This window comes from Rhipicephalus microplus, chromosome X (assembly GCF_043290135.1).
Source record: "Rhipicephalus microplus isolate Deutch F79 chromosome X, USDA_Rmic, whole genome shotgun sequence".
Taxonomy (NCBI): domain Eukaryota; kingdom Metazoa; phylum Arthropoda; class Arachnida; order Ixodida; family Ixodidae; genus Rhipicephalus; species Rhipicephalus microplus.
In genome coordinates, this window is record NC_134710.1 from 113,771,109 (window position 1) to 113,843,197 (window position 72,089).

At 43.9% G+C, this 72,089-nt stretch overlaps 2 protein-coding genes and 1 pseudogene across 2 annotated transcripts; 1 reads left to right on the plus strand and 2 right to left on the minus strand.

The window, feature by feature from the left end:
• Positions 1-615: 615 nt before the first annotated feature.
• On the minus strand, positions 616-29,597 carry LOC119176316 (malonate--CoA ligase ACSF3, mitochondrial). The gene is made up of 7 exons (XM_037427537.2): positions 28,947-29,597; positions 28,621-28,890; positions 26,321-26,493; positions 24,772-24,917; positions 24,458-24,694; positions 21,854-21,979; positions 616-1,157 (listed from the first exon to the last, which is right to left on the minus strand). The coding sequence occupies exons 1-7, from the start codon at positions 29,460-29,462 to the stop codon at positions 913-915; spliced, it is 1,713 nt and encodes a 570-aa protein (XP_037283434.1). The 5' UTR covers positions 29,463-29,597; the 3' UTR covers positions 616-912.
• On the plus strand, positions 12,749-13,446 carry LOC142776888 (protein GVQW3-like; annotated as a pseudogene).
• A 1,314-nt stretch (positions 29,598-30,911) lies between the features above and the next one.
• On the minus strand, positions 30,912-33,849 carry aln (divergent protein kinase domain 1C). The gene is made up of 3 exons (XM_037427536.2): positions 33,570-33,849; positions 32,543-33,346; positions 30,912-31,915 (listed from the first exon to the last, which is right to left on the minus strand). Exons 1-3 carry the CDS (start codon positions 33,723-33,725, stop codon positions 31,712-31,714), a joined length of 1,164 nt encoding a protein of 387 aa, XP_037283433.1. The 5' UTR covers positions 33,726-33,849; the 3' UTR covers positions 30,912-31,711.
• Between the last annotated feature and the right edge of the window lie 38,240 nt (positions 33,850-72,089).

The following is a 72,089-nucleotide window of genomic DNA, read 5'->3' on the forward strand; positions in this document are numbered from 1 at the left end:
GAGTTCTTCAAAATAGCTTCCTTGGGCATCAATTCATGCGTGATTCCCATGCAGCAAAGGCTCCCTGCAAGTTGGTTGCTGTGACCTCTCCAAGAGACTGTGACAGCCTGTTGGATGGTGGGCACAACATTAAAACAGTGACTTTTCTAGCTTCTCTCGAACTTCAAAAAATGAAAAAAGTCTGCCAGGCTTACATCAGGACTGATGCGGTCCTGATATAAACCCAGCACACTACTTCCTTCAATGCATACCTTCAAAAAAGGGTATGCAACACGATGCAGTGCACATAAGTTATACAATTAGTGGTAGCTGTCTCTTGTAACGTATGCCTGAAGGAAGCCATGTTGCACCAGTTGCTTATACAGAAGACTCATTAAACGGAACCTGAAGGGACCGGGAAAATGTGTTCCATTTAACAGGAGTTTCATTTACTGAGAGGTGAGTTGGGGTGCAGCATTCAAGTATGAAACCAATGATATTAAAGGCACTTCATTTAAGCAGCAGTTCCGTTTAACAGATATTTCATTTACTGAGAGTCCTCTGTATATGAATGTGAGAAATTTTGTTATTAAAAGAGCTCTAGTAGACATGTTTTTCATAAACACCAGACACAAATAAACAAAAACTTATTTATTCCACAACCACGCCTTGTCTGACAACACCTAACACAGCCACAACATTACAGCTCGATATGTGCAGGTGTTGATTTTGACAAGACCACCAAACCCAGAGAGCTACCCACTGCTCTGCCTGACTACAATCTTTAATAAAAGTATCACAAACATGCACAATGTGCCTTGCTCACCCTGAATGAGCACACTGCCATTTTTTTGCTCTTAAGAAAACACATATTCCATGCTGTCAAATATGCCATTAGACCTGACAACATGCAGACTAGAAATTAACAATGCACTAAGAACTTGAAAAAAGTTGAGACGCAATATCTTTTTTGTTCACTTTGCCCATAGCATTGCGTGGTATTTCCTGAACAACCTGCAGTAACACTGGAATCATGGCTGCTTCCATTCGAGCTTTGCTCCATTCACGCAACTCCAGTAGAGTCAGTTCAGCCGTTGGGTCTCGCAGAGTGACTGCACATGCCACCTTCTCACCCCAAGTAATGTCTGGCAGGCCAACCACAACACAGTCTTGAATATCTGAAAAACGACAGTAGAGAGCTTGTTCCACAGCCACATTTACGAAAATCAAGAAATCGTTAAGATGATGTCCCTGGATGGTAAAGCTGCTGGATAAGGGAAAAAAGCACCTCTGTTGAACATGCTATTCAGTCAAAAGTTTGACAAAAATCTTGTCTGGTTAGGTATCATGATCAAGATGAAGACAGGTCATTGACTAGGTCAAGATGAAAACATAGAGACGTTTTGGGACCTGTACGGGTTCTCAATTTCTCTGATCAACAAACCCATATTGGTCCCGAAACAGCTCTGTGTATTCACCTTAACTTGCTCAATGACCACACCTTCATTGAGAACATATTTTTGTTCAGTCTTAAATGTCATTTAAAAATATATCACAATGTGACTTATAGAAACGTGGACATCATGGAAAGTCAGCTGCGAGCATCAAAGAAAAGCGGGTGCACATTAGGGCAAGTGCCTGCTCATCCTTCGTCACAACCATTCATACAGTGGCTAACGTGCTTGCTTGCTTCGTTCGTCATCTTCTCCTTCTTCACTACAATACGTGTGTGTGTACACACACACAGTGGCCACCAATCTGAAATAAATTTTCTGAGCAGAGAAACGAAGTCACGTACAAAGCATGCTAAATGCATCGCTACAAGAGTGGAAAATTTTAAGAAACTGCAATTTCTGAATGTGTAAACATGTATTGCATGTAATATGTACACAAACAAAAAACTTATAAATGTTATCACACGCTTCTGTGGAATTGCAAATTTGAGCCAAAATTTGCAATTGTAAATATGAGTTTTTATAGCTTGTTCTACATCAATATCTCAGATGTATATTCATCTGGTTTTTATTGCCGTTGTATTATTATTATTATTATTATTATTATTATTATTATTATTATTGATTTGTTTTCTTTATTTTTTCATCATTGTCGCTGTTAGGTGTTGTATAATCATGGACAATTTTATTTGTGTTATTGTTTGTATGTAAGTTGTGCAAATCCATGCATCTATTCTTTTGATGCTCCCTTTACACAATGCCCTTTACACAATGCCTGTAAGGTATTTTGAATAAATAAATAAATAGTGTTATCATTTAAAAGCAGCTCTATGCAAAACTTGGGTTAAAGTTCCAGCAATACATGTACTAACGCCAATGTCGCAAAACCAATTCAACTCTCAACAAGCATAACGCAACAGGTTCTCGCTATCCACTGATTTTTGCAAACTTTCCTCTTCTATGCAGAACTTATGCACGTTTTCCTGGGGACGTATTCTGAAATGATCGCAAAAGGTTAACGTTGCAAAAGTGTTGCCTTTGGTGCATGCTGATTGGCTAATGAGCGAAACCAGAAAAGTGCGGGTACCATCTAGTATTTCCGTCGACATGACACTGCTCTATAGTGCTCCTGACATGCCTGGAATAAGCTAACACACCTTATCACTGTCACTTGATGGCAAATTCTAGCATTTCAGTGACATGGATTGTAGCTTATAGTATTCAAATCTTGGTGGATTTGCACAGTATTTCTCCTCTTAAGCTTTCAGCGATTGATATGTGGGGTTTAACGTCCCAAAACCACTATATGATTATGAGAGACGCCGTAGTGAAGAACTCCGGAAATTTAGACCACCTGGGGTTCTTTAACGTGCACCCAAATCTGAGCACACGGGCCTACAACATTTCCGCCTCCATCGGAAATGCAGCCGTCGCAGCCGGGATTCGAACCCGCGCCCTGCGGGTCAGCAGCCGAGTACCTTAGCCACTAGACCACCGCGGCGGGGCTCTTAAGCTTTCAGCGAGCATTAGCTTGATGCGTTTAAAGTACTCATTATTTTACCAGTGTGTATTATTTTTTGGTTTGAATGTTCCATGAAAATGAACAGTGTTGCTCACATCATTTATTGCATACCAGCAACATGATGAGATACTGACGTGATGTCACTGCAGTGGCACAATACAGCTGAACTCTCCGACCATGTAGGGTTAATTTCTCAACAAAAATACACTTCAGACAAAGCGACATTCTTTAAATATTATACTGTACTTTAAACAATTGCACAAAATATGTTGAAAGCACTTTCCACATGTTTTATATTTCAAGCAACACATTTTATACTTCAATGTTTCGGCCAGGCCTGGCCAGCATATGCTCGAAAATGCCGCAGACTCGTCGCTCTGCGCTCCTAAAGTACGCTCACTCCTGTGTTGTCAGTCATTCTTAAACCAACAGCCAGTGCAACGATGACATGGCACTGGGTTATTGCTACGTCACCAAAGGTAACACCCTTCTTTCACGATCATTTCAGGATACGGGAACTGATACATCCGCTTTTCTTTAGGGGCAAAGCTCCTTATAGCGGCACCCGTTCGTCCCCCGTAGTATGTAACAAGTATAACATTTTGACCTCCAAGGTGGTGCCGGTGAGAGACTTCTGTGCATTGTTGAACAATAAAAAATAGTGCTCAATGTACATGTCAATGGCTGCTAATGGGGAATGAGAGACAGGAGCATTCGGCTTTTAGTTAACGCGCAGGCTGCGATCACCATTAGCAGCCATTGGCATGTACATTGAGCACTATCTGACAAGAAAGGGTTGCTACGTTATACTCGCTGGGTGTAACCTCCTTAGCTTTAGAAAGGTTTAGCGAGCATTGAGCCGCAGTGCCATGAATACAATGAACTTGTATATACCATGAATGAACTCGAGGTGGTTAAAAATGGGAAGTAGATACGAAGCGCAAGCCGTAAGAAAGTAAAAGCCGAATTCTCCGCCTCTCATTTCCCATTAGCAGCCATTGGCATGTACATTGAGCACTATCTGACTGAAAAAGTTTGCTACGTCATACTCGCTGGACGTAACCTCCTTGGTTTTCGAAAGGTTTAGCGAGCGTTCGGCCGCAGTGCCATGAATACAGTGAACTAGTATATACCATGAACTCGAGGTCGTTAAAGGTGGGAAGTGGACCCGAAGCGCAAGCCGTAAGAAAGTGTGCGTGTGCCACCTCTCGTTTAGTCCTTGGAATGTCCGCTGGATGGCGGTGCTTCTATATGGAGAATATATGATGAAAAGATGCGAGATGGTGGTACTTGGAGTGTTGAATAGATGGACGAACGGACACATAGACAAATGCATGGATGGACGCATGAACGGACGCAGGGGCGGCTGCATGGACGAACGCACGAATAGACGCACGCACGGACGGGCTGATGGACGCATGGACGGTCACACTGACGGACGCATGGACGGACGGAAGCAAGAACGAATGGACGGACGAATTCTTCGCCCCACTCTCCATCATTCACTCCGTGGATATGCTGCCATTTTTTTCTTGCTTCTTTTGTAACCTCTTTTTTAAATATATTGGCATACGTGGTGCACATCTTTTCTGTTCTGCTATCTGTAAGCATGATGCCATTTTCATGCTTTTCCTGACTGTTTTGTTTTCCTATTTAAGATGCTTCTTGTCCATAGTAATTCAATAACACACTTCTCTTACAACAAACAGAAACTCTTCGAGAGACCGCACTTTGGAGATTTTCAATGTTTCATTTCAACATTCTTATCATGCTACTACTATTATCGCTGTGGTAGCTTAGAAGGTAAGGTGTCACATTGCTAAGCTCAAGGCCTAGTGTTCGGTTCCTGGTCAAGGCAGCCGTATTACAGTGGGGATGAAATGCATGAACACCAAAGTACCTAGATTTAAATGCACGTTAATGAGCCCCAGGTGCTCAAAATTAATCCCAGGTGACCCACTATTGTGTGCCTTATATTCCGTAAAATTCTGTAGTGGTTTTGGCACGTAACATTTATTTTCTTAAAATGAAGCTGTTAGCCTTTAGTTTTCGAAGCTTTCTGTAGCGCTGTTCAGCTTGCAAAAAGAAAAAGAAAAGACATTGATCATCATGAAATGAAATTCAAGATGAAAGAATACACAGTGGACACCCAGAAAGAGCTGGAACAGCAGCTAGCAATGTGATTATTTAGGTTGATGTTACTTCTCTCCTAATATTAACAATTAAAATAGTACATAGTAACAATAAATAATATATAATACCCCCACTCCAGGCACATACCTGCATATTGAGTTGGTGCATACACTAGTCCCAGTCTGGAGTATTATGTAGGTAAGTACCACTGACGATGGAATATGAATCTTTTGTCTATAGCGATCCAGGAACACACAAATTTTATAGTAAAAATTATACGATAACACACCTGACATGAGTTAAGCAAGCCAAAGATGTACCGATCATTACACTTGCTGGTGATCTTAACACAGACATCACGCAAGAAGTCAAACGGGAATACTTAGTGCCATTCGTCGAAAAACTTTGGACTTTCATGAAGTAATAACTCAGAGCAATCAAACATGTGGTACAGTTAATAAATAAAGGCATTACTTCAGTAAATGTGATGGTGTTGCTTGTCTAACAGCTTCGTTAAACATCCACTTTCACAAGGGGTGGAACAAAGGCAGAGGGGTTTCTTTTTATGCAACCTATGCACCCAAAATGATGCAACACCGCGGGTGTGGTTCTAGATGTCCAACATGCAATCAGCGTTCATGTGATAAGTAGCTGCAATTTGGAGTCGGTGCTGCACAATCCTTCCTTGCTGATTATAATATATGCCCCCACTACAGTATGCAATAACATTAATGTTAGTTTTGCAACGACAGCTGCGCAATGAATGGTACTGAGTTGCACCCACTCTGCCACACTATCCTTCTCCTTACCAGGTGACCTGACACAACATAAAACAGACACCATCAGCTCAAGTTAATAGGGAATTGCTTCAATGGTCTATGTTTGTTCAATTTTACATAAAAGGTTGACGACAAGCAGTAAACATGAAAGACAATCTTTTGTTTCTTAGATTTCTTTCTTAAACTAAAGTGTTGACATATCACCATGACATCACAAGTTCCTAGGTTTTTTTGGGGTGGGAGGGGGGCCCAAACTATAACCCAAACCTTGAGCCCAAACTATAACCCCAAGCAGATGCCATCGGTATCAATGACACCACAGTGTCATCACGGTGCCAGAACTGAAAACAGAACTGCCATATGTCTCTCCCTTTAAATACTTTTCTAGATTCTTCAGGTCTCTTCACATGGTTATAGAAAACCTCTAGTGCTGTGAAAGGCAAAGGGAAAAGAGCTCAACTTAACATTGCCTTTAGGGCCCCTTTGTCAAACTCCTGTCTTTTGTCCTCCACTATTGTGATTATGCCAGCTGTCTCTTCTACTAAAGCTTCTGTGCTGATACTAACCACAGTGTCCACAGAGTTTTATGTTAAATGCTGAAATGCTAGCACATTAAACTAAAAAATCTGGATCTGGCTAAAGAAGATATCGGTCGATGTCACCCAATGATATTTGGTCAAGAAGCAGGCATGTGCTCTATGAGTACAGGCTCAGTGGTGTACTTTGCAAAACAGTTGAAAGTAAAGAAAGCCTTTTGGGGGCGAAATGCAAAAACACCTTTGAATTTAGGTATATTGTTGCGCGTCGCGCGGCGACCGCAGTCTGCGGGTAGCGGGGCCGATCGCCGTCGCTCCGTCGAGCCAAGGATCAGGGGAGAGCTTTGAGCAAACTTAACGGGTTTATTTACATCTTTACATGGAGTTGTCGAGATGACAGAAGAGAAGAGAAGAACTAGTGGTTTCACAAACCACGAGCGTGGTGGTTAAACTTTACATAGTTCAGAGCGACGTCCAGCACTCTGCCGCGTCGTTTTATGCCCTGTCGGGCTCCTCCTCTACGAGTCGACCACCAATCACGCACACACAGGTGAGGGGGGGCGAGCATGCAAGGTCCACGTGAACACTGCACTTTGGTGGTGCCAGCAGGGCTCTTCCTCGTCGTGTGTGAGAGTGCCCACAATCCTGGCCGCATACTTCAAAGGGTCCGCCGATTATGTTCGCTCAATTAGCGGGGCGATCCGCGGCAGCCGCCGCGGTCTCCCCCAGGAAGACGCCGTCCCTGTTGTCCTCTTGATGGCGTCTTGGCGACACTACGTCTCGTACTCCGGGACAATGCCTGGCGGGCATAGGCAGTCAGCCGATCGGCTACTTGACAATGGATTAAAGAAGCGCCGCTCTTTCGAGGGGTGCCCGGTTCGTGGATTCCTCTGGGGAGAGCCCTTTGACCAGCGCCGTCGTCGTCTGCCGGTTAACGCGCCAACGATGCGTGACTGGCCCAGGCGGGAGAAAGAGTGGCGGCTCCAAAACCCTCTTTGGCGACATTCCATCCCGTTGGCGCCGCTGTCAATCAGCAGGCGACGTCTCGTGGGGCCGGCCTCTGTTGCTTCCTCCGTCCAGACGTGGCGAGACTGTCCTTTTTGCACTAATCCGGCGTGGCAAATGACTCGCTGGGTCAAGGCATAGCCCGATCGCTACAGCTCCTCCGCCGACGGGAAGATCTCGGACGTCGGGTAGTATCAGCTGCTCGACGGGAGAGATCACAGTAACCGCAGTCTCCCAACACCATTTAAACCACGAAGACCAACCGCTAGAACCAGCAAGCGCCGGCAATGAGTTTTCGGCAACCAGGCCGGTCTTTCAAATGTGCCACAATGCACCTACGCTTTTTTTTTCTTTTAAATGGCAACCACACTAATACTGTTGCCCATAGCTAAAAATTTTGATTACTCCAAATACCCCTTAAAATCATTACGGAAAACGTCCCTCAACGTTCCGTATAACACGACGCTCAGCTAAAGAATTCAACTGATCCCTGAGCACATACCAACATAACAAAGGGTAATGCAATTTCGTATACTAACACGCTTATTTGCTGAATGTAGTTTCATGTCAGCCCATTGTTTTAAAGAACGCACAAGACTTTGCTGTGCGCTCTAGCATGACATCTTACTCTCATCCAAAGAGCGCTAGCATACCCACACGCACCTAACCATAGGCGATATCTCTCTCACCTAGGTATCCTTAAACCCTCATCTGAACGTGAATTTTCTCAAGGAACAAACGCAAGGAACAATCACACTTGAGGTACACGTCAGGAGTGCGTAACAAAACAGGCGTTAATTTTGCGCCAAAACCCCTGTACCGAATGTTTCTCCCCCTGAGCATTTCGAAAATTGCTTTGTTTGGTTTTATTCTAAAACCTTCCCAAACATTGCTCATTTACTCTATTGAAGACGGCATGCGATGCCGCGCTTCACTAAAGGGCACGAAGCCTAGAAACCCCGGCTCCGCTCGACCAACGTTACCACGCTTTCCAATTTAGCGGGCAAACCACACTTCATTTACGATTTTTGTTTTTTCAAAGAAAAACTAATTCCGAAGCAGTCGGTTGACCGACGCGGGTCCCTGCTTCCGTATAACGCTTAACAATTCAACTCGAAATTTCGACAAAGCTTACACGCAAACAAAATCTAGAGGGAAGAAAAAAGTGTCGAAGCAAACTAGTTGTGGAGATGACACAGGAACATCACTTTAAAACCAAATATAACCAAACAAGTAGGTTTCCAAAAAAACTCCTGTGTCCGACTCTCCAGCCTACAGCTGTCGCTCCCCCTTCAGCCGTACACGCGGCGGTCGTGGTCTTCGATTCTGAAAACGCGCGAGACAACCACGTGCACGAGCAACAAGCTGAACTGCAGCGTTCCGCCTCATTCGCGATATTGGCGGGCTTCTGTCAGTTCGGTGTAGGAGACCGGAGCGATGCGTGGGACAGAGTGGCCATGCTTTCTTTGGGCTAGCTCGCGTGTGGTGCTTAGCTATTGTGGCTTTTCCTTTTTTTCTAGGACCCCTTCTACAATCCCGTTCCCGCAAAGCTTTAAATTTCCTGCGTACATTCCGTCGCGGGAATGCGCGCTGGGGCCTACCCTTCCGCCGTTGGAACCTTACTTTAAGCCACAAAGGACCTTTCTTTGAACTGGCTGGTAACCTAATCTTGGGCCGCTCGCCCGGCTGATTGCCCCCTCTTTCACCCCTTCGCTTTGTCGCTCGCGTATGCCTCTCTCGTTTCCGGCGACGTCTGCGACCGACCTGTCCTGCACTGCTGGTGAATTCGTTGCCGGTTGAGTTATCAATGGTTTTACCGCTCAAGGGTGCCTCTGCACCACCTGCCACAGCGTTTCGGCACTTTGATTTCTTGGTTCTGTCGCCTTGTCCGGCCGATTCACCTGTGCTAACGCTGTACTCAGGTGCGCCCTGAAACGTTCTGTGGATAGAACGGAAAGACCGGCGCTCTCCACGCAATTCCATTCGCGAACCCGCTTTCCTCTTACCTTTCGTCCGGTTGCTCGGACGCATGCAATGTAATTTTGACGCTGCTGCAAAGCTCTTATTGGCTACGATGACAGGTTTTGCGCCTTCTTTTACACGCGTAGTACTGTTCGTCTTTCTCGCGGATTTGCGACGTCTCTTTCGTCTGCGCCGCTTTTTGCGTGTCGCTTCCGAGCCTCCCGATCGCATCTCACACTCGTGAACCTTCTCACAGCTTTCGTCAGCTGTCTCAGTCGCGCGGTCTAAATGATTTTCGCCCTGGTCATCTTTATTCTCACCCTCTAGACCGGCGGACTGGTTAACACACTCAGGAACAATGCAGCTGTTTCCCTTCGAAAAATCTTGCTCGCATTCCTGAGAGCTGTCTGCAACTGCACTGATACCCTTCTCTACGCTCGCTGCTTCTGAGCCTTCTCCGGTGTTCTTGCCTACTTCGACATCATTTGCAAGATCCACCGCCGCGACAAACACCGTTGAGGTCTGTGCCAGATTCTCTACAGCTATTCTAGCTGTTTCGCTAACAGTTAACTGGCAAAGCACCTCGTCGGCCTCTCTACTCAGCGCAGCTTCATTCGCAGCACTCAAACTCGATTCGCCTTTGAATCCGCTGCTATGTTCACACGTGCTAGCCTTCTCTAAAGCTCTGGGCTGCACCTCGCACTTCTCGTGCTCTACACTTGCGGATGGCTGAATCTTCCACTGCGTAGCCTCGACTTTTTGTTCCGACAGTTCAATATCTAGGCTGAGTGCTCGCTCGAACTCTTCACCTTGCTCCCGTTTTTCTATCTCCCATTTGCTCTCACTATTCACCTTGGTGCTATGAGAGACACGCGGACCCCTCTCAGGCTTGGTGTTAATACCAGCATACCGCCGCGCGTTCTTCAACGGAGCGTTCATGAGCTTGCATTCAATTTGCTTTCTGTCAATTCTGGTGCCGAAGCACCGCAGTAAGGCTGCCTTAGCTACATTGTAACTGTTGAACTCGTCCTCGGAAAGGTACCCTATTCTACCAATTAAGTCGCATGGAAAGACACTCAATAAGGCGAAAGACCAATAGTCTTCGTCGAGCCCTAGGTCTGTGCAAACATTCTCGTAAGAGGTTAGGTAACTCTCTATATCCTCGCCCTCTTCGAATGCATGGATCCTCGAATTTACTTGAGACCATCTAAGGCACTGTATTGATCTTCTTGTCTCTTCCAGTTTTACCTTTAGGGTTTCCTTCCACTGCTCTCTCTCTTGCTCTCGCCTTTCCTGACGCTCCTGTTCCTCACGCCTTTCCTGACGCTTTTTCTCGCGCTCCTGTTCCTGTTGCTTTTGAATCTCGTTCCACGTTTCTTTAATATCTTCACTGCTCAGATTCAAGCCCTCAATAGCGCTAACAATTGCGTGTTTCTTCATCCCCGTATCTACTTCTGCTCCCAGCTCCTCCCCAAGAATCAGGAGCTGACTCTTCAACAAACGCTTCCAATCCATGACAGAGAACTAGTGTGGTGCAGCTCACTCTCTACCCAGAAGTTCCGTAAACAACTGCTTCTGTGGTAGCCTCTACCAGCGAAAAGATTGCACTTCTATCTTATCAGCCTGGCAACCAAAACCAAAGCCAGCACTCACCAGTCCACAGCTGCCAGTCTCCATGATCTCGGCGTGTTGTTGATTCTCCGTCCTCCAGGCTCACATCCAACCGCTTGCCATCCAGTTGTTATGGATGGGAAGGAAGGTGGCTGATGGCATCCCACTGCTGCCAACCAGTTGTTGCGCGTCGCGCGGCGACCGCAGTCTGCGGGTAGCGGGGCCGATCGCCGTCGCTCCGTCGAGCCAAGGACCAGGGGAGAGCTTTGAGCAAACTTAACGGGTTTATTTACATCTTTACATGGAGTTGTCGAGATGACAGAAGAGAAGAGAAGAACTAGTGGTTTCACAAACCACGAGCGTGGTGGTTAAACTTTACATAGTTCAGAGCGACGTCCAGCACTCTGCCGCGTCGTTTTATGCCCTGTCGGGCTCCTCCTCTACGAGTCGACCACCAATCACGCACACACAGGTGAGGGGGGGCGAGCATGCAAGGTCCACGTGAACACTGCACTTTGGTGGTGCCAGCAGGGCTCTTCCTCGTCGTGTGTGAGAGTGCCCACAATCCTGGCCGCATACTTCAAAGGGTCCGCCGATTATGTTCGCTCAATTAGCGGGGCGATCCGCGGCAGCCGCCGCGGTCTCCCCCAGGAAGACGCCGTCCCTGTTGTCCTCTTGATGGCGTCTTGGCGACACTACGTCTCGTACTCCGGGACAATGCCTGGCGGGCATAGGCAGTCAGCCGATCGGCTACTTGACAATGGATTAAAGAAGCGCCGCTCTTTCGAGGGGTGCCCGGTTCGTGGATTCCTCTGGGGAGAGCCCTTTGACCAGCGCCGTCGTCGTCTGCCGGTTAACGCGCCAACGATGCGTGACTGGCCCAGGCGGGAGAAAGAGTGGCGGCTCCAAAACCCTCTTTGGCGACATTCCATCCCGTTGGCGCCGCTGTCAATCAGCAGGCGACGTCTCGTGGGGCCGGCCTCTGTTGCTTCCTCCGTCCAGACGTGGCGAGACTGTCCTTTTTGCACTAATCCGGCGTGGCAAATGACTCGCTGGGTCAAGGCATAGCCCGATCGCTACAATATCTGAGCATCAAACGACCCCAGGTGGCCAAAATTAATCTGGAGTGTCCACACTGGTGTCAAGTAGTAATATCATAGTTTGGGGCATAAAAGCTCAGACATTTCTTTTATTTATTAAATACATTTGCCTCTAAAATAACAGATCCACGGTGAGGTCAAAATTTTCTAACAAAAACTTAGAAGCATTATGTGTTGCATGAAAAATAGCCAGAACTAATTTTCCAGTATAACAATAGCATGCAAACTTTGAGACTACCAAGGGGTGTATTCATTCAACTTATTGAAGTCACTGAACCATAATTCAGCCACAAGTTTCTTGCTTCATGCTTGCAGTTGTTCTCTAGATAACATGAAAGGTGCTTCGCTTGACATCACTGAACAGTAAATAGCTCTTAGCCAATGCAAAAGCTAGATGCCATGTTACTAGAGAAGTTCTATGTGTGGTGCATCAGCATGAATCTGTTTTACCCCCCTAACTACAGCACCAAACCAAGCCAGTTGCATTAGTGTCGACAGTAATGTTAACAGATGACAAAAGTTCACTGAATGTCTAGCCCCTACTCTCCCCCCTTTTTTTTTTTTGCATACATATCCTACATATTTGTTATTTTGTCTTGTAAATATATGTACGAGGTCTGTCGGAAAGGTATCCCCCCCCCCTTTTTTTGCGAGAACCTGATGAATTTGAAACAAGCGCGCTTGCATCAGCCAACCTTGAACCTTCGTGCGCATGCGTGAATTTTTTCCCACCTCCTAATAGCGTCAGTCGCTGGGACGCACCATTAGAGTAAAGTAGTGCGCAGTGCTCTCGTCGGTTTTTCATTGCAAGGAAAATGACGGAGCAACTGGAGCAGTGCTACTGCATCAAATTTTGCCAGACAGAAACTGGGTGACAGCCAAGTAGAAACCATTCGAAAGATCAAGATGGCTTTCGGTGACGACACTAAGAGCTGCACACAGATTAAGGAGTGGTACAACTGGTTTAAAGACGGTCGCACATCGATGGAGAGCGAGCCACGCTCCGGTCGGCCATCAACATACCGAAATGACCAAGTCATTGCCGAAGTGAACGCTGTGGTGATGCGGGAACGCCGTGTGACTATCCAGGAAATCGCAGAGGAGGTGGGCATCAGAATTTTCTCTGCACATTCCATTATGATCGAAGGTTTATTCATGAAGAGAGTTGCAGCGAAATTTGTGCCAAAACTGCTCTCGGTGGAGCAAAACCAACTTCATGTTGAAGTCTCACAGGACATGCTGGATTTCACAAGCAGTGACCCTAACTTCATGAACACCATTATCACTGGTGATGAGTCTTGGGTGTATGGGTACGGCCCGGAAACTAAATCCCAGTCGTCACAGTGGAGGCATTCCAAGTCATAAAGACCAAAGAAGGCCTGCCAAGTGCGCAGCAATGTCAAAGTGATGCTGAGTGGTTTCTTTGACTCCCGAGGTGTGGTACATCACGAGTACGCACCACAGGGTCAAACAATCACCAAAAAGTACTACAGGAATGTCCTCTGTTGCCTACGTGATGCTGTACGATGCAAGAGACCCGAGTTGTGGTCAAAAAGAAACTGGCGCATCCATCACGACAATGCTCCTGCACATTCCTCACACTTGGTTCAGACTTTTTTGGCGAAAAGTAAGACTCGTAAGACTCCTGTAGTTCAACAGGCTCCTTACCATATATGGCCCCTGCGACTTCTGGCTGTTTCCCAAACTCAAGAGGACATTGAAAGGAGAGCGATTTCAGACAAGGGAGGACATATGGCTGCAACGACAGCTGAGCTAAACTTCATTTCGAAAGAAGCCTTCTAAGAATGCTTTCAACAATGGCAGCACCACTGGGAAAAGTGTGTGGAGTCCCAAGGGAACTACTTTGAGGGGGATTAGGTTTCCAATGCTCCAATTATGCCAGTTTTTTTTCTTCTACCAAAGGTCGGATACTTTTCTAACAGACCTCGTATGTTCTTGTCTACTGATTGTCACTGTCCCTCCTCCAGCAACACTGCACATACCAAATTTGACTTTATTCTTCACAATGAGCCCATTTAATCAATACCTAGCTGGTGGAGCATTAATGGTTAAGCTGATGCAGCCTGTGTGTATCCACATTAGAGGTAAAAAAGCAGAAGTCCAGTTGTAAGGTAGTATTTTCCCTAAATGTACAGCTAATGCAATAACATTCCGAATGGAGAGAAATTTTACAGTTTTACAGGAAGAATTTATGTTCTCTCAACTGGTAAAAGAAGTATTAAAAAATGATTGCATCTGATATCCTAAAATGTACATTAAGAAGCTACTGAAAATTGTAATAATAATCAGAACTTCTGAGGCGCTACATGTGAAAACCATGAGAAAGCTGTTCATGCCCTGCTGCAGTTTAAGAAACACTAGCCTAAGCAACAGTTCCAAGTTCTTCCGCAAGTCCTTCTTTATCGTGCAGGTCACTCTCTTTTTCGGTCCAGTCTCCATTCCCTTACCCTACACTGTAGCGTTGCAAATCAGATGCTACTCTAGCTGACCTCCTTGTCTCTCTCCTACTCGCTTGCGCTCTTTCTACAAATGTACCGATTATAGATCACGCATATTAAATCTCACTTAAACTTGAATTTGAATTTCATGGCGTACTTAGAGAACATTTACAAGGCTATGCGAAAGGGTCACGAAAGAGAAACAGAACGTTGAGCTGGAATAAAAGAGGGGCCTTTGGGAATATGTGCAACTTTTGTTTCACACAAAAAGATGCCACAGTAGTGGAGCGATTCACAATTAAAGACCAACCATCACTTGCTTAATTTCTCTAGCATGAGAATCAACACTGAAGCAGTATTGTCACTGATTTCAATGCCCTCAACGAATAGATGACGCCATGATAGATCACAGCAAGTTCAAATGCCAACTGCATGGCTATGCAATAAAGCAAAGACCTTACCAGAAAGCAAGATTGTCCTTCAGTGAAATCAGTCAAATTAATCACGACATGATACTTTGAGCTCGTGTGCCTGGTGTATCTGAAGGTGGGTTGTTGTCGAATTCAATTGAAGCCTTATGTTCATCAATAGAATATGAGGTGTCCATTTGATGATTGCTGTTTACCTACACTGTGTTTAATTTTACATTTTATTAACAGTGACGGATAGCTCTTCAGCAATAGTCAAACTGAGCTTGTGATTCCCGACATCATGAACATCAAGCACAGAAAATTCGAAGGGGTGCTAGCATGTATTCCTCAGCTTATGCCTATTTTATCACTCACTTAAAGGAACAATAAAGAGGAACAACGACTTGGTTTAGACTGACAAACTGCACTGTGAGAACTGTAATGCCACATCATTATCATAAGTGCCGGCATTGTACCATTCTGCTCGCCATGATCATGTGTACAAGGTCAGCGTACCTCGTCACAACACCTTAGCATGTTCACAATCATTCCTCCCTAAGATCTCAATAGATTGGAATAACCTACCTGCATCATTAGTAAGCATCACAGACCCCACTCGATTTAGGAATGCCCTAATAAACTCAGAATCGTGAACTGTACTAATCAGCATAAGTGTTATTGACTGTTTAGTGTATTTTTGGTGGTTCAAGTTCAGTTGTGTTTTAATAAAGTGTACTCCTTGCATGGAAAACTTCGTCATTATATTTATCTTCATGTTAAATGTGTTTACATAATCCTGTCATTACTTTGTTGTTCATCTGTATTTTCACCCCTCCCCTCTATAATGTACAAATGTACCCTGAGGGTTTCACAAATAAAAAAAAAATAAGTTCATTATTAGCAGAGAAAATAAAGGTTGAAGTTTCATTTTCAAAGTATGTGCCAAAATATCCCCACATGACGTAATATATTCAAAAATGTATTTTTGGTATTTTCAGAGCATTGGCTCGATGAAATTTTCTGAAACTTCATATGCTAACTCAATGGGACCCACAGATTACGATGTACTTCATCTTTAACTATTGGTAGCTACGTAGGACCCAGTAGATGCTTTAAAATTTCTTATGTCACGGTGGTGGTGTGGGATTCTCAAGGTGGCATTGCCACCTGCATTTTCATTTAGCGCATTTTATTGCTTGCTAAGAGTCATGTTGCGGTAAGAGTGGTGCCTTCAAGATCTTGAAATTATACTTTACTAATACATGAATAATCGTTTTGCTCTTTAGTGTCCCTTTAGGCTCTGTTAACCATAAGAATAACATAACAGTGATCGTGATAGGATAATCTACTAATAAAGCTCAATTTACTGTTTTTCTTTAGTATGCATTTAACATGCTCATACTTGTAAATAGTCATTCTTCAGTAAATAATACAACTACCAGTTGTATTCATGATGATAATAATAATAATGATAAAGACACACCCCTTTATAAGAGACACCAGCGTGCCTACAGTAAAATACAGATTGATAGGGAAATGCATACGAAGGACCCTGCCTATAAGAGACATCTCATATAAGAGACATCTCATATAAGAGACAAAAATCGCTGCCCAGAGCATGCCTCCTATAAAGGGCTTTAACTGTAATTGTAGGGGTTTTACATACCAAAACCATGATCTAATTATACAAGACGCCATAGTGGAGGGCTCAAGAAATTTCGACCACCTAAAGCTCTTTAATGCGCCCCTAAACAAGGGCCTCTAGCATATTGCCTGCATCGAAGTGCGACTGCTGCAGACAAGATTCAATACCGCGAACTCGGGGTCAGCAGTTGGGCACCATAACCAAAAGTGTGAGGGAAAAAATAATAAACAAGTGGGCTTAAGACAAGGCCATAGAATAGAGCAATCAATCTTATTCTCTAAAAGTATTGTATGTTTCCTACTGCATTAACAACAACATTTGATTCATGTCCCAAGCAGCATTACCAACAATTCGATAACCACATTCAATAAAGTTTCAGAACTGTTATGATGGTCAGTGAAGCCACTAAGGTTTGCTGATTTGTAGCAATTTTCGGAGCCGCACAATTTGCATTTTGGACCACTTTGGAGCAGCGTAATTTGCGTTTTGGACCACTTTGGAGCACTATCCCAAACAGCTAACTTTACATCCTGAAGGAGAACCAAGTAGCGTTTACATTAAAGGACATGAATAATTATTTTGGGGCTCTTGTGAAGAGCTAGAAACATTTTGATTGCAAACCTCATGACGCCAGAGATCTTAGGGGCACTCCCTATTTCAGTTGATGGTGCAAAAATAATCTTGTCATCCTGTTGAGCATTCTAGAAAAACTTGTTCAGTGATTATTTTCGTAGCAAATAAACAGAATACTGGTTGAATAAATTATTACTTCATCAAATTCAGTAACTTTCTAAATGCACCCATGTTTTTATCAGCAGATTTGGTAGACAAATGCTAGAGACTCGCACAGTCTCAATTGCATTTCTCTAAGATGGATTGGAATATTAAAAAAAAAAAGGTTATTTTTCTTCACAATTGATTATATTACTGGGCGTAACATGACGTCATTTAGCTAGTCTCATAAAGCCAAACTCCTCCGGCACTCATCTCTCCTGTGCTGAAACTGAGCTTCGTTTTCCTTTTGCAGCGCTGTTTTATGTGTTTAGGCCGTTATGTCTATACACTAAAAACCCCGATAGTGTCCTCTATAAAGCAGTGCAAAAAGAAAAAAAAAACCTGAAGGGGCACCTTATGCAATTGCCTAAAAGAACTTGAAGGCAAGAGAAATTTCGTTTTTATTGCAATAGCAATTATATCGACATTCTCGACTGTATTTTACCATCGCCAGGGGCGCAGGAAGAAATATTTTTCATTTTTTAGGGAGGGGGGTACCTTGATTTGAAGGGGAAGTCGGCAGGCAAATGGTAATTTCGCGTGTTATGTGTGCCACCGGCCGTCACCGTCATGTTTTGAGTACTGTACAAATTATTAAAATCCTCCAGCACATCGCGTTTTGCACGTCGGTAAAAATGCACGAGCAGGGGCGACAAACACGGCTAAAGCAGAGATAATAGAGCCCGCGTATCTGCTTTGCACAGAGCATGGATGCGAGCTGGCATATCTGCTTTGCACGGAGCCGGCGTGTCAGGCCTACCATCGATTGTTACTCAAGCAGAGAGAAATGCGCTGCCAGTTTTCAAGGAGAAGGAAGGAACTAGGACCACAAGGGGGGGTGTCTTGTTATATGAACTTTGACTTTAAAGGTGTGATCGCTGGCACGCGGGCTATTTCGGCAAGCATCAAAGACAGCTGGTATACCCTTCTATTTCGTACTCTCAACGCGAAGTGATTGGGCGAAAGTGCTTCGCTTTCTAGAGTGGTGGCCATACAGGGGTGTGCACTGAGCCTTCATCGCAAAGTGGCCACACCATAGTCGTGCCATTTCGGAGGGTCCATTCGTACGGTCCGTTCGCCGTTCATAAAATCACACTGGTCTAGAGCAGCGGAGCGCGTTCCTGTGGACAGTGTTGTTGACCGCGGCTTCTATCTCACGTTAGCTACAAGCTTCCGTTGATGCTTACATTATAGCACAAGGGCCTAACATGCAGTATGACCATGTTTAGTATCACTGCGGCATCTCTCTTTACATATTTCTGGAAAACGTACAGCAGCTGGAGCAGACGGCTGGCGCTCTAGACAAGTCTGATTTTATCTATACGTGCGTCCGTGTGCAAGAGATGTTCCGGGGGTCCCTAGTCATCCAAGTCGCTGTACAGATATTGAACACAGCACGTGCAAGAAGTTTTCTGCATTGGGACGAGTGCGCGGACCTCCAAAATGGCAACCCCGCGGCTAGTGCACCTCGTGGTGACGCCTAGCCTTATTATTTGGTATAAAAATACAATTTGTTGGTATAGCATCCATAGCTGAGAGCTTATGTGGTAGTAACAAATTGAATCTGTTGGACCCCATATCGCGTAAGTCAAAACAACACTGCCTAAAGGTACAATCATCACTCCAGTTGCCAAAGTGGTTTTCGTGCTGTCAGTCATCCGAAACGAGAAGCAGAGGTTAGTAGCACAGAAAGTTCACAAGCAGTCTCATTATGCCTCGAGATACAGCGCGCGTCAGCGACTGCGCTCTTTGAGTGACACAGCCTTTCTTAACCCCACGCAAAAAAAAAAAGCAATGAATGCGATGCCGTGATGTTGATTTTTTTGTAACCATACACTACTGACCATGGAAAGCGAGGGGCGTATGTGTAACATGGTGTAGCCACTTCACAGTGGGCCTTCCGACACCAGAGCCGCCAGCGATGGCCCCACTACTGAAAGCTGTGTGTATTTAAACCAAATTGCGGCTGCTTCGACCAGGACGCATGCTTTCATTAATGAGACAACATTTTAAAAAAAAGCACAAGAAACTTAGTATTTGGACCCTAGCAATATCGAGTTCGAAAGGGCGGAGACCCTGCCCTTTCGAACTTTTTCGGTCTTTTGGGGGCTTTCACTGCAACAGTGATTACAAACATGAATGTGCTGCAGGCAGGAATTACGAAAAAGCTTTTCTGAATGAATATCCAGAAATAAAGTATAATAGAGGGAAAGTGTCAATGTGTTCCCTTCGTTCACGTGTCCTTCTGTGGATGTGAAGCACAGAATTAGATTGTGATGTCCAGAAGTAGATGTGACAGATATTCTGGCGGCACGCGTGAAGTTATTAGTAAAAATCCTTTCAATCACGTGCCGTGCAACTCTTCAATCGAGCTATCAGCAGCGTTCCTGGAACAGACGATGCCCGCCGATGAATTGCCGCCACAGCTTCACGCTACCAATTGGACTAGATGTCACGAGCCCCAGCGGAGAGTGCGGTTCGACGTTAAGCAGATTTGCACAACAAAAGTTGCATCTGAACCCAACATAGCATCATTAATTATTTAGGACTCACGTGTGACCACCGTTTATAAGGGATAACTCTACTTATGTGATTATAACTTTGGTGGCCCCGAGAAAAAGGTGCACATGTTTTGACGCGCCAACGTGGATATTGCCGGTAATAGACGCTTCCAAATACGACTTTGGCGCTGTTGGGCACAATTTCTCTTGATGTTATCAGGATGGCGCAGTAAATTTAATTTGGCGCCCTTTGGCGCAGTTGGCGCAACAGTGGGATCACTGGATGGTGCACTGACCAAATGGCATCAGTTGCTAACAGACGCCACGGTACTCAAATACAGGGTTCGTACAGGTTTCCAGAAAAAAAACTCAAGAACTTTTCAAGAACTTCTAAAAATTTAAACAGCATAATTATAGTTAACAGTAAACTTTATTGCACAAAACAAAATATGTTCAGTTCACTTATTGCATTGTTTCACTAGGCTAGAAGTTCTGAAGCTTAGGGCAGGTCTTTCAGTCTTTTTTTCTATTTGCATCTTAATGCTGTCAAGTTCATATCGGTCTTAACCTTCACAGTCATTCACAGGCTGTTGGACTGGGATAGGCTAGTGGCTGAGGCTAGTGAGAGTGTGCTGTATTCTTTTTTTAAGAGTTTGCAGAGGGATACCACTAAAGGTGAAGCCAAAAGAAAACATTTCAATCACTAATACTAGTCTACTGCAATAAGCATATATGCACATCTTTTTTTTTTTTTTTTTTCTGGAGAGCTCAAGATGCTGTAGCCTTATCATGGCCATCAGCTTGTGGCTTCTGGCGAACCAAAGCTAAAGTGAATGTGCATGCCTCGATCTCGCCAATCTAATACAGGCGGTTTGATTGTGCCTGATTTCAAAATTGCAGTATCTTGGAACACGATAAGCAATGAAGTTTGCCCAGGACCGCGCTCAACTGCCTACGAGTCGTACAATTGGACCCTGTGAAAATTTCCATTATTCAAGGACTGAAACGAAATTCTAGGACATTCAAGGCCGTGAAATTCAAGGACTTGTGTGTACCCCACAAATATGCAAGCTCTTTGTGAACACTTTTCTAGCCCATGGAAAGGCGTCAGGGGCCGCTGCGGCATTGCAGTACTCTACCAGAATGCGACGAGTGGTGCATCATGAGGAAGTGTTACAGAAGACGGATATGCTCGAATACCAATCTGGGCATATTCAGAGCTAAAGCAACCTTTCTCCAGCATAGATTTTATTGGTGGCTGCCTTGTCTTGTACAACATCTCACTACACTTCCGACTTGCCCTAAAGGGGAACAAAGGCGTGTTTTCCTATAGGACAAAGCAAGATCACCCCCACTGTTGGTTATTTAGCTATTGCACTGTGTGGGTGGTGGTCTCATCTCCTTCCAGTTATCTGTAATCACCTGGCTAATGGAGCGAACATACTCATTTCAGATATTCACACTTTTTACAGCTAATACATGAACTTTACCTTATGCCATCATAACTGATTTTTCTGACTTTTGAATACTTTCACATTTAAAAAGATAGCTTTTACATTTTCTCAAGTGTTTGGCTGAGGGCTCCGGTCTCTTTTCCTTTATGCTGTCTTTGGACACTCGATTGAACCAGTACCCTTTCCAAAGGTTCCTGGTTTCTGTATAAAAATTTAATCCTGAATATGTGCCATATTACTCGTGCATTTTAGACTTATAGAAGACTAAGCATATAAGATCCAGACCAATTGCAGACAAATTTATAAAAACAGAATTCCAGGAACATTATTAGCAATGCCATAATGAGAAATGCTTGCCTGTGTCACAACAGGTACACAATAGCAGTCATAGAAGCTGTTAGGGCACACTAAAGCAAGATGTGCTTTTAGACAGTAACTCAGGGTGACAAAGAACTTCACTCTGTAGTAGTTAGTTTTCAAAAAATTCAGTCAAGCACCAACAGCTTTGAAAACTGCTCAACAATCTTACCTGGATGTGCCAGAAGGTGACGCTCTACATCCAAAGCACTAATCTTGTAGCCTCCACTTTTGATAATGTCCGATGATGTGCGACCCAGTATCTTGTAAGCTCCATCTATATATTCAGCAGTGTCTCCTAAGAAACAATGATGCAAGAAAAAACAGTAAAGGCAATGTCCTTAAGAAGCACATGAAATCATAGAACACAGCTAAAGCAGCAATAGCTGCTATTTTCACAGTGATTGGTATCGTACCTACAATATCTGTAATCAGACACTGAATGCACCCGAACCTTGCCACATACAACTGCAATGTCACTGGCATAAAGTGAATGCTGTACATCAATATAAAATATACCTGGCATTACATCTGAACAGTACATCACATCAAAGTTTTAGTTTTAAAAATATGCATTGCACTTGTAGTGTCTGAGGTGGAAGACATAAGTGTAAACCCTTGTTAAGTCTGCAGGGTGGTCCTCCTTCACGGCTTTCCTTGACAAGCACTGCTATGTCACCCAAGAAACCACTGCCTGTCATACCTTGCTCTGACTGTCCTTTTCAAGTAAATATGATGCTTCAGGTCACAAAACCTTTGTTGTGAGTACTACGGTGTTGTTTTCATTGTGTTAAAGGAAGCCTCTTGATCACATTACACGTATACTTTGCCCTCAAAACTAAATATGAGCCCTAATATATAAACTATATTGCAGAATACCATGAAACACACTTTCAGTGTTTTCTAAATTTGAGATGTATATATCACTGTGCAGTCTATAACAAACCTTAAGGCTCATGCCTTCAAGTGTGGACTTAGAGCGCATAATAATTAGGACTTCACAGTAATTTTTTTCAGTTCTTTACACAAATCGCTTTCTTTCACAATCTGTTTCATCGCTATACAAAAATGGTAATATATGAAGAGTTAATTTTCATGCAGAAATATGCAAACCAGGAAATATGCAGGCTGCTTATAAATTACATTAACGAAAGTTGAGAAGAGTACAGGTTTTGAAGAGTGTAGCTGCTCGAAACTGTATTGTGAAGCACCATGAAAGTGTGAGTGATAATCTAGGGATCCCCATGGATCCTTAGGCTAAAAAAAGCTCTTTAACTTTAAGTATGGGGTATGACCTACAATCAAGTTTTTGTGAGGAGCTAGCTAAAACGGCAAGCATAGGGCTGTCCAATAAAAATTGTCTCAGTACTTAGTCCAACATACTTTCATCATTTAATTTACATTATAAGGAAAGAACAAATACCTAGCAATAAGATGGACAGTATAGATCTATTTACCAAAATTTATTTGGCAGGTCATACTATAATAATAATGGTTGGGGCTTAAGATCTTAAAACCACTATATGAATATGAAAGACACCGTAGTGGAGGGCTCCTGAAATTTCAACCACCTGGGCTTTTTTCACGTGCACCTAAATCAAAGTACACAGGCCACAAGCATCTTTGCCCCCATTGAAGATGGAGCTGCCGTGGCCAAGATTCGACCCCGTGGCCAGCGGGGTAGCAGTCGAGCACCATAAACACTAGAGCACCGTGGCGGGTCTTCCAAATATCATAAGTTGTTAGAAGTACTTGAATACCAAGATGCTTGCCCAAAAATGCCGATCCTTGTTAAGGCGAGCAACATGTGCAGCGTAGCTGTCACAACTCCATTGAACCATTTTGTCCTTCATGTAAAGCAGCTTACACATTGTGCTAGGGGGAAACCAACCATTTACACACTCTTTTTAACTCTCAAAAAGTGGATGTCACTGATTTCATCATTAAAGGGGACAAAATTTTCGAAGGCGAGTCTACTCTGCCATACAAATCTCTGGATCTCTGGTATACAGAGACAGTTCTGAGAAAGTGTGAGGCTCAGTAAAGCTGGTAAGACTTTATTTTGCTATTAAAGTCAATTTTGCAATGACACATCTACTCACATCGACAACAGCTTGGTATCAAGCAACAGTACTACTTCTGAAGACTCCATGCAGCAGTCTGGCTAGTTGCGATAACATCAGGTACAAGCATAAGAAGAGAAGCACATATCATGTCGTGACGACGGGGAACCGTAGGAACCGAAACTAGCTTTTAAAAATATACTGTATTATTTTTTCAGTGTGTACTCATGCTTAGAAACACATTTTCTAGGCTCAAGAGAGCTTGACCTTCCATTTGACACAAAAATCAACTGAAAGCTTTCATGCCAGTCTCTCTTTAACAAAAATTACTGTTATATTTTTCCTTCCATTCATACAAGACCTAAGTGAATATGCACAGCCAAGGAAACTGCAACTCTCAAATACATCATATACTTAAGGTTGTAGAATATGCACTTGACATTGTCTTATCCAATTTTTCACTGCATTAAAATACAAAACAACAAAGACTGTATGGCATCACAGCACCGTATAGATCTATTTACCTATGTCTATAGAATGACATATTACTGCAGAGTGTAAAAATCTAACTTTAGCACAGTTCCTCACTACATTAAGGATGGTTATGGAAATAATAGTCTTATCAATAGCAGGCCTCCTCAGCATATCATGTATAAGATGCCGATGCATGCGAAATCATTCAAATAATGACAGAAACAATTCATTAGACATACCAGTTTTAAACCAGCCATCACTCGTAAAGGCCTCCTTCGTGGCTTTTGGCTTGTTCCAGTATTCCTTGAAGACGTTAGGCCCTTTCACAAGAAGGTCACCAGATTCATTTTCACTTCCTTTGACAACTTTGGTCCCATACTCATCGCCAGTTAAAATCACATCATAACCTGTTGCAGCATAGGCATTTGGCTTTGCAAGACAGACTTTGACACCTGGAAATGGCTTGCCTACAAATCCTGCAAAAGATTACAGAATTGATGTAGAAAAAAAATTGTTAAGAAAACGATATTCAAGAACCTTGTGCAGTGCCTACCAGGTTTTCGTGTTCCATGAAGAGGATTTGTGAGTGCCATTCCAATTTCTGTCATTCCGTAACGTTCCAGGAGTGTATGGCCAGTTATTTCTTTCCAGCGTTCTAATACAGGAAGCGGAAGTGATGCTGACCCACTCACCATCAACCTATCAGATAAACCAATAAAAATAAATAATACTTGGACAGTACAAGCATCTCACTCAAGCATGTGCCAACTTTTCATTAAAACTAGCCAGCTAACAAAGTGAATGCAATTTTCATGTTGATCATATAAAAGCAATGTTCAAGACTGTTAGACTGAAATTACCATAAAATCCTGAGCAAGCACCCCTAACTGAGCAAACTGCCTCTTTCCCTTTTTGGACTTAAATATGCGCCGACACGAGCCTCCTCTCCTCCCGTCATTCTTTTCAACTCATTTTCTACTATAGGTTAATGTGGAAGCGGTTCTCAGGAACCCAAGTTCCAAGAGTCTTTAGATATGTGCAAGATTTTCGAATACATTTAGAGTGTGGTGCCTCATGATTGCACTCAGAATAGGACAAGTTGCTAGAACACTTCCCCCTTTTCCACCCTTGCCATAACACATGAAATTTCACATGAGGCTTCCCTTCAGTGGAGTAAAAATTTAAAATACATGTTTATTCAATAAAGCATTTCATTAGAAGCACATGTGTGCACACTTCTTAGAGGCCCTTTCACAGCCATTTTGAAATTTATTCCGGTACCGAACAAATCTTGATTATCTTTTGCCGTTTGGAGGAGGGAGGGGGTTAGAATGTGCATACCATATTCTTTAGTTACTCTGCTGACTTTTTAGTTAGTTCAATGGGTGGAATTCACTTATTTGTTTTAATAAGCAGGTACTCATGTCCCTTGCATCTGTAGGTCAACATGCTGTATTGGCAGAAAATCATCTGTGGCCAGCTTCCCCAAAGGACGGCCAGTTTAAGCTTTTCACTACGGCATGTGTGACACCACAGCTACTAATGATTGATATGTGGGGTTTAACGTCCCAAAACCACCATATGATTATGAGAGACGCCACCACAGCTACTAGTGCCGCTTAATAATGCTCTTTCCATACACACTACAAAGTACTGCTACAAGACAAAGCACTTTCTTGTTACACAGCTAAAATGTCTGAAATGGGCAACTGGTTTGCTGCTTCATTTATTGTTATTTTTAATAAGGCAACCTACAGGTGGTGCTTTGTCACAGAATTTCAGCTTTGAAAACCCTATGACCTGGAGTCACAATTTTTCATATGGTACACAATAAAAAATTGCTTGAATTTATGCAAGAGTTACCAGAGTCAAGCTTTAAACTTTATACATATCTTAACTGAAGTGCTTCAGCAAGGTGAACTCCAAGGCATAAATTTTCCATACAGTCACATCATGCAAAAAAAGGGCACAAAACCAAATTAGGTACAAAAATTATTGCGGGCTTTATTAATCCTTAGAATTCTTAGGGGGCTTAGCTTAATGATAGTACTGAAAATAAACTGCCACGAAACAACTGCCATTGCAAAAAAGGTTGTCTGTACCTGATTTTTTGTGTGCAAGCTGCACGGATGAATTCTTTGCTTCTGGAGAAGGGAGTACTGCTTGAAAACATTTTGTCATAGTGCTGTATGAGCTTTGCATATATTGTTGGCACTGCCATATAAACATTGATTCGAGGCCCTCTTGTCGGAGATTCAATGAGATAGTTCCATACCTGTAAAACAGTTGCTGTCTGCTGAGCGAATGTCTACCTGCAGCTTTGATATTAGGCATTCATTGGGCACCATACATAAAGGACTACATAGTAATCTTAAAAACCCAAGGTTTTTTATTGTGAAGCAGCACTTCTTATGGATGCTATACATGTCAACGCAGAGCTCCACATAAATAATGATTATGATCACGTAGGGTTCTTAATCATGCACAGAAATATTAGTGTACAGAAACGTTTGAATTCAACTAACCAAATGATCTGTGCAAATTTCTTTCATGCATATGTGAGGATCAATAACAGCCAAGAGAAAAATGAGTATCTGCACAAGTTTCCAGATTTTTTAGTTGAAGCTAGATTCTTCACAGACCATAAAGTGTAGCGGTTAATCTAAGGACTGTCTACACGTTGAAGAGGCTTCTTGCTGGTAGCCACTGTTATCGGCCACTCTAAAAAATGTTAATCCTGCGGTTTTCACACGTCAAAATTGAAGATGATTCTAAGCCACACCATTGTAGGAGATTCAGGATTAACTCTGACCCTGCGATATTTATTAATATGCACTTAAATGTAGATGCACATTTGTGCACTTGACCCTCATTAAGTTAGGCTGTCTGCCACGGTGTAGTGGTTACGGTGTTCGGCTGCTAATCCAAAGGACGTGGGTATGATCTCAGCTGTGGCAGTTGCATTTCGATGGAATCGAAATGCTAGAGGCCCATGTACTGTGATGTCAGTGCCCATTAAAGAACACTAAAAGGTAAAAATTTTTGGAGCTACTACAGCATGCCTCATAATGATATCCACGTAAAACCACATATTATTAATGAAGCAAGGCTACCCTCATTTCGAATTGAAGCTGCATCCTTATGCTCTGCAGAGCAATACCATAGCTGCTAAGCCACCAAAGAAAATAAGCCACTCCTTGAAGTCCATTAAAACTTTGTTATCCTTAACAAAGCACTGCCTTGAATCATGTAATTCCCTGCAGAATTATATTTGTAAACATACTGGGTCACTACTGAAGATTATGGCCACACGAGTGTACCTTTCTGCACTCACAAAGTTTCTTGGTTTCATTTACGGGCTTCAAGATTTTACCATCTACTTTTTAACACTCACCAGTATCTACATAAGTTCCCCTCCCAATCCTGAAAGTTGCAATCAGCTAAATTTACTTGCTCAACTGTGCAGGTGTTTTTAAAAAATTCTGAACACACCAAAGATAAGATAGTGGGAAGATTCAGAATAGTGTAGATTAGGTATGAACAGCTAATGCTGTAAAACTTGTCATTCCTCTAGTTACAACATTAGACAAGCGACAGGAGCTACAGAGTTTAGAAGCGTTTGCAAGACAAATCATAAAAGCTGCTGTGTTAGGCAACTTTTGAGCTAAACTTTGATCTAGTGGTCAATATATTATACATCCATTATTGCGCCCAACTTGCAACATGGCTGCTGGTGGCTGAACAAGCTCCAAGCCTGCACATGACCTTCACTTTCCCTAATTTCTGCAAATCTAGGGCTGTTTTTTTATACACGATCGCCCACGAATGGTGGTGCACATTCAGTAAGAGAACTGCGGGAAAGTGAACACTATGCACAGTGTTGGAACACATTTGGTCACAAGCTTCCATGTTAAGTCAGATTGAGGGAGACAGTGCATATGTATATTTTAACTGTATATAGACAGAATAGATAGAACATAACACATGACAAATGCAAACATGGATACAACTGCATCCATCCTTTACTGCACAATCCCATCTGCATTAAGATTCATACCAGTCCACTAAAACGTTCAGTGCGCTCAGTGCATATGGAGTGGATCTCGTGCAGAGTGGCGTGTACTCACTGCGTGCAATGCCACAGAAAAGGCTAGATAAGTAAAAACAAGTGCACACTTAACAGTCTCCAAGGCCAGATGCATTGAATGTTGGCTTAGCTAATTGTGTCTGATAAGACAGACCACAAAGATCAACTGATTGCTGGTTATAAATAATGGTGCCGACACAGTACTCTAATGTGTTTCCGAAATCTAACATTACCAACGAGTTAGAACTCCTTTCTTGTTAACACCCTATATGTATGATGTGTATGACGTTTCGAAACTCATAATTGTCCACTTACATCAGCAGCTTCAAACTTGGGCAGCATGACACACGTGCTTCCAGCATACATGGGAGCCACCAAAGCATTCACTATGCCATGTGTGTGATGCAGAGGCAATGTGTGGAGCACAGCATCTGACGAGCTGAATTCCCATGCACTGATTATGGCCAAAGCTTGGACAAACAGGTTGTTGTGGGTTGTGACGACACCCTTAGGTGGTCCCGTAGTGCCACTGGTGTACAGTATTTGTGCATCCTTGTGTTTTAGTCGCTTCCACTCTTCCATTTTCTGCAAAAAGATTTAAGTGTCAGCTATACACTACAAAGTGTCCACACTATATCTACCTGTTTCGATGCTGTGTACGTTTCTTTTTTCACCTCTTCGCCGAGTACCACCAAAGGTAAATCTAGTTCTCTTGCTATAGGCTGCAAATGGTCAGCATATGTTTTTGTGCTCACGAGGAGCGAGCTCTGAGAATCTCTAATGTAATACTCTAGGACTGAACGCGGTAAATTCCAGTACAGCGGCACGGCAACATTACCACCCAACCAGCAGGCCCACTGAGCAATAACGTAAGATGCTGCATTAGGACACAGGAACGATATCCGCTCTTTCGTGGAGCCCTTAAGCACGTCGTCAATGTGCGCCTGCAACGTAGTACTACTAGCCAAAAGGTTCGAATACGTATAGGTTCCTTCGACATCCACTAGTGCCAATCGATCTTGATATGAGGCAGCTCTATTAAATATGGACTCAAAAGGTGGCGGGAAACTATGCAGGGACCGTCGGGGCAATCGCACACGGTGCAGTAGAGCAGCTCGAACTTTTCCTAGCGCTAGAGTCATCGTAGGAACATACATATAAGTTTTCTCAGAATCAGGTCCGCCCCAACGTCTACGAAATGAATGAGTACATATACTCTGAACAGAGCTTTCTATAGAGGAGCCATGAGAGAAACTTTAGACCTGCACCGCGCCATTACACCATGTCAGATAATGAAGAATGCCTCATTTAATCAGCAGTTTCGCAAACGTAAACTTTGTGCTAAAATGGTGAAAATCACGTTTTTAAATCATAAACGGTATGTGTCTATATTTAGCATCGACTCATACCAAAGTACGTGCAAGTATATGCGCCCCTTACCTCCTTAAAAAGAAAAAAAGAAAAGCAAGCTGGGCTGTACGAAGACGAAAGCTATTTGTTGTGGCTAAAGCAGCTGAAGTCCCCAGATTTTTTTTTTCGTTTTTTTTCTGTTAGACATTTGGATTGCTTTGCCGAGCGCATTAATTACGAAGCCTTGACCGGCCGGTAATGTAGGCTCGTAACACCGACTGTACGATTACAATGAAATGTACGACTACAATGAGCCACAAGAGAAAGTGAAGTACGAAAAACGAGATGACTGATGCTCTCGCGCTGTGGTCCCTAGATGTTCCTGTAATACCCATTCTTTCTGATGCTGGCTTAATTACTGAATCCAGAATTCGCAAATATACTTACTTCAAGATTCCATGAAACCAGTTCAAGAATATGGCCCCTTTCTTTGGGTGGTCCTCTAACTAGGCCAAGCCATGCAAACGCAGACAGCTTACGTGTCTCGATCAACGAGACGGGCAGCTGGTCATGCGACTGATTGCTCTACCAGCGCACTGGCTCTACACCCCTGCTTTTTTTTTCTCTCTCTCTCTGAGGGAGCACAAACGTTTTGGTACCAAGTCTACAACGGGCAAGCACACAAAGACGAACTTCAAAGTAGACCTCGTGACTCACCGAATCGCAAGTGCTTAATTACAGTTGCTAAGCTCCAATTCAAGAGCTGCAATTGTGTACTACTGAAGGCACATGCTGCAATTGTGTACTACTGAAGGCACATTGAACACACAGCTTCGTCATCCACGCCTACATATGCTTGCTGAACATTCAGCATACCACAGCAAAGTGTAGTGTCATTTCCTGAAGTCTCATAGCACCAATTACCGACAGTACAAATATTTTTATTAAAACAGTTCTCAAAGGAATGTGACCAATCAAGCTTTCACAGTAGTATGTACTTTTCCTGGCTTGCAGAGTGAAAAGGAAGAAAAAAGAAAAAGAAAACACTCACATAATTTGTTCAACTAAAAACGAGCAGGCAGTAACAAAAATCAGTCATACTTGCTGACTAGTAAGCTTTAACAGCCCATTTTCTCACAAAATGAAGTAGTTGACCATATATGCAACAACCACGAGTAAAAGTTGTTCGGTAAAAAAGTCACAACTAGGTACGTATAACAGGTTATAAATTGATTATAGATGATTCTTCAGCCCTGTAAAGTTAAAAAACAAAATATTTAATTCAAAGAGATCTATGGTATAATTCTATTCAAAAGTACATGCACCAGGACAATATAACTCAATGAACTGCACTTAAATGAAGAGTAGAAATTTCCTTTTACAACATATTCACTTTACTAGTAGCCATGCCTCTTTAGGGCCATAGGCAATAGCTTCACAAAACCCGAATGTTTGCACACACATGAACAACAATTAAGAAACAATAGTAGCTTGCACTAGTTGACGATTCAAAATGAACATGTTTGCAAAGTGCAAATGGAATGAGGGCAGAGGTGCCTGTGCTGTGTCTTCACTTCTACCCTTGTTCTGTTTGCACAGTGCAAACATGCCGAAGTTGAGAAAGTAGTTGGTGCTACAAATAAAGATATTGAATATGCAAGCCAAAACAAACGAAGGTTTTCAAAGGTGCATTCCACATATTCATCCTCCTGAAAAGCCAAAGTGACAGTGGCATTCTACTTCTGAGCGTGAAATTACACATTGCATTCTCAGTCACATATTGATGTAGAGTGGCATACTGATACATTTGTGTTTCGAGCTGAATTGCAAAATAAAGTTGCCAGGAGGGCAAATTTAATCTCAAGCTACCCGCTATGGTGTCCTTCACAAAAAAATTGTGGTTTCAGGACATTGAATACAATATGCTATAACTAAGTAAAACACACTAAGTAAAACATGCTAAGTAAAGCATTCACAATAAATATAAGTTCACCGAGTTGAGCAGTGCTTTATCATGGCTTAAGCCAACTTGAGCAATTCCTATCTTGTAAAGCACTCACTGTATCAAAACAGAATGTAGTAGCTTCACAAATTTTTCTTTTATCACTCTGCTATGGTTTCTAGGCAGCGGTGCTCTAGATGTGGCACTACATTCATTCAACAATGTGTATAGTTCCACAGCAATCCATGAAGGTGGGCTTCTTAGTAGGCCTGTATACCGACCAAAGAGATTTCCCTGAAAGATGTTCTTGCAAATTCGCTGCAAAGAATAGAATAAATTGTATTAAAAAAACAAACCCTCAGTTAAGGAGGCTACCACAATTGCACACAGACCATGCAGCTCTCCGAAGATAGCATGAATTTACAAAATTTTTTGTCGCAGGAGGTCTATAGTCTCTACAATGTTCAGGCAAGTACAACATTACCTTTTTAACTAAGGCTAAGTTATCAGCCTGCAATTATGTATTGATAGATTGCATGAATCATCATAGAACCTCTGGTTTTAGTCATAGATGCAGGTTCTTAATGTATTGGTGCTCCAACATGAAAGCTTTGATGACGTCAAAGCACCAATGTCTCGTGGTGGCTAAGTTGATTTGAAGTGATAAATGCACTACCGGAACGTTACTGGCCTTTGTGCGCGTATAACGAAAGAGCCTGCATGCAATGTGCAGATTAAATTAAAATGTCGTCACACACTGCCTCCCACAAGCTTTGTGCACCAATATGATGGTTTCAGTAATGTCAATGCAAGCCATCTATTACACAAGTAACTATATACGCATGCAGTGCACAAGAAGCCAATCACTAAAGCTAGCAGTGCATTCTTGTGGTGTCAGTAAACAAATCTCCACAAACAGAAATGTGGAAGTAAATATGTATTCACCTGTAGATTGTCATTGAGCACAGCAGGGTCACACTGACCCTGTGCATTACAGCGGCCAGCACAGTCGAAGAAATCACAGTCTTTGTCGGCTCTGCAGTGTCCTGCATTGGCAATGTTCGCTTGCACGGTTGAATGCAGCGCAAAAGCATCCAAGTCGAGCATCTTGACCAGACCTTTTACATCAACACCGAAATGGCTTGATTTCATGTCACACTGGTGAATTTCTTCCCCCATCACACTCTCCAGCACATCCACAGTCTTTAATATACGTAGCGCTATCATGGCACGATCCTTGAAGCTAAAAGCAGAGATATCGCTACGCTCTGGCGACCAACGCGTTTCCAACGGCGACAAGAACTCTACAGCATATGCATGACCACATGTCCCGAATATTTTTGGGACCACATCCAGGCCCTGAAGGGCCAAGTTAAACAGGTACTCTGTTTGTTGCAGCAGAGCGTAAATACTGTTCATTTCAGCAATGCTAAACCGTTTACCATAAAATGACTCGACCCACGTGAAATTGCGCCTAAAAATATAGTTGATCTGCAGGTTAACCATACGGATAAAAGTGTCATTGTCTGGATAATGACTGTTTCTGCTTCTGTCCGTCCAGTAGACAGGTTCTAAAGCGGTAATCAGCCGTTTTTTAGCTTTTACAACAATAGGTTCGAAGTTCCACAGTGCAGTGAAAACAATGTCTTTGCCGATGTGCTGAGTCTGACATTGGATCTTTGACAACTCTCGCGCACAGAACTGGGCGCAAAGGTTGCCGGATATCTCCCCTTTTCTGTAGGCATCGCACTGGAAAAGAGAGAAAAAAAAAAAGGACGTTGGCGGCCATTCAAGAGTGTTGTACTAAGTGATAACGAAAAACTAGGCGGCTTAGAATAGATTCGTGGTTTACAGCGCAAAAGGACATAGAGGAGCAATAAAAGGATGTAACGAGCGCTGTCTTGCCTTTTTCTTACTCGTCACCGGCCCTTTGCGCTGCGAACAACCTATGCACGTTATACTTTGTACTCACGAGATTGTCCAGGAAGGCTTCTATATCGGAGTTCATACATCCCGGATAAGAGAGTTGAACTAGAAAAAACAGCACACCAACAAATATAAAGCAGCAAAGTATTTTTGCAGCTTTTGCCGATCGTCGTGATCTGAATATGTACTGAAATGCCTTCATGAACAAAGCATAATTATGCACGTTTCGTCAGAACATAATAGCGACCACTTCTCTGACATACCGGACTACTGTACATTAAATACGTGCGGAAATAATCGATGCCAAGACTGCCTCCAGCGATGCCGCGACCATATTGAAATCGCAGATGCGCCCCCGCTCGTCTAGAACGGAAAGCAAGCCAAAGTCGTGGGAGCGGCCGCAGCTCTAGGGCGCAAAGTTTGAACATGAAGAAATGTCCCCTCTTACATATTCTGAAGCGATCCACGCCAGGAGCGTAGGCAGAAAACTTTTCGGGGGGAGGGGGGTAATCATACTTTATGGGTAATCATACTTTATATATATATATATATATATATATATATATATATATATATATATATATATATATATATGAAGGTATGGGATACGGCACAACGGGAGCGTTGTCAACAAGGATAAATATATTTATTTCCCAAGAGTTTTGGGAGGGGTCCTCACATGAACTACCAAACTTCGTTGCTGCCGCGTCCCTCTCGCCTTGAACGATGTTTGCGAGAGTGAGAGGGAACTAAAAAAAGGAAAGAAAAAAAACAAAAAGGGCGAAGAAAAAAGACGAAAAAAAAGAAAGAAAAGAAAGAAAGTAAAAAAGAGGAAGAACCACTGTCGACACTGAAAACGAAACCAACTGTCCGTGTACGTCCACATACGGTTCTTATGTGCTGTTCAGTTCTCAACGTGTGTCGGGCCACCCAAGATTGTCGCCGCGGTGGCGGGAGGGTCCGTGACGGCGTGCGTAAAGAAAGGGTTTCCCCTTAATGGGTCGGTCGGCTCTTTACCTTTAATCTTCGTCCGTTTCCCTTCAATGGTCATCAAGTGGTAGGCGAACGTAAACACTTTGTATGTGCATGTGGAAAAAAGAAAAAAAGGAAGAAAAAAAAGGAAAGAAAAAAAGAAGAAAAACAAAAAAACAAGAAAGGACAGTGTACACGTACGAGTCAGTCAGAAAAAAGCATGGTCTCCAGCTATCAATCTTTGTCACCAATTTCCTCCTGGCTTACTTCTCGGAGGCAGTTGAGTTTTCCGGGGTCCTCGTTGATGCCGGCTACTAATGTTCGAAATTTGAAAATAAAATATGCCTCACGCTGTTCGCGCTCGCGCCTGTTTGAGAAACCGGACTGCAAAAGAGCTACGCTGATATTTTCAAAACTGTGGTTTGGCAGGCGCAGATGTCTAGATAAAGGTAGCTTCGGCAGTGAAGGGCCGTGGTACCGGTGATTATTGAACCGCAGCCGAAATGGCGTGTCTGTTTGGCCGATATATTCTTGTCCGCAGGCGTTTCAATGTAGCATGTATATTACGTTAGTGGAGTCACCATTAAGGCTTTCAGTTATGCAGAATTTGAAATCCGAGAAGTTCGCTTTGGATTCACATGTTGTGACCATCTGTGGGCATATATATATATATATATATATATATATATATATATATATATATATATATATATATATATATATATATATATATATATATATATATATATATATATATATATATATATATATATATATATATATATATATATATATATATATATATATATATATATATATATATATATATATATATATCGCTCCTATCGAAACGCAACCAACGCTGCCGGGATCAAACCCGGCACCTTCGGGTCAGCAGCCGAGCATCGTAACTGCTGCACCACTGCAGTGGACTCCACTCATATGAGCGAAAGAAGCAGCGCTCACACAGATACCATTATTATAAGAAGTTGATAAAACTAGTAATACCAGAGTCTGGTAATACGCGCGAAGATTTTTTTTTTTTTCAACCTGAACATTCTGACATCGTTAGCTGTACGTGTCTTTAAAAGGTCCCACACGTAAAGTCAATAAGTCTATGGAGGTTTACAAATTTACAACAAGCAAGCAATCGGCAAAGAAAATATGTTAGATTGAAGCCCCTGCTAGCTGCGTAATATCTCAAAATTCGTCCAGTTAAAGTCCGGATATTGTGGGCGAGGAGTTACGGAGTCGGTCTCGATCAATCTCGCGTCGCTCGTGTGTTAAGCAGGACGCCGCCACGCTCCTCCGTAGGCGCGCGCACAAGAAGGGTGGGGGGGGGGGGGGGGGTGTTGCTCTCCATCTCCGTCACCTGAAGGTGGGCTTCAAGCACAGTTGCGGAGTTGCCACTCCGTAATGGGAATAACTTCAGAATTATTCCACATTTTCGTGACACCGGAATGGAATGACGACGACATTTGGGGGAGTGGAATGGGAATAGCACCTTATGCGTGGAATGGAATTGGAAGAGAATAACGTCTTTTTTTTTTTTCGAAAATGGAGCACGTTTTCATCTACGCACTGTTTTCAAACTTCAATTATCAATAATTCAGAGCCTCGAATATAACAACAACAAAGCAGCCATTTTAAAAGGGCGTAACTGATTACAAGCGCAGTAAATTTATGAGCAACGTGCCTACTACAATTGTGTCCTTATACAGACTGTGTTGCCCCAAAGTTTGTCTGTTCTTTGCGTAACCGCGGCTCTATGCCGTCAGTATCCTCAGTGCGGAGCTACGACGATGGCATACCCCCCCCCCCCCCCCCTCCCCACTACGCCTTGCGATTTTTTTTCCCCTTAGCGGCACCCAGCCGCTTGCTGTCTCCTCCCCACCCTTCAATTTATTTTTGCTTCTGTCGCCGTCGGCGACTAAACGCATATTTGAAAAAGCGCTTCCCCAAGTCGTGATCAGCACCGACGCAGACGCGATGCTTGTGTTCACTCCAAGCTTTATACACCAGCATGTCCGCTATCGCACCTCATACTACACCCTCACCCCTTTTTCAAAACTGTCCCTCCTATCTAGATTCATGGGCGCCTTTGCGAGAAACTGCACGAGATATTAAAGGCAAAACATTTCTTTCCGTACAGCACGCGCGTTTAGCATCTATCTATCTATCTATCTATCTATCTATCTATCTATCTATCTATCTATCTATCTATCTATCTATCTATCTATCTATCTATCTATCTATCTATCTATCTATCTATCTATCTATCTATCTATCTATCTATCTATCTATCTATCTATCTATCTATCTATCTATCTATCTATCTATCTATCTATCTATCTATCTATCTATCTATCTATCTATCTATCTATCTATCTATCTATCTATCTATCTATCTATCTATCTAACTGACACTCTCGTGGCCACTTCCCTATAGCTTAGTATACATTGGAAGGGGCATAGGAGGAGAAGAGCGTATGATGAACACGATTAACACGTATTGGTATGAATCGGTTACTTGCATGACTCGTACGTCATGAAACCCTTTTCACCAGTCAATTGCGGGGCACATACTTGCATAATATGGACTGGTAGTAGGGTATGCGTACCAGGTGATTCTCAGTCTAAGTCGACCCAGAGACAGCAATTTTATTTTCTAAAAATCTTAATGCGATAGCGTTAAGGAGCTTGTGTTGCCGAAATGCGGTAGCGGCGCCAACGTTGTTGACCATGAACAAAAACTACCGATGGAAGCAAAGGACAAAAATAAAGGCTTGAGCTGGAATCTGACCCAGGTACGTATTCTGCATGATAGTGAAGTCTTCTACGACAGAGCTACGCCAATGCCTAAAACTGCTTTACAAAGAAACTCGACGAAGTGTCCTGTGGGTTACGCGAAATTTTGTTGCACTACCTTATTAACAATGTAATAAACATTCACTCTACAGGATGCATGTAGTCAAGCGTTGCTCGAATCCACGGACATCTACTTTTGACTCTTCGCACTGTGGCGAACGAGCGCTTAATTTGGATAAAAGAGAGATTGCCCTAACTAGAGTGCCAACGTTATGTCGGACCATGATATATACGCAATAGAACGCAAATTAAAGAGGTTGAAACCATCCGAATTCTGGGGACCCACTTCAATAATCGAGGCAACAACTCATTTGCTTCACATAAACTAAAAACGTCCTGCCTCCAAATCTCTCGCATGATTAGTCGGGTGGCTAACCGATGACGAGGGATGAAAGAACACACCATAATGCGACTCATTCAGGCATTTTTTTTTTCAGTCGCATAATCTATAGCTTTCCTTACCTGAGGGTCTTGAAAGCAGACGAGCAAAAAATAGACAGAGTGATACGTATGACTCTTCAAGAAGGCTCTGAACCTTCCCCCGTGGACACTCTAGAAACGTCTGCTTCAAATGGGGCTCCACAATACCGTATCAGAACTATTCCATGCACACCACACGAATCAAGCCATGTGCCTCGCCATCACTAAAACGGGACGGAAAACACTATCAGAACATGGCATTGAAGTTCCCATTGAGAGAAGGGAAAACAACGTATCTCATATGAATGGAGGCAGGACTTCATCATCAAACCACTACCGCAACATGCATCCTCAGTTCCACGAACATCGACGTCGATCACGAGCAAATGTTCACGACAACTACTCAGATACTGAGGGTGCCTTCTTTGTCGATGCAGCTGAACCAGTGAACGGCAAATATACAGCATCATTCATTAATATTCAAATATATAAGCGTCATTCATCGTGGAAAGCAGGTTGATTGTATATCAGCCCAGGACACAGACACAACTATAGTATGGAAGAAGTAGGAATTGCCCTCGCCCTACGAAACCCAAGGTCCACCTTCGTTCTAACAGATTAAAAAGCAGCCTACCGAAATTGTTGTAAAGGCTACATTGGCCCCATTGCGAATCGACTTCTTACTCAACTCTCGCCTTCACGCTCACAGGGCGAATGGAAACAGCTGATATGCATAGCCGGCCACTGCGGAGTTAGAGGCAATGAGCTCGCCTATGCCTCGACCCGACAATTACTCTTCCGGACCTCCACCTTCGGCTATGCGTATGGACCCGCTCCTAACCTACACAGATATTCTAGAACATCTAAGACTCGAAAGACAGAAACTTCCGCCCCCGGGGCTAAAGCTAAGTAAAGATTCTCAGGTAGCGTTGCGTCGCCTGCAGACCTTGTCTTACCTCAGACCATACATACTGTCCAAGATAGATCCAGACAAGCACGCACCACAATGCAGATTCTGCGTCAATAAAACAGCCACCCTGTACCACATTAAATTTTACGAATGACCGCATCGCCAAGTGGCCAGCATGCAAGCTGCATTCCGCTTGCATGCGAAGTGGGAAAGAAGGGCTTCCACGGCAGCCCTTTTCGTTTTTTACCCCTCTATGCAGGGACGTCACCAGTGACGTCATGAAAATTTTTTTCCGTTTCGCGATATCTTTCTAGTCGGATGCCCGGCAACCATCAGTGGTAAAAGCGGTGCTGCCGCAGCCGACAGCGAAAACATGGGAGGTATAGGGAGTTTCCGCCCCCGGCTTCAAGTGCCGTTCGAGTGCCAATTTATATTGTTAACGCAGTGGAGGAGGCATAAGACGCTTATTGGTGAAAAAAGAAAAAAAGAGAGATAAAGCCTCCCACGTCTTCACACGGGGAGAACTCTGTAGTAAATGCGTCACAGCGTGTTAGGGGTATTGCCTGAATTTTGCGTAATTAGGCTTGGTTAGGGAATGTTTAACTGTTATTTCGTCTTTATTATTCCTATTTATTCAATGAAGGAGAGGCGTTGCCTTCAACGAGTGGTGTGACGCGGATGTTAGGTTATGCCCAACTACTGGTTGAAGGTATTGTTGCTTCCATTGCATCTACTCGAGTTAAGCAAAGCGTCAAGTCAAGTGAAAGCGAAATAAAGACGCCCTTGACTGAATTACGAGCACGCGATCCAGTACTTATACGGGGAGGCCAGTGAATGGTTGTGCAACTCGAGCAGTCTATTTTCTTTTTACTAGCAGGCGCTTTCTGTGTCGGCCTTGCGAGGCGAGAGAGGGAGAAGGGAGCGACAGTTGGCATGAGACGTGAGCATGCGGCACGATACGCGAGCATGCGCATTGGGGGTCTGGACGGCGCCGTCGACGCCGGAGCCGCGACATTGTTCGACTAGGAAATGCTCCGCATTTAAGAATTATTCGGGATGCGTGCTCCTGCGTTCGACACCTTCACCACAGGATGGCGGACATTCAGCTCTATAGTCACGGGCTTTTCAGGTGATTCACATCGTGCTAGTTGCAACACTACTTTATAGGAGAAATCGTCGTATTCAGCGCAACCATTCTTTCAAAGCAACACTTGGCAGCCGTTTTCAGACCAGCAACAGATAATAAAATGCGTGCAGGCGGCCCTGTGTTGAACGCGCGAGGAAAGTCGGAAACTATTTGAATGAGTTGTGCTTGCAGATCAAGTACTACGCCCACACTTCTAATGACACGTAGAAACTCCACCCCCAAAGCTATCTTTTTTTCCCCTTCCTCGAGGGGTACCAGCTGCAAAATCAGCTGCACCACCGGGAGCCTTATTACAGCTTTGATTTTCCTTTCCTGAGGTTGTCTCGGTACATCAGTCTTGCACGAATTACAAGGGCAAATGTCCTATTGCAAGAAAAAGGTGCAATTAGGCTGACCATAAGAAAAAGGAAACAAAGTATATATTTTCGTAGTATTTTTTAAAGAACTCTGAAGAATAAGATAATATTATGGAGTATCCAAAGATCTCCAAAGATGCTCTTCCCTGACACCGTTTTACCACTCCCTTCTAACATGTGCGCAATCACTTTATTGTGGCACAGTTGTTTCTTTCAGTTGCTTGATGATGGTGGCACCGTTTCACCATAAAACAAGTAAAATTGCCGGACTTTGCAGGCCGCTTAAGAAAAGCAGGATGGCCCTAGGCAAACTTTTTACGTTACAACTAAGATTCATTCCTCATCTTGTTTATTGAGAAAATTTTTCGGTGCTATATAGAATGACATTGTGCTTCCCTAGAACGCCTAGCGACTATGTCGGTTTCACTTAAACACTCAACGGCTGAGAATGTTTACCTTGAAAGACTCTTTCATTTTAGACAACAGCAAGGCTATATAGGAGCCACGCACTCAGACACAGCAAACGGTTACCCTCCGATCTACGAGGGTTGTTTCGAACCAGGCTTCCCTTTTACAGCGAAAGCTCTTATGAGATCACAACTCGGGCCACGCGCAGTTGTCCGCCGCTGGTGTCCGTTACCACATCGCGCAAAATTAGAAAAAAAGAAAACCTAGTACCGATGACACGGTGGGACTCGAACCCGGGTGCCATCCGTGTATTCTACCACTGAGCTACACCGTTTTTTTTTCTTTATTTAACCACTGAGCTACACCGGTGCTTCTGACTTGTTGTCAAACTTGCCCTATGCAGGCTTGATGTCGTGAAAACAATCACGTTAATACGACCTATAAAGCGTTTCAAAACAGCGAAAAAACAACCAGTCGTCGCATAATGCGAACAGCGTAACGAGTGGGCCGTCCAATGCTCCAACCCCTTACAAAAGCTTGTTCTTGTTCCTCTATTAACTGTAGCGCATACCAACTTCAGCCAGAATTCCTCATCGTCGTCAGCCACTGCATGAACAACTGGCACAAAATTTCTTGCAAAAGTTTAGCGGATACAACGCTTCTCAGCTTCTCAAAAGAATGACGAAAAATAGCATAGCGAATGCCGGCCTACTACCCAAATATTTTTTTTTTCCTAATGACCAAGTGGGTATCAAGCAAGTGTGCTTGCAGTATTTACCCAATGAGTGTTTGGAAAAGGCTCTGAAAGGCCGCTCTTCCAGCTTTCGATGTGACTGTGCTGCGCGATCCGCGTAGACCTAGCGTGTATTTTTTTTTTCATGCCATAATGATTAGTAATTCAGGTGATTGGTTACAATATTTCTACTTCTCGTTTCGCCAACTTCCGTGATAGTAAATTGTGTGCCAACGGTTAAAATAAGGTCATGCCCCTTTTGGGCGATTCCAACCATTTCCATTTCTTTTAGATGTTGGTTGTGCATTTCTGCACGGAATGTACTAGCAAATAAATCTTATAAATACGTCGTGTACTAGCTTGTACACGTTCTCTACCATGACTGAGAATTTACAGCGCAGTTGCTGTTCCATAAAATAATTTAAACGAATTGCAACAGGAATAAGGTGTAAACTTTTTTTTTTGTTTGGGATGTATATCCGAGTATCGTATACAAGTGTTGAAGGCCACATTCGTAACACGGCTGTTCTTATTGCTTAGAAGCCGTAGAACTTGAAGCTAAATCATCGTCACAATATTGATGACCTTGAACAACGTGTTCAAAAAAGCGCCGTGATTCATCATGAGTGCCTGTGTCCGTTACTAACGTGAGGAAATTAAGCAGTCCTCGGCCTTCACTCGCTCGCTGCATTCCGTGCTGACCGGTTGCGCCCTCGTGATCTCCGACGAAGGTGCAGCTCTGGCCGACTGGCCTGGTCCTACGCCACCTCCTGCCGCCAGTCCCCTACGACCACGACAGCGTAGCTCTGGCCGACTGGATTAGCCCTACGCCACCTCCTGACGCCGACAAGAGTTCTCGCCAGTGGTGCCCCGTCCTCAGACTCCTGCAACCGTGTCCATCATTCCTGTCTTCTCCTTACTTCCGTTGTTCGCTGCCCCCCCCCCTCTCTCTCTCTCTCTCTCTCTCTCTCTCTCTCTCTTTACCTTTTAACCCTATCCTTTTGATCCCTTCTCTACCCCCATCCCTCGTGAGCTATTGTTGAGGTGTCCTCCCCCTGAGAGACAGTTATGGGGCTCACTTTTCTCTTCTTTTCATTTAAAATCACTCCCCCCCCCTTAAGTGGTCCTCCTACTCTATATATAGAATCATGCAGATAGAATCATGTGTACCAAGCTGGTTGCGAAAATTTTTTTCCGGAGGGGGGGGGGGGGGAAGGGGGTCATTCTTGAGGGCCTTGAAAAACACCGCCACTCTCTTTACATCTCAATATCGGGGAGGGGGGGGGGAGCTAGGGCACTTGTTTTGGCTGCGGGCCTCCATTGTATTTACTAGACATTGCTTGATATTGGTTATATTTGCAGTATGCTTATGTTCGCGATGATGTGCATTGTGCTTGTTGCTTACATTATTATAAAGGCCGTTCTAGAGATTATAAAAAGCCCTGGACTAGAAACTAGACTGTAGGGTACTATGCTAAGTGGCTACTGTACATACGCACCACCTCTTTTTGTCCCCATCATCACCCTTCATCCCTCTTTCCTTCCCCTTTCTCTTATCCCCTGTGTAGAGTAGCAGGCTAGAGCGAACTAGCTCAGGCCGACCTCTCTGCCTTCTAATAAATTCGCACTCTCCTTGTACACAGTAAAATTTTTGCACCCAAAAGGGTGTAAAAAGGGTGCTTTTACGAGAAAGCACCCTTTGCAACACCCTTTAACACCCATAAATGGTCGATTGAAAAAAAAGCACCCCTTTGTTTGGGTGCTTGCCTCGATAGCACCCTAAAATAGGCTCTAAGGGTGCTTTTGTGCCTGAGAAGGGTGTAGGTGCCGATTCATCAGATGGAATATGCAGCATAAGAAGAACACATAATTATAATATTTGGGATTTTACGTCTCAAAAACCTCGATATGATTATGAGGGCCGTCGTAGTGGAAAGCTGCAGAGATTTTCACCATTTGGTGTTCTTTAATGAGCGCTCATATCGCACAGTGCAAAGGCTTCTACCTTTTCGCCTCCGCCTTAATTCGACTGCCACGGCCGGCATCGAACCCGCGACCTTCGGATTGGCGGCCGAGCAGCGCAGCTACTGCACGAATATGTGGACCTTGCGTTAAATGACGGCCTAATTGACTTAGAATGTGTGAAGGTGCTCTCCGAATACAGCAGAATGTCAGCAGAAGCAAATCGCGTTTCATCTATAATGGCAATTAACTGCAATCCATGTTACGAAGGCTTAATTCCCTTAGCGTTGGTTATAAGCTGCATGTTTGCTGTGGATTATATACACACAAATAATGTTCGCTCGAGTATGGGTGTGTGTGCGTGTAAGCGCGATTGTGTGTACACCCGTGCATGTGTGCGTGTAAGAGCGATTGTGCGAGTCCGTGCTTGTGTTAAGCGTGCCTGTGCACATGTGTACGCCCATGCATGCGTGCGTTTACGGTCACGTGTGTGTGTGGCCGCTTGTGTGTATACGTGTATGTGTGTGCGCCTGTGAATAAGTATGCGTGTGCATCAGCCCGTGCGCCCTCAAATTTCGTGTGTGTGTGCGGGGGGGGCACTGCTTCTTAGTGTTTAAGATCCCACACCTGTTCAGACTGGGAGTCTATATGGGAGGTGGCTTAAGAAATGGCGGTGGTCTAGGCACTGTACACAAACTATTCAGTACATGGAAAACAGCTGCACATTTTCGTACCTCATCATTGCTTACGAACTTGCTGTGGTAACTGATTAGCTCCGTTGAGGCGCTTCTACGCTCGAAAACGTGGGTTATGACCAATTCACACGGAAAGCTGTCACTGCACTTATGCACAACCATCGTTTATATTAACAACGTTTAACAAGAACGTGCACTGCCTTTGCTACAGGTGCTTAGCTAGCTCATTGGGCAACCATATGGAAATATGTGCTGATCATGTGGTCAGCAAAAAGTTTGTTATAACAACCTCGGCACGGTTCGTGGTGCATGACAAGCCTTCTAAACATCCGCTACTGTGGATTAATTTGTTCCAGCTTCGACTACGCATTCAGTGTTTGCGGCACCATACGCGGAATCGCCTGACACAGACAATGCAAAAAGAAATTTCTCTGGAAAAAGGTGTAGCGATGCTCTCCCGCTAATGCCACCGAGGACGAAATAATTATTGTTTCTGGCCATTCCATGGTGCACTTTGTTTTGCGCAAGTTTTGCTTCACTATTTTTCGCCCACTGCAATCGCATTCCGTCGAAATACTCAAAGAACCCGAGGCTGGTAAATAACCTGCGTCGCTGTGCGACTGGCTGGAAGGAGAGTGGCCGTTTACAAGGAGTCATTCCGCGTTGAACGGCCGTCCGCCGTATGTGCCATAGCGTTTGCCTTTCGGCGCCGTCCTGGCGGGTTTCCCGCCCCCCCCCCCCCGCTCAACCCGTCCAGCGTTGCTCCCACAACGGCGGCGTAGATAAGCGAAGAGTTGCGTCAACGAACACCTGCGTCGACAGCTGCGGCGCCGCCACGCCGCCGCCAGTGCCTCCTCCTTCTCTCTCTCAGTGTTGCCCTCTCTGTCTCATCAGTCTTTCAAATGCGTTGCGTTGGTCGGGGGTCTTGGTCGCTGTGTGTGTTCTAGCGAACAGGCGCATATTCAATGGTGGTCACGCATGACACCGTGTTCGAAGTGACGCTCGGATTAAGGAATATTCATGGAGTGGCGGACACGGACAACGTGGGCCTGTTAACGGTGAGTGTACTGTTTTCGTAGGTAGTAATCATACAGCGCTAGGTGGGCGCCTGCAGCAGCTCTGCCGAAGTAGGCTGCCAGCCATTTACAACAGCATGCGTTCGCGGGCCTGTTGCAGATGCCCGATTAAACGTGGAACTTAACGAGTTCACACTGCTATGCGCGATGTTGTGTAAGTGCCTGCATCACTCATACAGTGAGTGATGTGATCACTTAACAAGGGCGGGATTAGTTGCTGATCGCACATTGTCTCTACACTGCGCAAAGTGATTGATATTGTTTTAAGATGTGCTTTGGGCTACATCGTAATAACATTTCTATTAATACTCAAATGTGCAACGTGCTTCTGTAGGTGTAAGCGCAAAAAAAGAAAGAAAAAGCAAAAATTATGTACAGAGGCGCACTGTACGAAATGGCTTTTTTTTTTTGCTTAAAGACGGTATAGTTGGAGGTGCTGATATGCCGCGATGCTCCCAGCACGTGCGCCTCGGTCTTTTAAGCTATTTAGGACAAGTGCCACCAGCAACAGGGAAAGATCTAGCAGACTTCCAAAGGCGCGTTGTTGTGGCCATCGCCGTGCGTTGTTTTCCCTCGTTTCTGTTTGCTGTTTTCGTGCTTCGCTTTCATCTGCGATAATGTTCGGCGTTATAACAGAATCGAGAGAGTATGCGTGACTGTAGGAGCTATGTGCGGTTGCTCTAGCATAAGTCATGGCTGCTGCAACGTAGTCGGCGTCCGCGCGCGTTGGTGTCGTTCGAGCGCTCTTACTTGCGTGATTGTGTTTAACTGAGTATTTAGGCACGGGTTACGTTTGTAAATCTCGTAGTCAATAATCGCTAATAGCGTGCCCCTGATTGCGATCAGAGGATGGGCTTGGTTGTCGAAATATGCCAGACGCTTTTTCTGAAAGCAAGCTTTAAATTTTTTTTTAAAGAAGTACTTTCATACGTGCAAGGCAGTGCCTATTGCAGGCCCACAACTCTTTAAAAACTGGACGAGCTATCACATCTTTTATCAAATTACAATGAATTAAGATGATTGAATTATAGAAGACGAATTTCTGTGCTAGATTAGGTGCACAAAACACATGTTCGCAGCCCTACGTCTAGAAAGCAGACAAATAGGAAGCACAGCGTCAAATTTGGATTAGATTCCATTGACGGAGCGTCTTGTGAGAGTAGAAAGAACGAGAAAATTGTTCATTTTTGATGCCCTTATAGAGGCAGTCAGAATTGCACTGATTGGTGACTTGTAACAATTCCTCAGATTGTTAGAGGTGTGATTTAAGTAAGTAAATCTTTTGCTTTTTTTTTTGCAGACCTCTTCGCTAGTGCCACGCCCAAGATCATTTGTTCTCATGTAAAAGAGAAAGCAGAGATGTCTTCACTGTTTGTACATGAAGAGGTAAGTTTCTTGTGCGTTTTGCTTAATGCTACATGTTCTAAACGTTGTACTTTAAGAATTGTTTTTCACACTGGCTCACTACCCTAGAAGGAATTTGATTCTTAAGTGAGTTCAGGCTTTCGTAAGTGCCATTTTTGAGCTGTAGTCTGACACTTCACCTGATTTCGGGAATTCGCTGTATGCTGGAAAACTCTTATCTTTATTATACGAAATTATTGGAATGTATAGGTTGTATGCTTCGAGTTCAGTGTAATGTCAATTACACGCCATTTCGAAGGATACACACTACACATTCTTTATATATGGTGCTGCCAGAACAGCACGAAAATTTTTTTATGAGAAGTCATATTTGCTCTTATTACAGGATGAGAGGGTGCCGCTGACGTCCTGCGTAGTCTACCCTGGACCCAGCCTAGAGCAAGCCTACTTCCTGAACCTCCACATGGATAACCGAAAAATCTTCCGTGTCAGTAATGACGAAGAAGGAAGGAGTGACAGCACTGATGAGTTGATTTTTTTTTATTTTCAACATTGTCTACGGCCGCAAGGCCTTTAACAACCACCGTGATTGAGCGGCTTTTTCTCGGCGTGAGTTTGGAGTTTATCAAAGAAGTTGTTCAGGCAGTACGACGCTGAAAATTTTAGCGTCACAATGCCTGAACAACTTCTTCTAGTGTGGTCATGGTAGATGAACAAATATTGTTATTTGTGTAAGTTATTTTGCTTAAATATAGCTGGACCATTCCATGCCAAACGTCCCAGCCACTTTGGCGACCATCTGAATTGTATTTGAAAAAAAAAAAAATGTGCTGACTTACTGCGTTGAAAACAGTGAACAGCTAGAATACTTCAGCGAGAAAAAAAGTTTTGTTCATGTGGCTGGCTTATAACTTCCTGGCATAATGCCGTCTGTGTGCTGTTTGTGGAAAATTTTGTTTTAAAACTACCGCTTATTTTTTCTAAAGCAAATTCGGTCTACCTGTTAAGTAAATGTGCTTCTGTAAGGTATTTGAAGCTCAATAATAATAGTGCAATTTTTTTGCCACATTCGCTTCCAAGAATAAAGCCAAAATGTGTTATGTTTGCATTTTTTATTGCAATATTGCACTTTGTATGAATATCTGAGCAGTGAATACTTACTCCACAGAAGGTATATTTTGAGGAAAAAATATCTTTATACCTCTCAAGCTGCTGAAATATACGAGAAAATATCACGAATGTCACAAAATTGTGAATTTTGTACGTATTGAGATGCAATTTGCTCCATGTTGTGATACAATGAAAACTCATCATTATACCTAAACTGTAAGAAAATGAAATTCTTTTCTGTAATAGAAATCTTATCGCAAAAAGGACAGGAAAGAGCGCTGTCAACTGAATTTTATTGAAGGTGATACGAGCGTTTTTATACTGAGCACAAGACCAGGGCTCATCTGCAACAACACATGTGTGACCATGACAAAATAATTTTAACCGAGAAAAGAATACTCTTTTTCGGAAAAGATAAGTGAAGGTGTACTGATGCATTGATCCTTGGCCTTCCTGATAAAGAGTTCTAAAATCTCTCATTTTTTCTGCTTGCTTTTTTTTTTTTCAAAAACCGTGTTTTATGAAACCTAGGACTACACTTACATTCTTTACGGTGTCTGGCCATGAGACTACTATAGCCCTTCTTAACATTTGAAGCATGCTGTCTTGCTTGATCATTGAAGCATTGCCCAGTTTGTCCTATGTTTACTTTTCCACGTGTTAGCGGTATCTCATACACATTAGATTGACATTCAGTAAACCTATTCTAGTGACGAATGGTGCAAGATTGACTATTCCTGTTGCTGTAAGTACATGCACTTTTGAAAGCTTGCAAGGGGTGGAAAACAACAATGTCATATCTGCTGGCTCTTTTCCTAAAATTGTGAGACACCTTATGTACGTAGTACCATGTGACATGCAAAGGTGATTGGTCATTCTCTGTTTCTTTTGGTCCTGTTTCCTTTAACTTTACTTTCTGCAGGAGGGTTTCGCAAACAAGTGTGATGATGCTGTTGGGGTATTGGCTGGTGCTATCAGCCCAGGAGTGCTAAGAATGTTCTGCCTTTTGATAGTGGGCATTCAAAATTAATAGAAAGAGGAATTGATACCACATGTATTCAGGCCACCCTTCAGAAGTCATGTTAGCACAAGGGTGAGGCCAGGCTTAAAAACCAGATTAAAAGACTAAAAGATGCTGGGTATCCCAACAGAATCTTCACACCCGTTTGCAAAACCCTCCTGCAGAAAGTAAAGTTAAAGAAGACAGGACCAACAAAAAACAATGACCAAAACCTTTGCATGTTATACCACATCACGTGTCTCACAACTAGAAAAATAGCCAGCAGATATGATATTAGCGTGTTGTTTTCCACCCTTTGCAAGCTTTCAAAAGTGTGTGTACTAAACAGCAACAGGAATAGTCAATCTTGCCCCATTCGTCACGAGAATAGGTTTACTTAATGCCAATTTAACGTTTGTAGAAATATTTTTTATCAGGTAAACCAATGATCAGTGCATCACTACGCGTTCACTTATCCTTTCCGAGAGGGAGTATTCTTTTCACAGTTAAAATTATTTTGTAGTGCTCACACGTGTCGTCGCGCATGAACACGGTTCTTGTGCTCCGTATAAAAGCGCTCGTAGCACATTCATTAAATTCAGTTGACAGTCTGTGCTCTTTTCTGTCCTTTCTGTCTCTTCCTAAAGTTATCGCGCTGTGACTAGCACACAACCACGATGAACCAACTCTCCCAAATTAAGCTCTTGTTACGTAACACGTAGACCAAGTTTCGTATGGAAAGAAGGAGCGGTGCTTTTAAAATAAAATTTTTCACATACAACACCTAGACGGCATTCCAGAAAGTTCAGAAGGCAGCCACGTGACCAAATATTTTTCCTCTCCTAAATATTCCAGAAGTTCACTATTTTCAATGCAGCACGAGTTTTTCGAATACATTTGAGATGGTTGCCAAAATGGCTGGGACATTTGGCATAAAGTGACCCAGCTGTGTCATTAGCCATAATTATGCATTACCTCTTTTGTTTTTTGTGTGTCCTGACTCAGTTTTGTGTTCGTTTTTAGCATATTGTGTTTCTGATCATTGTATTGGTTTCTTAAGTATTCGCTAAAGTTATATGTGCGAAAACCCGTATATGTTTGCATGTACATCATTTCTCATAACCAATTGTTATACATCCAGGAATACAAAGCTTAAACCACTGTGATTGTATACATTTGAAAACACTATCCATATATATTTATGTGTGCATCACTTCTTGGGAACGATTGTGTACATGAAGGCGTATATAGTGAAATCATGGTGATTGTATATATTTGAAAGAATCATAAGTATATATTTGCCTGTATTTCATTCCTATTAACCGATTGTGTACACGAAGGAGTATTAAACTGGAAACCACTGGGATTGTAGATACTTGAAAGAATTATAGGGATATATTAGTGTGTATTTCATTTGTAGTCTCTATGTACTTGAAGCAGTATACTAAACTGAAACCAGTGTAATTGTATGTTGCAAAGAATTGTCAATAAAGTGAAACTGAAAAAATATAATAAACATTTGAGGTGTTGCATGTGTAGTGTACGTATACATGAACGTATATCTGGTGAAAAAGTTGTGTGGCAGAAGAAAAGTTTATGTTTTATTTGCCTATTAAATAAACGCAATATGCAAGGGCAGCAAGGCTTCATTTTCTGTAACGCACATTATGCATATACACTGAAGTATATATAGATCCAGCACAAGTTCATACACGATTGTACGCGTTTATATTTTTGCCCACACGCAATGAATGGAGCTCGACAGGTGGTGCACCATCGATAATCAGGACCACTTTCTTCAAGTAGTGTTTAATCAGTGCATGCTGATATCTAGGCGGCAGTATTCGCCACCCCTGCCATGGGCACTCAACACCCTTGTGCACCCTTCTCGCACCCTCCTCAGAGGGTGCTAAAAAAGTGATGGACATCGAAGGCACCCTTCCTTAAGGGTGTTTTTTTAACACCCTACAGTTTTTTTACATGTACACCCTATTCTAAGGGTGCATGGTAAAGCACCCTTTTTGGAAGGTGCTGAATTAACACCCTTAGGGTGTCGTCCACGGGACAAGCTCATTTACACCCTTCTGGGTGTAAAAATTTTTACTGTGTATGTGTGCCGTTATTCCTATGCGTTTTGTATTATCGCGCCATGTCTCTGCTAACAGAAACTTTCCGCACATTTAGCCCTGTACTCTTACGCATCAGCTTCCAAACAACTAGTATTTCTATGAGTTAATTTTCTCAACAATTTTAGTTAGCTTCGGAAGTGTTGCTTGTAGCTTTAATGATATCACACATAAGTGGACGGCGCACAAATGAGGTAATGGCCCCTCTTTAACGCCTGAGCCTTCGCTACAGCACCCCTTTCAAGTCTTGGCTTATGAGTTTAAACAAGTCATTGCATTTCGCAGATATTCATTTCAATTGATTGATTGATTGATTGATTGATTGATATGTAGGGTTTAACGTCCCAAAACCACCATATGATTATGAAAGACGCCGTAGTGGAATACTCCGGAAATATCGACCACCTGCATTCCTTAACGTGCGCCCAAATCTGAGCACACGGGCGTACATCATTTTCGCCTCCATGGAAAATGCTGCCGCCGCAGCCGGGATTCGATCCCGCGAAATACGGGTCAGCAGCCGAGTACCTTAGCCACTAGACCACCACGGCGGGGCAATGCCAAATGAAAGGTGCGCAAAAAATGTATATGTTTGGTACTCCTTCGTTAATTTTCTCAGTTGAAAGTCGGCACTCGTGTTGTGCCCTTCCCTTACTCTGTGTTCGTTTCTGTGCGCTGTTTACCTCGACCACCTATGAATCGTTAACAATTTGCCCAGTTTATATTTGTACTCAAAGCCATTTCTAGTACACAGGGCTCCTTTTATGTCCTAATTCCCAGTTTGCTCATCCAGATATTTCAACGACCATGATCACTTTATGTCTCATGGTTGTTAAAATATTTGGATGAGCAAAGAAGAGAGCAGAGTGGATTGGGGAACAAACGGGGGTTAAGGTTATCATAGATGAAATCAAGAAGAGGAAATGAACATGGGCCGGGCATGTAAAACGTAGACAGGATAACCGCTGGTCATTAAGGGTAACTGACTGGATTCCCAGAGAAGGCAAGCGGTTTAGGGGGAGACAGAACGTTAGGTGGGCAGATGAGATTAAGAAGTTTGCGGGTATAAATTGGCAGCAGCAAGCACAAGACCGGGTTAACTGGCGGAACATGGGAGAGGTCATTGTCCTGCAGTGGACGTAGTCAGGCTGATGATGATGATGATGATGATGATGATGATGATGATCAAATAATCAATTATTTGGCATTAGATGACGACCACTTCGAGAACTAAAGAGGGCCGATAGCTCCCTTCTAAGAGCGAGCGTTGGAACTGGCAGAGAAAAATAAGAGGGGGCGTTCATAAGGCACCTTGCTTCTCTCCTCCTTAATGTGATTTTAGATATTTGAGGGCAGGCGAGACCGAAATCGATCGCTGTCTTGTTTTTAAATTCGATGTATTTAGAGGCCCCTGAAGGTTTTTATGGACCCCTTAAGAACCTCTGCAAAAACGAATAAATAGTGCATTATTGTGTCTTAGTGTTTCCCGTCTTTGAGCCACAATCCACGATGCCAGCAGTTTGTTCACGTGACGTCAGGATGAGTTAAGCTTCCGACTGGTCGATATACGAGAGACAAGTGTTGTGAATTGTCCCCTACCCTGCTTTGCCATGCAGTCGAATTTCTGTTCTGCCTCGCCACTCATGGCTGTCACACGCGATAAACTGATTTCGTTTCGTTCTGTTCATTTACCACTGCGCAAGCGGAGATGGCAGGATGTTGTCAAAAAGCCAGAAATCAGCATTTGTTCACCGTTTAGTGTTGATATACGGCCAGTTTTATCACAAAATAGGTGCCGAGGAGAGCACAGCGCTTGCAGGAAGAGCAGTGACGGAAACGAAGAAACTACTGTCTCGCCTTTTAATTTGGTGTGGTTGAGGGGCCATTCTTCAGGAACCTCGCCAGCCTTGCGACGTACAAAGTAATGAGCGCATGATTCTCTCCTCGCGTTTTTCGTCTTTCCTGCTAACTTAGTGACGCGGACAGTGATTACCGTGAAGTGTACATGCTCTCGATGGGTCCATATACGCGAAACACGAAATGTTGTTTGTCGCCCCGCCGCGGTGTTCTAGTGGCTGAGGTGCTCGGCTGCTGACCCACGGGGTCGGGTCCCGGCTGCGGCGGATGCATTTTCGATGGAGGCGAAAATGCTGTAGGCTGCAGTGTACTCGGATTTGGGTGCGCGTTGGGGAACCCCATAAGGTCTAAGTTTCCGGAGCCCTCCACTACGGCGTCTCTATGTTAAACGCCACATGTCAATCATATCAGATGTTGTTTGTCATATGCATTGCTTTGGCATGAAGCCGTCCATCCGTTCTTCCTTCTTTCACAGGACTATATTGTGCGATCAACTGGTTTCATTTCATTTTTGTGTGTTTATGGTGGTGCAAGCCGGCGTCGCCAGCGTAGAGCCGAGATGCCCGAAATCCTGATAAGTCCGAGCGTTCAGTGCTGAGATTTTTCACTTGCTTTTATGAAGTATGTGGCAGGGAGTATGCGTCACATGTGTGAGAGTTAGCGAAGGTGAGAACCATTCCGTCGTCATTGAACACGGGGCAGTGAGAAGCTCCTCTCTAACTTTTATTCACAAAGGTATCATCGCTAATAACAGGACAACAGCGGCCCATGCACGTGCCTTTTCATGCACGTACAGTGCTAAGCAGCTGTTGACAAAGTTGGACTCTGAAAACTGTTCTCCGTGCTACATTTCGGGCGACCGTTACAAAATATTCTGCAGGCTCTATAGTCGCATGATTTTTTAAACGTTAATTGATTTGTGGGGTTTAACGTCCCAAAACCACCATATGATTATGAGAGACGCCGTAGTGGAGGGCTTCGGAAATTTTGACCACCTGAGGTTCTTTAACGTGCACCCAAATCTGAGTACACGGGCCTACAACATTTCCGCCTCCATCGGAAATGCAGCCGCCACAGCCGGGATTTGATCCCGCGACCTTTTTTAAACGTTAGTATTTTTGTTAGTTAGGATAAACCGTAATGTTCTCCTGCACAAGCTTGTGATTATTCATTTCAAACAAAATGTGGAGGAATTCTAAAACGGTTTTGAAAATTGTCACCTTACCACTCTATGACTGCTGTCGAAAAGTATTCTTTTCGTATTCCATTCGGTTGTACACTCCACCAGCAGCACAACTCTACAGAGATCACTTAGTACTCCTCCTTTTCGCGTCACTTACTGTTAAAAGTTTGAAGCTGCCTAAATGCCGAATTCTCTGGCATTAGCTGCAACAAGAGAACAATGATTCGGCTATCAGCTATCTGAAGTGCTTCTACTGTTCAACCTGACTAGATCTTGATTTTACCCAGTGTCATACGAAACGTGGTTGGATAACGTTGTAGTATCTAACTGCGGAAGAGAGGACAAGAAAGAAACCTAGATGAGCGCTGCCCTACAGCTTGACATTATGTTCGAAAACGAAGCAAACATAACAAACAGTCATTGCCTGATAACCCCGCTGAACAAATGAAAATTGTGTTTCAACTGCTGAAAGACATTCATTTACGCTCATCTCAAAGTTTGAAGAGTCAAGCAGAATTAGTAACAGAAGTAAAAACGATTAGGACCGGCCAAAAAGGAATCGAAACAACAATGACAAATATACAAAGCCGATTAGATCAAATTGAAAGCAAGTTAAAGGATCTCGATGCCTTTAGTGATCGCCTATCTACCGCCGAGAAATCTGTAGAAGAACTAACCACTGAAAATAACCTTTTGCAGTTGCGTCTAAACGAACTAGAAGACCGGTCTCGCCGTAACAACTTAATATTTCACGGTATCCCTGACGCCAAAGAACCCTATAGAAAGAAACTGTGTCGAAGTTAAATACCTTACTAGCCGATGCAGATATGTCTCTCCCCAGTAACGCCATCGAACGGGCCCACCGTCTCGGTACATACTCCCCAAACAAGTGTCGCCCTGTCATAGCAAAACTTGCCAGTTTCAAAACAAAAGAGCTTATTCTCTCGAAGCGAAAACATTTCAAAGAAAGTGACATATCTGTATCCGAAGATTATTCACCCTGCACTCGAATTGCTCGTAAAAAGTTAATTGAATTTGGCAAAAACTACCCCGGATCCCCCGATTTTCAACTGCGCTACACTAAATTGCATCTCAACCGCAAAATCTACATTTATAATGCAGCTAGCGATAGCATCGAACAACTTCCGTCAAGTAGCCGAAGCTCTGGTCCTACCAACGACACTTTGCTACGAACGTCACCGTAGGTAAACGCAAGGGGCAGTGGCCGACAGACTATACGCCTCGTGTTTCTGTACTTTTTACTAACATAAGAAGCATTCTAAACAAACACAACTCATTATCAAGCGCAATAGACTCATGTTCTGCCCACATAATCGCATTAACTGAAACTTGGCTTCCTGAACACGTGCATGATTCGGAAATTTTCGTAAATGCGTCACATTTTACAGTCTATCGATGTGAAACGGAGCGCCGAGGTGGCGGAGTGTTGCTAGCTGTTTCGCGAGACATTCCTTCATCTCCCATTCATGTGAACAGTAACCTAGAAATATTTTTCTCGTTATTAACGCTCGGTCATCTCAAAGTAATCATAGGTGTGTGCTACCGCTCACCATCTTCGTCCTCTACGTTCGTTAACGAATTGCATGATTCTGTCAATGTTATTATCAGTCGATTTCCATCGTATCCATTGTTCCTTCTTGGTGATTTTAACTTCCCAAATATCAAATGGCATACCTCCCCTCCGGTTTTATCACCCTCTTCAGCGCTTTCTAAAGATTTCCTAGATTTTTGTTCTGTCTTCTCTTTGTCACAGTTAGTTACCGAACCCACCCGAGTATCATTTACTACGACAAATACTCTTGATTTGATTTTAACCACCCATCCAGACTTTGTTTCAACTATTACCTGTTTACCAGGTATTAGTGACCACTCATTGCTCACCTTTGACTTACACGCTACCCCTCCTAAAAGCACCAGAATGAAAAAAACTATTTGCGATTACAAAAAAGCTAACTTCGATGCTATCAATCGTGAATTATCTGAATTTACCGACGTCTTTCTGACCGATTTTAAGAACCGTTCCGTTCAGTCTAACTGGGATATGTTTGCTGCCGAAGTTCACCGCCTCACCGTAAAGCACATACCAACCTACACTATTGCTAGTCACTCACAATCGCCATGGTACAATACCACTATCAAACGCCTGTCTAACAAGAAAAAACGCCTTTATCGTTCAGCTAAGCGCTCGCCAACTAACGAACGATGGGCCGCTTATAATACCGCATCTAGTATTTACGTCAGGGCACTCAAAAAAGCTAAAGATAACTTCGTCTCTAATGTATTGCCGTCAATGTTAAAAACAAATGTAAAAAAGTTCTGGCGCGTTATCAATCCCCCAAAAGATAATTACATCTTATTGCAAGACTCATCTGGTGACACAGTTCCCATCAATCAGTGTGCAACAGCCCTCAACAACACATTTGCTGCCCAGTTTACAAAAACATCTGATGTTCCACTTCCTTCCACCTTTTGCTACAATCACCTCCCCATGCCACCAATTCTAGTAGACATTTCTGGTATCGCTTCCCTTATCAACAAATTAGGCAACCATTCTTCCCCTGGTTATGATTCGATTAATAGTAAATTTTTAAGAAATACTGTAGAAATTAGTTCCATCATATTAGCCAAGATATTCCAGCAATCACTCGACACTTCTACTCTCCCATCTGAATGGAAAATCGGGAAAGTAGTTCCTATTCATAAATCTGGTAGTAAAAGTTCCCCTGCTAATTATCGTCCCATTTCCCTTACCAGTACGTGCTGTAAGCTATTAGAGCACATCATATTCACAAACCTTGTAAATTTTCTTGAAAGTAATTCCTTCTTCACGTCATCTCAGCACGGCTTTCGTAAATCATACTCCTGTGACACACAACTGGTATCATTTACTAACAGATTACACCGCATTTTGGACAACTCATCACAAGCTGATTGCATCTTTTTAGATTTTTCCAAAGCATTTGATAAGGTATGTCATAAACTTTTACTTCACAAACTAAGCCAACTGAAACTTGATCATAACGTGTTTAAATGGATTGAATGTTTTCTCACAAATCGCTCACAATTTGTTTACGCTAACGGGTATAATTCTTGTTTTACTGAAGTACACTCCGGCGTTCCTCAGGGATCGGTAATTGGGCCTCTCTTATTTCTAATTTATATTAATGACCTACCCTGCCACATTAAATCCAGAATTCATTTATTTGCTGATGATTGCGTTATTTTTCGTGAGGTAAATAACATAACCGATTCGTGTACTCTTCAATCAGACCTTAACACTGTTGATAACTGGTGCCGTACATGGTTAATGGAATTGAACATAAACAAATGTAAAGTCATGCGCGTGTCCCGCAGTGTTTGTAGTCAATTTACTTACTACTTAAACGACATACCTCTTGAATCTACTAACTCGTACAAGTACTTAGGCGTCCACATAACATCCAATCTCTCTTGGGCAATGCACGTCGAACAAATAATCAACAAAGCTAACCGTACGCTTGGGTACCTACGCCGTAACTTTTTCAAAGCTCCATCTTCATTGAAATTAGCCCTGTACAAAACATTAATACGACCTAAACTAGAATATGCTTCTTCGATTTGGGATCCCAGCCACATTAATTTAATTACATCGCTTGAGCTAGTTCAGAATAATTCCACACGCTTCATATTATCGAACTACAATCGCACTGCCAGTATATCTGCAATGAAAAATAATCTGTCCCTGCCTACCCTGTCACTTCGAAGAAAAGTTTCCCGCCTATCAACTTTTCATAAATTGTATCACCACCCCATCTTGCGCGACGAACTTATTTTGCAACCCCAGTATTTTTCCAACCGTGTCGATCACCGTCACAAGGTTGGAATTATCACTTATCGTACTAACACAGCTGCGCAGTCGTTCCTGCCTCGTTCTTCTCGCGAGTGGAACCACCTTCCTCCTGAAATTGTTGCTATTAACGACAACCATCTTTTTCGTGATACCGTAGCTAACATTGTATACGCAGGACCTATTTAATGTATTTTTGTTTGTACGCTGACTTTTGCTTATATTCGTACTAACGCTGTATTTTTCCCTCCCCACCATGTACCATGTGTTATTCAATGTAATCCACTCCCCTCTGTAATGCCATTTGGCCCTGAGGGTATTATAAATAAATAAATAAATAAAGACAATGAGTGTCAAGAAAGAGATTTCGAAGCATTATTGGTTGTCCTCTTTTAGCCCTCCGCGGCTGTTGGAAACCGTGGTGATGAGCCCAACCATGTTATTCGTTTTGTGGCAATACGAGCGATCGTTTGTCCGTTACAACCACTCGCTTCGATCAGCATACTGAGAACGCAGATGACTTCAACTCTTGCATAGACCTGCACGACGGCTGTTTTAATGGAAATATCGACCTTCCCGAGAGGGACGTGTCCTTAGGGGATGCGCCTGCTCCTAATAGGGCAGCAGAAAAGGAGTACGGACTTTGATGGGGGAGAGCTGAAGCCCGTGCCCTCCAAGAATTACTTCATGCAGCACAATGCCGCCTGCTGGAATTCCTCGACCCTACCTTCACTGCCGCCTTCACCTCTCGCCGTGATGACATCGCCACAGAGAGCATGATTAACGCCGTCCACTTTAGAGAAATGGGTGGACACATGGCGACGTTGAAGAGAAGCAACGAGTACCTGAGGAGTGTCCCTCGCCCTTAACTGGAAGGAATCAGACGTAACCTCGCCAACCCTGAGGCCGGTAGCGTGCCTGCACCGAAGGAACGACGTCAGGAGCTCGCTTGCTGGATTTCGGGCCGACCGGTAGGGCGCTCGCGCGCTCAGCGCGCTTGCGATCTCCGGCGTCAGCGTGGCTCTGGCCGACTGGGCTCGCCCTACGTCACCTCCTGCCGCCGACGACCTTCCACCTCCGACGACAGTGCAGCTCTGACTTACTGGACTTGCTCTACGCCATCCACCGACGCCGAAAGGAGCTCTCGCAGGTGCGCCCCGTCCTCGGACTCCAGTGACCGTGCTCCCATCTTTCCTATCTCTTCTATCCCCTCATTTTGTCGTCGCTCGCTCTGGCTCACCACCTCACGTCTCTTCCTCTCTTCTCCTTCTTCGGCTTTCCTACATCTTTACTCCTATCCTTTTTATACCTCCTCACCCCCATCCCTCATGAGCTTTGATTTGATTTTGATTGATTGATTTGTGGGGTTTAACGTCCCAAAACCACCATATGATTATGAGACACACCGTAGTGGAGGGCTCCGGAAATTTAGACCACCTGGGGTTCTTTAACGTGCACCCAAATCTGAGCACACGGGCCTACAACATTTCCGACTCCATCGGAAATGCAGCCGCCGCAGCCGGGAATCGAACCCGCGACCTGCGGGTCAGCAGCCGAGTACCTTAGCCACTAGACCACCGCGGCGGGGCCATCCCTCGTGAGCTACTGTGGCGGTGTCGCTCACTGAAGCAGACAATAACGGGGCTCACTTTTCTCTTCTTTTCTCTTTTTTTAAGAATCACTTCAGGAACGACGTCATGATCCCTTCAAACATGCACCCAAGGCTGATGTCCGAAATGGAAGTGAGGACGTGCCTATGCAGAACCTTTCGACACCCAGCGCCAGAATAGCCCTGGCGTCTCTTCAGTTATCTGGCGCTTAATACGTTTCATGATGTCCTCAGTAAAGAAGCACGGGCGAAAGTTCATCATCTTATAAGGGAAGAGTTCGCGTTCGTCAATATACCTGGTTGTGAATGACGTGTTCCGCGGCTTTTCCACCGTACAAAGTGAGCGAGGTCGGCCGCAGGGTTTTTTTTTTAGATCGGGAGTTCAACCTGGCTTATGTATTTGAAACACTCACGCTATTTGCTAATCAGCCGGGGCGTCACCCGCTTCCCACACGTGATTTATTTAATCTGTTAAGGTGGAGACGGACGTTTCATTCAGATGGCGAACAGGAAGTCTCAAATTCAGTAGCAAACCTGACGTAACCTCACCTACATAGTAACATAATAATGTGTGATGTGCTATCTTCCTGCCTCTCATTCTTTCAATCTCCCTCATCCCGTTCTCATGTGTAGGGTAGCAAACCAGTAATACTGGTCTGGTTGGCATACCAGCCTTTCCGTCTTTACCATTATCTCTGTATTTAGACTGCTTGCACGCAATCTTTAAATAGGAAGGCTTCTGGATACCTGCACGAGACTGAAACGTTTGCAACAGGTCCGTAATCAGGATTTTCATTCAGGGGGAGAGGGGGGTACTTGTTGAAGGCCATGAGAAACCCTTATTTTTATTATCGGTGCTTGGCAAAACACCCCGATTCATTCGAATTTCGGGGGGGGGGGGGGCGAGTCTCTTAGCCTTCCTCCCATCTGGCTGACTCGCTATGAGCCTGGTTTGCAAGCGCATAAACATAAGACATACCGCATCTTTTTTTTTTTCAGTCTTATAGTATTTTGTTCCCAATATGCAGACTTTAAACGGTTTACTTGACAACTCGAAACTGTGAATTATCCACAGAGATTCTACACCCAGAATGGATGATTGAAAAGACGACACTGGGTGCAAAAAATAAATAAAGAAATACTACTCAATGAGTGTGCCTAACTTTTTCGCATGGCAGAGGGAAATGACAAATCTTTTTGTGTAATGGCAGCAGAGAAATTTAAAATTCGCTGCCTCTGCCGAGAAGTTATGGCTCTCCTCAACTAAAATAAGTATGATTATATTTACAAATCATGCAGACTTTTTTCTGTGATTTTAGAAAGGAACATCCTGAAAGCAGCACCAACATACTCAACAGAGTTCAACATCAGGCCTCTCGATGCCTAATTCACACTTCTAGCAGTACGACGAATGGCACGCACGGGCCCGACATGGAGTTGAGCCCAACTGCACACACTGTCTCGTGTTGCGCACGATGGCTTCTCAATCTGGAAAGAAAAAAAAAATGCACCGGTGCATACAAAACAAACGAACACGCCTGACTATTCGTAGAATTCAAAGCATTTATGTGAACATCGCAGGGGTAGACTCGTTAGTTTTTTTAAAGGGCGAATTAGCGTGTATTCGCCCATTTAATGATGACTAAAACCGAAAAATAGCAGTCAAGTTCTAAATACGTTTATCAGAATTTCTGAACTTCGGGTCATGGCCAGGTAACCCGCAGCAATGCTCCACAGAAACCGCAATAAATGGGTACCTGAAAACTTTGAACCGGTAACCAGAACAATGATAACCCGATCTTCAGAAACGCCATATTGTGGCGCTAACAACTATATAGTTACAAACCCCAAAACGCCAATTCTACTGTTGCACTAACCCAAACTAAAAACTTAATCTACCGGGTTGAAGTTACTACTGGGTGATTCCACGAGAGATCGACACGGGTCCAAAAGTTGATATTTTAGATTTCATTGAGTATTTTATATTTCGTGCACCTCTCACCAGGTAGCCCGAAAGTCAACTTCGTTTTATGATTAACGGCATAACTTACGAGAAAAAAAATATCAAACTTCAACAACACGGAGGCACCAATTTCGTCACCTGTCATTTTCAAAAATTGCAGATGCTATAAAAAGACAAACAATTTTGTTTCAAGGAAGAGATTATTTACCTGAAATGCATGTCTAATGAAGAATCAATTCATACCGTTTCAAGTTTGTAGACCTTAAGAAAATAGCTTTTAAAAATGTGTAATTTTGCGACAGTTTAAAATAAGTTACGTATTCCCCATTTTTTTCTCTGAAAGTAATGCAAGCAGCGTTTTCAAACTTGACACGTTTTAAGGATATAGTGTGTTCATTAGGTACATAATTTATTGCTGCTGTAGGGCAAATGTAAATTTTTATATATTGCCTCAAAGTTCTCATATTGGCAAAAGTGTACTCCACTGAAATTTGAATAATAAAAAAAAACAATCTTCGATTTTTCTTAAAATCTCGTAAATAAGCAACCGAAGGCCATCATACAGTAATAAAGAAAAACATGTTGCAATATTTTGTTTTTAGCGACAATATTTGTGGTACAAATCAGAGCTTTTCGAGAATGCGCTGATACGTTGAGAAATCTAGAAATCGGAACGGAAAAGTGGCAATGAGCTTCAAAAGCGAGTAAACGGGACCGCATTTGGTGAAGAAAGGCTGTTTTAGCAGATAGGAGTAACTATTTTTAACACGATATTCTACAGTATCTGAATTCACTCTTATACGTAAAGCACTGAGACTTCTAATATGTGGTGTCTCTCCATTACTGACACACAGATGGAGCTGCTGTGACGGCCATGTGTTCGCAACACGTTGGGTAAGAGAATTGGATGTTGAATGAGTTCATAAACGATTCATAACAAAATTTTATCATTTGGGGCATGAAGACTGCCGCATTAGACTGAAGAACACGTTTAGGGCAAGTTGTCATCCGTCGTCTGCTCTACAGATGAATTGCTGTGCGCCGCATCTCGGAGGCAATGCTTTAGATCATATGGTTCAAAGTAGGGACAAAGATTACGCCTCCCGTAATTTTATCGACAAAAACATTGTGAAATTCATTTTAACGTACTATACTTCAGTTTTGCATTCACACTGCGGATACTTGCGCACGCTGTTTTACGTCTGCTGTCATTAAAGGTGAGAGATATAGGAACAGACGACAGATAGATCACATTCGTGCTGCTGGTTTCACGCATAGTTGAATTGCCAATAATATGAGCCTCAAGGAGCGTGGCGATGGCTGACCACTTCAGTCGGGATTGAGTTTTTTGTTCGGATTACCTCATGTTGCATAAAAAGAAAATTCCTTATCAAAGGAACTTCCGCAAGGTCGAAGACATCGGCCTGTTTGCCCTCCAGAAGCTTTTTCCGAAAGCTGCCCGCCATGCACATAACAACGACCACGTCTGCCAGACTCTGCTTCAGATGCCTCAGAGATATGCTGTCTTCGTCTAATGGCTTCTCAGCTGAAACAGCTGATGAGTTTTTGCCGGAAGAATTAAGAAAAAGGCAGAAGTCAAGAGCGGTGCGTAAACATGCCTGAAGCATTGTCACATATGCGACTGGAGAAGCTGCATGCGCAAAATAGCAAAGTTCATGCAGAGCCAAGACAACTTAGCAGCAATTCTACGGTAACCGTGAAATGCCACCGTAACGTGTGTAACCGCCACTTTCAACCATGACATCTAAAATGCAGTGTGTGTGCCCAGTGGTTCAAGAACTTCAAGCAAGCCTATGAAGCGTGTTCTTCGTATCAAGAGCACATGCGTTAGTGGACACTGATGCCGAGCGATATGGAGCGCCGAAAACTCCAAGCGCTTATACCAAACTTGTCAGCTTACATGATATACAGATCCCGACGCTGGCGCGCAAAACACGGGATATGGTTATCACCAAATGCGGTTAAAAGGACACGGCTGAACCCAATGGACGTACAGGCAGATATGGCTTACTACTCCAAAGATGAGTATAGCTGCGGTCGGAAGAGTCCCAACAAAAAAAGATGTAGTATCTGTTATCATTGACGGAAAAATGGAGCTTGTTTCGAAAACGTTTATGACCCATTCGGTGCGAGAGGCTTACCGTTTCTTTAGAGAAGCTAATCCGAACACGTTTATTGGTCTCTCAAAGTTTTATTCACTGAGGCCGAAGTGGGTTCTTCTTGCACCACACCAAGAAGTGTGCCTTTGTATATACTGTGCTAATGCCACGGAGGGTGTTTCTGCCCGCCCTACAAGAAGTCACCGATGGTGCCTACATGGCGGACTTTTTGAAAGAACTATGTCCTTGCAGCTCCCTTACAAGTGATTGTTTTTAGGCCATTGTGACTATTGTGCTAAGGAGGACGTTCTGACAGCCACATGTTTAGGAATTCCTGAAGATATTGAGGTAGCCTGCATTATGAGAAAATAGCGATCTAGTAAAAAAAAAAAACAGCCCAGGCAAGTGCTTTTCTGCGAGAGCTAAGTCTATGGTTCGTGAAGTGGATTACCCATGATTACATAAGATACATTCAAGAATCAGCAATACGCCAGGCGAAAGAGATGGCAAGAAAAAGAATCTTGCATTTTTCACTTTGATTTCGCCGAAAATTGGACAGCCATTTTACCGAATGAGATACAGTCGTATCACTGGCGCAAAATACAGGTGTCCATATTCACGTGTGTCGTCACAAGGAAGCAATCAATTCAAAGTTTTGCCGTTATCAGTGATGACATATGCCATGATGCTGCACATGCCTGTTTTGCTCTACAGATTATCCACAACTATATCAAGGAACAACTTAAGCCTGACACGCATGTTACTTATGTTTCTGATGGTGCATGCAGTCACTTCAAAAACAAGTACCAGTTGTTCGAGTTATGTCAGAAAGATCATATATCAAAAAAGTGGATTTTTTCGGCCACAGGACATGGCAAGAATTCTTGTGACGGCGTTGGTGGCCTACTAAAGCATCAGGCTACGCTCTACAACCTCAGAGTGGCAAGCTCAGCTGTGATTATGTCAGCATCCCAAATGGTGGCGCAAATGAGCGCGAAGCTCAAGAATGTCAAGCTGCTGTGTGCAAATGCAGGCGAGCTAGAAACATTCCGTCAGTTTAAGAAGAGCCAGCGGAAATCGTTGCCACGTGTTCCAGGCATACGTTCTTGGCATGTTTGGCTAAGCACATCTGAGGGCACTGATCGTGGTCGTGTTTTGTTAGCGTCACGTACGGCTAAATGTGATCTGCAAAAGATGCAGCCATTTTGAGCGCATCTCTTGTTTCACGCAGCCACCACCAAAATACCAGTGAGGGTACTTCAAGCGCATATGCTTTTTCTAGCGAGACCCAACACTTGCGTTTGAACATTTTCATGTTTGAGTTTATCTGCAAATATAGACAGATGTTTTGCAACTAAGTTACAGTGTCGAAGATTTCTCCCGACAGTCGCTTTTAAACCACAATAATGTATCAAGTTCACTGACCTGGGATTTCTCCTAAGATAATAGTTGACAGGGCCTAATGAAATAGTAGGCCCAGGGGACGGCTTTCTGCTCTCCCATAGTAGAGTACCAAGTACTCTGAATTTTTAACTACTTTTCTATACACTTCTTAAGGTGCAGCCTAATACTCTCCCATCGTCGAGAATGTCGTTTTATTAATCTTTATTTCACCGGTTTTATACTCAGCTCAGCTAGCGGCACCAGCCAACAAGTTCAATTTCTTCATAGTCGGGACAACGAAGCCTGTAAAAACGGAGTCAGAGAATGGGATGAACAACATTCATTGAGTGACGCTAGACGTTTCCGAAATCTCAGATATGAATCACTTTTCAGAGAGATTTGGCTGTTTGTGGTGCCTCACGAACAAAAAAGAAATGCTTCAGGCCACTCATGACCACATAGCAAACTTGAAGAAAGCTTTGACAATCAAAATAGGCAAAAATATAATGCATGTGTACCTTAGCATTGTCAGAAAATTTCAGCCTCAGAGTGATATAAATATATATATATATATATATATATATATATATTGGAAATCACCACCCAGGCATTACGTACAAATGGTTGAACAGCGAAAAACTAAACGTTCAGACCAGGTGTTTAGCAATGTGTTCAGCCGTTCACAATAATTCGTTACGTGTTCGTGCATTAATGAAGTTTGACACACGTTTGGCTTGGGTTTTACCACAGTGTTTATTTCACATGCCCAACAATGTGCCTCGCACGATCATGGTAATGGAGGAGTGTTATGAGCGGCTAATTGTGTTTCGCTATGCGTTAATCACAGTAGTTCTTCTCTAACTACAGGCGGTCAGAGACGTCGCAGCCGAAGTGCCGCTGGACAAAGTCGTGCCGAAAGCGGGCGTTCGCCCCGGCGAACGTGCTCCCGCAATCATCATCACGTTGACGCGGTCGTCTCCGCAACGGGGCTTGTTCGGCACGGCGTTCTCGGAAGCGTGTGACATTGCACGTCAAGTCTCGGGACCATGGTTTTCAGGATCCACCTGGCACCCGCGCTTGTTTTCTCGGTCGCGATTCACCACGGCTTGGAAGGCTGCCGCATCATCGATATGCCGTTGCTGCAGGAACTCGGCCTATCGAGCCTGTTTTTGTGCCCAGACTGCACTGTCGGCCCGGCGAGTGCGAGCTCTCTCACTTTAACATTGTCGGTGCTCTTCTAGAGTTGTCCGTGGCTCACCCATGAGTACGTCTGTAGCAGAAACTGATGCGCATGTGCGTGGGGCCACGACTGTGGGGGGATGGACGACGTCACTCACAGTGCAGCCAATATGGCGCGCGCGCTTGAGTGAGATGCTGAGAACGACGTAACTGGTAGTACCGCCAATGGAGACCACTCGTGACACCAATGACGTATTGTTTTTCGTTTCTTTTTTTCCAAATACACCTCTCTCGCTGTAAAATCTGGAACGGAAACCATCATCTGCGGCCGCGGGTCACGTGTTTGAGACTCCTTCAATAAATCCTCGAACATTTGTTCTGAACACGTTCCATTGATATATTCTACGTTCACCTACCCACAGTGGGCAACATCCTCTGCCGATTTTCGTAGAGCCGCATTTATTTCTTCTTAAATAATGTTACTGTACTTTAGAAAGTACTCTGGGCTCTTGGCAAAGCAATTGTAAGAAAGTGTCTTACTAAATGAGTAGCAAGCACGCTACAGCTTCTCCAAGCTAACAACAAAGTTTTCTTGTAAGATAGAACTTGTGAGAGCATCGACGGGGCTTCGGGCAAAGAATAACGCCGCACCTTCCAGAGCAGAATTTCCATTTTATGTGAGACAGGGTGCCTTAATTGTCAAAGGTTCCGTGAAAATTCTGCGCCATAGCTGGAAGCGGACGCTGGAGACGTCTTGATAATTCTGTTTAGTACAACAGAGCACGGGTTGTCTCTTATATTGCGGCTGAATGACAGCAGTCACTGCATGAAGGGTGTAATATCCAATAACTTAGCAAAGTTGTCTAGTATGTTGGTATCAGAAAGCCTGCGAAGCTTCATTAAAGGGACACTGAAACACTTAAAAAAAAAGGAGCATGGTATGCATGGTGTTATGATACGTAATTTCGTGCGGCGAACTCAAATATCAAGTGGAAACCTGGCATAAACACATGCCAATAACTTTATTTTGCCGAAAACAAGCGACAGGCGCCGCAGCCGCCGTCGCGAGTCTCTCCGCCGCTGGGATTGGTCAGATCTTTATGACGTCACTGTCAGGGAGGTGAGGACAGCTGACTGGGCTCGCCGACCGTCAATGCCATGTTAATCTATTGAAATCGGGTAGTTGCTGTAAGTATGGTTAACTGCGGAAGTCAGGCCGAGTTCGCTGTACACCCGTACATGCTCGAGCCATTTGCCACTTTAAGGGCGACGACTGAAGCGGCACAGAAAAGCCAGTCCCAACCAGCCACCGTCACCCGTGTCGCAAACATAGACTGGCACATATAAGATGCATGCCAGTGCTCAGTCTCACTGTAGTAGAGTATTACAAATGATACGCTTATCGGTGGATATCAAATTCAATAAGAAACAGCAGCATCGGCACTCGCTTTCAGCAGCGTATTGGCACGGCCCGCGCTATAGGTGGGGGCAGCGCGCAAAAACATCACCTGTCGGTATATTTCACAGGTGAGAGTGCAACGTTGTTAATGCAGTCAGTACTGTACTTCGCAGCGCGCAAGGCTCACGTGATGAGTCAGTATACTACAGCGAAAAAAAAAAGAGTCAGACGAGTGCCGCTCTTGCCGCAGTGGTGATATGTGCTCTGAACTGCGCCGAAAATCGCGCAAGAATAGCTTAGCTCATATATTGCATGCCGTTCTGTTTTTTTTATATTACCGTCGCTTTTTGGAAATTCTGTCCAGTACTACAATGATGATGTGTTAAAATGCAAGCGGTAAATGAGCTGCGCTAGAAGCCTGCGACTGTCGTGTGGAATAGCTGATTCCCATTATGCGTATCATGATATTTTTGTACGCGTGTTTTTGCCATAGGTGCTTGTGCATGTTCTGTTTGAAAATGGGAAAAGAAGAGGGGTGCTGCTGCTGCTTCGAAATACGGCACATTCGCGCCCACCACAGGGCGCTTCATCTCTTAAGCTTGAAGTATTTTCTTTTAATAACTACAGCGGCCTATTTAGCCCCCATGTTCTTATCCCTAAAACGCTTGTGAAAAGCTACGTCATCGCGACCGTAAGTGCTTCGGCATCCACATTCCGTGCAATAACTCGGCATCGCAAGTCCACTTCAACCTCGCACTACACAACTTGTGAATGTGAAGTGACGAGGACCTCTAATCAGAAAAAGAGAGGAGGAGGAGGTAAGTTTATTTACAGAAAGGCAGAGAGGTCGGCCTGAGCGATAGCTTGCTCTAGCCTGCTACTCTACACTGGGGGAAGGGAAAGGGGAAACGAAAGATTAATGGATGACGATGGTGAGATAGAGAGGTGAGTATGTAGTGTTCTTTCTAGCTGAGACACATTTTATAGCCGCGCACATTGTCGAGTTGTTTTTTAAAAGGTAATAACTGCTCTTGTGACCGCAGTTGCACTGTTGGTGTCTGGCCAAGGGCCCAACATGGTCTCATCAGTTAATGACCTTCTGCGATATAGTTCAGTAGAAGAAATCAGTGTTTGTCGTTCACGTGCGTATGCTGGGCAGACACAAAATATGTGCTCAAGTGTTTCTGGCACATCACAGTGTTCACAATTAGGACCGGTGTCACTTCGACCGATGATATGTGCGTAACGTCGTGTATACGCTACACCAAGACGAATGCGGTGGATCATATTTGTGAGTGTCCGTTTCAATTTAGGAGGCATGCGTAACCTCATTTCCGGGTCCCATTTGTGAAGTCGCTGGTGTCGCCGTTCTGGTTTGGTCCAGTGCTGAAGTGTGTAGTTGAGCATCACGCAGCGAAGCAGGGCGTTCGTGTCAGCTCGTGAAAACGCAATGTGCACTTCAGGGGCACTGCTTAAGGCATTTTTAGCTTCAGCGTCTGCCTCTTCGTTTTCCATCACGCCGAAATGAGCGGGACTCCATTGGAAAGTTATAAGATGATCATTTGTTGAAGCAACCTGAATAAGTTCTGTGATTTCTATTGCCAAGCTTGCCCCGCCGCGGTGGTCTAGTGGCTAAGGCACTCGGCTGCTGACCCGCAGGTCGCGGGTTCAAATCCCGGCTGCGGCGGCTGCATTTCCGATGGAGGCGGAAATGTTGTAGGCCCGTGTGCTCAGATTTGGGTGCACGTTAAAGAACCCCAGGTGGTCGAAATTTCCGGAGCCCCCCACTACGGCGTCTCTCATAATCATATAGTGGTTTTGAGACGTTAAACCCCACATATCAATCAATCTATTGCCAAGCTGTAATACGGACCTTGCTTCATGATGCAATTAATGATTTGCAAAGCGGGTTTGGCATCACAGAAAATTGTCCAGGCTCGAGGTCGCTCTTCGGAAATAAACCTTATTGCCTCCCGGATAGCGACAAGCTCTGCGGCAGTTGATGTGGTTTTATGGTCTACTTTGAATCGTCGAGCGATATCCATGTCTGGGATGACAAAGGCTGCGGCGGAGGTGTTTAGCGTGGTGGATCCGTCGGTGTACACGTGCAGAGAATCACTGTACGTTGTATAAATGTGATATAGGGTCAGTTGTCTGAGGCCAACAGAAGAAATGAACGACTTCTTCGTAATTCCAGGTATCGTAAAAGAGACAGGTGGTTTAGGCAGGACCCATGGAGGAGAAAAAGAGAATGCCCCGCCGTGGTGGTCTAGTCTCTAAAATACTGGGCTGCTGACGCGCAAGTTGCAAGATCGAATCCCGGCGAAAATGCTGTAGGCCCGTGTGCTCAGATTCGGGTGCCCGTTAAAGAACCCCAAGTCGTCGAAATTTCGGGACCTTCCAGTACAGTGTCTCTCATATTCATATGGTGGTTTTGGGACGTTACCCCACATATTAATCAATCAGTGCAACGGCATGAAATCAGAACGGTGCAATGGCATGAAATCCCTACGAACTGGCAGAACAGATGCTTCGCCAGGCAGCAGATCGCAGCAGAAACAATGCACAACGACGCAGTAATCAAACTGAGCTTACATAGCGACGCAGGCAGCCTGGCGCAAGTTTGCCTGCCAAGCGGCGGCTCGACCCTGGCAGTGACGTCACCTCCCCACGTGTCTAACTCTCCCGTGCTATGCCCCTGCGCGCGCGCGTGCAAGGGGGGGGGGGGGAAGGGGTGTTCCTTTGGTCAAAGTTTGCTCCTTTATTGAGCCATTGTTTATGTGAACCTCGGGGGAAAAAACTCCGTAGACATGTTGTAAATGGTCGCGAATGCCGAATTCAAAATGAATTTGCCAATTCAACACCTCTTCAGTGTCCCGTTAAATCCCGAGGAACCTCCCTCTGTCTCCGCCACATTTGTCCAAGCATTTTTCATTCCGTTCGCCCTACATAACCGTGCAATAAATTCAAAAGCAAATATTTATGAAAGATATTTATCATAAACATGCAACTGAATTCACTTTCCTTACACAAACAAAGATACGCGAGTCTCAGTAACCGCACAAAGGCAACCGTACGTCTGGTGCTGGTTTCAGCCGATTCCTGTATATGCCAATATTCACATTCACAAAATCTCGGGCGTCCCGCATCTCCTTCTGTCTGATGTCTTCTGACACACGAAATGCAATGTATATTCTATAGGCGCCTGTGAAATGTCTCTCCCTTGAAAAGTCGAGGCACCGCGTCACAGCTGCCCATGCTCCTTGCTTCGAGCTCTGATAAACACGTCATACAGCCCTATGCCATTTATACCTTAATGGTAGCACGGGACCGCTGAAAACCATGCACAACCTAATGGAAATTTTAGCAGACTGAACTTTCGGGCCAGTTGCACAACCAACATTGCTTTACGCTGCAAAAGACACTCATGGTTGGTATGAAGCAAGCCGAGCAATGAAAACCGGGCGCCAAACGCAGCAAGTGTTGCAGGAGCTGGCAACGGTCGCCCCGCTGCATAGTGCAGCCTGTTGGAGGCCGACGACGCGACGTAAACAATTGCGAAGATCGGAGCACACGGGTGCCGTTTTTTTCTCCATTGTATTTATCGCCTCGTTACGTGCTAGAATACGTGATGTGCAGGAGAACGGAATGATACAAATTTACGTGCAACCGTATAGTGACATATGCGCAGTTACCCCACCCGCTATTTATTTTAATCCAGTTTTGCCACATTTGCGTGGACATACTGACACATTCAAAACCACGTTTCAGTTGTTGTTTTTTTTGGGTGGGGGGGGGGATTTCTTGGTAATCTCCTGATTCTTTTTCCTCCCTGCTAACCTTTAGTAACACCTACCACACCCGGGCAGCTTCATTATGAAGAACCTACTCGCCTATCGTCCTTCAAGAAAGACGGTTGCAGTTTGCTCTCAGGAGTTTCAAGAAGAGGTGTGCCACACATATGTAGTTATATAGAGAAAACAATCGTCGGGCTAAGATCCACAGAGATTTCGCAGCTTGGTACATGTTGCGCTGCAAAAGTATGCACGCGAGCAACAATAGCACGCACATCCAGAAACCAACGACAAAAAGTGAGTGTCGTGGAAACCAAGTGAAATGAAAATTAAATGTGAGAGTTTCTGTAGTGCGCTGGTCGTTATCTGCGGGCCCGAAGGTGTCAGTTCCACTTCAGACATAATAAAAAGTGACCGGCAACGTAATGCGCAAAAACCTTCTCCAGTAATCACGCTAAAAACCATGCTCTGTATGCTTCAGGGGTGACATAAACATTTGCTAAATCATTAGCGAATGCTCAACGGAGCGTCTACATCACAAAAGTAGGAATCTGAGGGGACACTTAGACTCTTGGCTACTTGCTTTTCAATGCCCAGCTGCCAACACGGACAGGCACGGGACTCGCTCACTGGATTCCATGCCAACCGGTTGTGCGTTCGCGATCTCCGATGACAGCGTAGCTCTGGCTGACTGGGTTAATCCTACGCCACCTCCTGCCGCCGGTCCCTTACGACGACGATAGCGAAGCTAAGGCCGACTGGATTAGCCCTATGCCATCTTCAGTTGGCGACAAGAGCTCTCGCCAGTGGTGCCTTCCGTGTCCTTCTTTCCTGTCTTCGCCTTCCTTCCGTCGCTCCCTGTCTTTGCGCCTCGCTCTCTCCTTCCTCTCTCTCTATCTCTATACCTTTAAATCCCATCCTTTTATGCCCTTATCTACCCAAATCCCTCGTGAGCGACGGTTGAGGTGTCCTCCCCCTGAGAGACAGTTAATGGGGCTCACTTTTCTCTTTTAATTTAAAATCACTTCCATCATAACCACTAGAATGCAGCGAGCCTCAGTCAGTCCTTTAAGAACTACGGGAC

Excerpts from the sequence above, each read along its gene's own strand:
- LOC119176316 (XM_037427537.2), bottom strand. The coding sequence starts at position 29,462 with ATGTATGTTCCTACGATGACTCTAGCGCTAGGAAAAGTTCGAGCTGCT. Across the intron at positions 24,695-24,771 it reads TCATGGAACACGAAAACCTG|GATTTGTAGGCAAGCCATTT; the intron begins GTAGGCACTGCA and ends AATCTTTTGCAG. Across the intron at positions 1,158-21,853 it reads TCACCTTCTGGCACATCCAG|ATATTCAAGACTGTGTTGTG; the intron begins GTAAGATTGTTG and ends GTCGTTTTTCAG.
- aln (XM_037427536.2), bottom strand. The coding sequence starts at position 33,725 with ATGAAGGCATTTCAGTACATATTCAGATCACGACGATCGGCAAAAGCT. Across the intron at positions 33,347-33,569 it reads AAGCCTTCCTGGACAATCTC|TGCGATGCCTACAGAAAAGG; the intron begins GTGAGTACAAAG and ends TCTCTTTTCCAG. Across the intron at positions 31,916-32,542 it reads TGCTCAATGACAATCTACAG|CGAATTTGCAAGAACATCTT; the intron begins GTGAATACATAT and ends TATTCTTTGCAG.